Source organism: Mobula hypostoma, chromosome 11, assembly GCF_963921235.1.
Source record: "Mobula hypostoma chromosome 11, sMobHyp1.1, whole genome shotgun sequence".
NCBI lineage: Eukaryota > Metazoa > Chordata > Chondrichthyes > Myliobatiformes > Myliobatidae > Mobula > Mobula hypostoma.
The window spans coordinates 33,880,876-33,952,964 of NC_086107.1; positions in this window are offsets into that span (position 1 = coordinate 33,880,876).

Below are 72,089 nucleotides of genomic sequence, written 5' to 3' on the forward strand. Positions count from 1 at the left end.
TAAGACAGTAGTCAGGCCGCACTTGGAGTACTGTCAACGGTTTTGGACCCCTTATCTCAGAAGGGATGTATTGTCATTGGAGAGAGTCCAGTGGAGGTTCACAAGGATGATTCTGGGAATGAAGGGGTTAATGTGTGAACAGTGTTTGGCAGCTTTGGGCCTGTACTCACTGGAATTTAATTGGGATCTACTTGAAACCTCCTGAATGTTAAAAGGACTAGATAAGGTGGATATAAAGTGGATGCTTCCTATGGTGGGAGTATCCAGAACTAGAGGGCACAGTCTCAAAATTGAAGGGCGACCTTTTAGAACAAAGTAAGGAGGAATTTTTTTAGCCAAAGAGTAGTGAATATGTGGAATGCCCTGCCACAGACTGCAGCGGACGGCAAGTCCGTGGATATACTTAAAGAGGAGTTTGAAAGTTTCCTGATTGGTCAGGGCATCAAAGGATATGGCAAGATGACAGGTGGATGGCGTTAAATGTGATCTGAGATCAGCCATGGTAAAATGGTGGAGTGCACTCAATGCACTGAATGGGCTATTTCTACTCCTGTGTCTTATGCTCTTATGGTCTGAGTTCCAGTCCCTACAATGGCATCCGTTTCTCACTAATTTCTTCATAAGTGCAATGCCTGGTGCAGTTAGGAGCAGCAAAATGGTAAAGACTTTTCAGGGTCACTTGTACTGATCATGTGGAGAAGAATTTGAGAGTTAATATGAACTTCACCTCCACAGAGAGAGTACTCCACACAGGAGAGAATAGCAGACACAAGATACTCGAGGAACTCCGAAGGTCAGGCATATCTATGGAGGGGATTTAAACAATCGATGTTTCATTCCCAGTGAAAGGTCTCAGCCCAAAATGCTGTCTGCATATTTCCCTCCATAGAAGCTGCTTGACTCGCTGAGTGTCTCCAGCATTCTGCGTGTGTTGTCTAAGATTTACAACACCTGAAGAATCACTTATGTTGCGGAGATTCTGTTCCCTGCAGAATCTCGCACGTATCAGTAATGACAGGTTTGAGGAACCTACGCTTACCAGTGCATTGATCAGCAGTGAGTGGTGGATGTGGCATCCCTGATGCTCTAAGAGCAGTGGGCTCTTTCCTTCAAGTGTGTACCCCCTGCCCAACTCAGTCACAGTCTCACACAGAGCCAACTATGTAATGAGCATCTCACCAAACAGTTACTGTGACTCCCTGCCTGTATCCGCACGCTCTGGAGCTGTTTGAAGAGCAAGCAGTCATTTCTGTAAATTTCTAAGGATGTCTCCCAATGTTAGTAGATGATCCCTTCAAAGTGAAACATAACCAAAAACCAGGACAATGTGCTGCCACATTTTTCCAACATCAGCTGCGTGGAAATGTGTGCTCAAATCTGTTGGTGCCGGCGGAAATAAGTGTTATGTAGATCGAAGGTGTCGACACAAAAAAAGGTCAGGTGTCCTAACATGGATTATGCATGGAAATGCCAGTCCAGCTCTGTATTTAACACAATTACAGGAATGATCACTATTCGGATCACGTTTTCTCTGATACGAAAAATGTTCAAAATGTAGGCAAATGTTTATGTCCACATCTTCTCCTTGCTAATAATATTATAAAAAGTTCAAATGATTGAGGTAGAATGAACTGGTGACAGCACACCGTGGTATGGGACAAAATACAACTTTTTATCCTGTTATTTACTTAAATTCTTCTATAATTTCTTCACCTCATAATAGCAAATATAGTTCGTCAGGGACAGTCTCTTGAATAGTCATGGAGAGCTGCTTGAAGGACGGATCAGCAACTGCAACACTATCTTTAGGATGTCCTTTGGTTAAATCACATTAAGCTTCCTATTTCATGTTTTAAAAGCCATCCACTTTGTAAAAATAATCTATTTTTCTCGTTAAGCACTAGTTTAGAGAAAGCAGAAACTTCAAAATTATTCCACCATTTGAAGTTTCTGTTTTTTTGAGAACACAGCACTGCAAGAGATGAAGCTTAATTGATCCCTCAAAAGGTGCATTAATGTACATTCTAATGATAAGATAAAGTATCTTATTTCCAACACACATCTCTAATCTACCGATAAATGACAGTCTGATCTGAAGTAAGAATAATATATAATTTTTCCGTGAATGTTGAAAGCTCAAAGTAAATTTATTATCAAAGTACATTTATGTCACCACATACAACCCTGAGATTCATTTTCTTGTGGGCATTCACAGTAAATACAAGAAAAACAACCGAATCAATGAAAGACTAACAGCCGATGTGCAAAAGAGAAAAAAAAATGTGCAAGTACAAAAAGAAAGAAGAAAAGAAAAGAATCATCATCATAATGATAAATAAATAAACAATAAATAATGAAAAAATTAGAGTCCTTGAAAGTGAGTCCATAAGTTGTGGGGACAGTTTAGCGATGGGGCCGTCATCAGTCCATGATGCTGAAAACCTGGGGACACAAGAAGAGGGGCTCATTTTGCTGTTGTTGTTCTGATTTGTTGCTGTTGTTGCAGCATCACAGATAGATTTCATTCTTTCATTCGCTTTCAACCTTTTTGGCTCTTCTTTTCACTCCTGGATTGACAGTGCCCTCTGAAGGCTGGATTTGGTCTCTACAATGTATCCTCTCAGAGAAGAAACATCCGTTTTGAGTTTAAACTCCAAAATGTAATCAGCATCTTCAACTGTTCAGGAATAAGTAAGTTTTCTATGTGCCTCCAATGAGGTTAAATGGCTCAGACAACAGCTTTTGCAAGGGCAACACACACACAATGCTAGAGGATCTCAGCAAGTCAGGCAGCACCTATGGAGAGGTATAAACAGTGGGTGTTCCAGACTGACACCCTTCATCAGGAATGGAAAAAAAAGGGGGAAAGAAGCCAGCATAAGATAATGGGGCAAAGCAGAAGGAGTACAATCTAGCAAGTGATAGGTGAAACCAGATGAGAGGGGAAATGAAGTAAGAAGCTGGGAGGTGATAGGTGGAAGCGCTAAAGAAGGAAGTATCATATAGGAGGGGACCATGAGCCATGGAAGAAAGAGAAGGAGGAGGAAAATTAGAGGCAGGTGAGGAGAAGAGAAGGGATGAAAAGATAACCTGAATTGGGAATGGAAAAAGAGAGAAGTGGGAAGTGGAGTGATTACCAGAAGTTAGAGAAATATATATTCATGCCATCAAGTTGGAGGCTACCCCGACAGAATATGAGGCGTTGCTCCTTCATCCTGAGTGTGGCCTCACCATAGCAGTAGAGGGGGCGAGGAGTGACATGTCAGAATGGGAATGAGAAATCAAATTAAAATGGATGACCACCAAGAAGTCTTACTTTTTGTGGGGGACGGAGCAAAGGTGCTTTTCGAAACGGTCCCCCCCGTCTATATAGAGTCTCACTGATACAGAGGATGCTGCACTGGGAGCACCAGATACAACAGACTCACAGGTGAAGTGCCGCTCAGTTTCTTCAGTTTAATTTTCTGTACCAACAGAAGCATTGCAGAATGCTGGCCATCTGATAATCCTACATGTCTCATCAACAGTATATGTCGTCTGAGCAAATCAGTAACTGTGCTTACAACGTAATTTCTCAATTTAGCTCTCTGTTTGAAATACTACATCCTGAATAATCTGCTTTGGTATAAATCTAATGGATTCTACTTAAAGGTCCTGAGATGTGAAGAAAGAATTTGGGATGGGAGAAGGGTCATTGGTTTTATCCCTTAATTGAAGTTTATAGTAAATTGGAAGAATGCAATAAGAAATTTCATGTTGAGTGCTGGTGCTCAGTTAGTAGGGCGCAGAAAGTAAATGGGCACTTCACGGCAAGTTACCAACTATGGGCAACTCAGGTGGGGTTCCTGCCAGGAGTGTGAGATTCACGGTTGGAATCTGATGATCCAACATGCAATGAGAGATCGAAAGAACAGAACAGCAACTCGAGAAGACTAATTCCTGGAAATGAATTGCTCTAATATATTCTGCTGCTTGATAGCTTCCTGTGCGAATATCATTCATCTTACAGTGGTTATTACAACTCAGAATTGTTTCATCAGCCCTGGAACTTCTTTGACAGCAAGAATTATGCAAGTGCAAAGTATTTCATTACCTCCAGACTTACAGCAGGAAGAACATAGAACATACAGCAGTACACTATAGGAGCAGGCTTTTCGACCCACAATATTGTGCAAATTTATCCACCTCTACCCAGGCAGCACTTTCCAGTCACCTAATTCTCTCCATGTAAAAAACTTGTCCCTCAAAGCTCCTCTGAAATTACCACCTCTCATTTTAATGCATGCCCTCTGGTTTTAGACATTTCAACCCTGGGAGAAAGGGTTTGCCTGTCTACTCTATCTATGCCTCTCGTGATCTCATAAGCCTCTATTAGATCTCCACTCAGCCTCTGTCACTCCAGAGAAAACAGTAGTGTATTTAATATTTTAGTGATATTTGAGTAATATTGCAAATGTATTGTTTGTTCAACAATTCTTTGTTTGTTTATGTAATTCATTACCGGTTAAATGTAAAGAAGTACATGAAAGGCATGCGTCCTTATGCCACCATGTCATATGCGAGCACCACACTAAAGTAAAACTAAGTAAAGCCACTTCCCAGCTCCTGTGTTTTTTTTTATTAGTTTCTGGAGTTACAAATCATAACAGTGATGATGAGTAAGTTTTAAAATGAACCCAAGAGAAGTATCTACCTGTTGAAATGCAGCATGTTTTTCTTTGGAAAGGGAGAGAGACATTGGAGTTTAAAAAAGGCAGAAACGGATGAAATTAACTAGCAACATGTATGGCCAAGTGTTCACAAACAGTGATTAGCAGGTGATAATAATAATAGTAAATAAAAAAGCAAAAATGCCTGGCTACATCAGAAAGATGGATGCATTTGATTGCACAACAAAAAACTGGATGGTATATACTGAAATAATTGAGCAATATTTCAAAGCAGTTGAATGGCCGATAAGGAACAAGTGTCAGTTTCGCTGAGAGTGATAGGTCGAAAAGCATGCGGTTTGCTTAGGAGATTCTGCTCCAACCAAACCAGCCAAAATAAGCTTTGCTGATATTGTGAACATAATGTAGGAACATGTAGAAATGAAACCATTGATGGTTGCAGAACACTTTAGGTTTCAAAAACAGAATCGAAAGGAAGAGGAGTCCATTTCAGCTTATGTGGCAGAATTGAAGAGATTGTCTGAGCACTGCCAGTTCAGTGATGGACTTAATGATGCACTGAGAGAACATTTAGTTTGTTTAGAAAACATTCAAAAATAGCTCCTAACTGAAGCACAGCTCACATTGAAAAGAGCAGTTGAAATGCTGTATCAGTGGAAACAGCAGCCAGAGACTCAAATGCATTGCAGTCAGGAATGAAGTGATTGTGAATAGAATTTCAACCTCGAAACAGAAACCAGTCTGATTAAACAAATTATGTTAACCATTGTGACACACCAGACCAAGGCAGATTTAAAGGCAAAACCCATAGAAAATGCAACAAAGTAGGACACATACAAACAGCATGTTAGTCAGACAAAATAAATGAACTGCACAGGGAAGAGATAAAGATACAAAAAGAGCTCTAATCTGCATGCTGCTGATGAAAAATCTGATCATGACGAGAGTGAAACAGGACAGAGTAGCCTTGAGATTTACAATGTGAAAACAAACAAGAGACAATTGATATGGCTTACAGTAGAAGTGAACAGCAAATTAATTAAAATGGAATTAGTCGTATCAGTCATTCCACAAAATGAAGTTGAATGGTATTTCAAAGAGATTGAATGGAAGCCTGCAGATATCAAACCAAGAACTTATACTGAAGAAAAAATAACTCCGACATAAACTTGTTGATTCAATAGCAGCTAAAAGGGTAGCAAGTATTCTTTACCTGTATGGTGTGGGTCATTCTGGTTACCACTGAGGAACATGAGGTCAAGCATAGCTGGATGCAGATGGACAAAGCACATCACAAATACTTTGTTTGTGAGACTAAATTAGTTCATTCATCTTTCTAGTGACAGCTTGACAACACACTGCAATTTACAAGATGGCAGGATTCCGAAGAGTCACAGATTGTAGCATATGGTCTTACATACTATCTGGATTAATACCACCTCAAAGAAAGCTCCCACTGTTAATGTCCAGTATGTCTATAACCAACAACACTAAAATAAAGTCAAGTAAATGTTCGCTTTAGTAGCAACTGTCCAGATAACTTTATTTCAAGGCTGTCCACAAAGTTCAAACTCTATTTGATGACTGAAGGAGATAAAGGTACCTTTTATAAGATATAAGACCATAAGACATAGCAGCAGAATTAAGCCATTCAGTCCAATAAGTCTGATCATTTGATCATTGTTGAATTATTATTCTGTCTCAAACCCATTCTCCTCCTGCCTTCTCCCTGAAATTTATACCTTGGTTCTAATGAAGCAAAAGATTTATCCCAGTGTACCTTGACCAAATCAACCAGAGTTCTAACACAGCTTATTGAAATCAAAAGGTAAATTTGATTGAGTAATACTGAATTAATAAATAAAACATGATCTCTTATCCTATTAAATTGGATAAATTCTTTGGCATACATATCCAAGGTCCAAAGTTGAAGTTATTGTCATAAATGCAGAAATATAAAAACTTAGTTGCTGGATAAGTTCACAGTTTGAGACCAAAATCTAATCAATGAGTCTTGGGGTCATTACCAAAGGTTGAAGCCCAAAGGTCAAAGACCAAAGTGGGCGAGTCCAGAAGTCAAAGTCCCTGGGTCAGTAGGAGGGAGGGGTTGGATGCCTGCAAACCTGCAAATCTGGTCCAGGGACTGCTGTTTGGAGACCCAGAGACAGCCTGTCCTGGGGTTGGAGATCTGTCTGTGGGTGTGAGGGAAAGGGGGCTTGTTTTGCCGTTGTTGTGATTTGTTGCTGCTGTTGTTTCTTGTGTTGTTCTGCTGAACAATATGAACATTCTATTTTGGCACCAGAATGTGTGGCGCCACTTGCAGTCTGCCTCCAACACATCGTTAGGTTATGTTGGTTGTTAATGTAAACAACATATTTTACTGTTCTGATGTACAGATGATAAATAAATATATCTGAATCTAAATCTGAATCACAGGCGCATAGTATCATATAAGCACAAGGAAAACTTGTTACAAGAAGAGCTCAATTAAAACAGCAACTAAAATAAGTCCATTTTACTACAAAGTGGTCAAGGTGGTAATGGTGTTGCTGAACTGTAGTGATTAGGGTTTTGCTAGTTGGTTTAAGGAGAAGATAGTTGAATGGAGTAGCTGTTGTTGATGATGATGTTGGTGATGTGGGTCTTCCGGCTTCTGTACCTCCTGCTGACGGTAGCTGCAAGAAGATGGCATGGCCCAGAAGGTGGATATTGCTATTTTAAGGCTGTGCCTGCTGCATTTTCTCTGAACTGATCCCTCATGCCCTTCAGCGCTCATTACCTGATCCTAATATTATTTAGTAAACACTGTCCATTCAGAGAAAAAATGAATATTTATTTTGGATAGTCTGATATTTACATTCCAAATTAATCTACAACTGACATTCATGTTTCTCCTTGAGCCGTGATATACCTCCTGTCCCTAATAAAGTGGCCACTGAGTGTTCGTTCATGGTCTTCTGCTGCTGTAGCCCATCCACTTCAAGGTCTGCTAAATTGTACATCCCACCACTGTTGTTATGCATGATTTTTTCACTTCTCTCTCCTTCCTGTTAGCTTGAGCCAGGCTGGTCATTCTCCTCTGAACTCTCCCATTAACAGAGCATTTTTGCCCACAGAACTGCCACCCACTGGATTTTTTTTTTTTGTTGTTTTATGCATCATTCTCTGTAAACTCTAGAGAATGCTATGTGTGAAAATCCCAGAAGATCAGAAGTTCTTGAGATACTCAAACAAAGTTGTCTGGCACCAACCATCATTGCATGGTCAAAGTCACTTGGATCACATTTCTTCCCCCTTCTGATGTGTGATATGAACCTCCTGACCATGTCCGCATGCTACCACATGATTGGCTGATTAAATATTTGCATAAATGAGCAGGTGTACAGGTGTATCTAATGAAGTGGTCACTGAATGCATTCAGTAGCGAGCATCATTTGTTCAATTGGATATTTGTCAAATTTTTAGAGGAATCAGAATGGAGATGGATGATATTCAAATTTGGAAGAGTGCACTCTGCTCACACATGACTGCATGGCCAAACATCTGAGTAGTTATATAGTCAGGTTCACCAACCACACAACAGTTGTGGGGCTCATCTCCATCAACAATGAGACTGTCTACAGAGAGGAAGTGGAAGTGTTCGATGCTGGGTGCCAGGTAAATAACTTCTTGCTCATTCTCAACAAGACAAAGGAGATGGTTATCAACTTCAGGAAAATTCACACTACTCACACCCCTCTTTACATCGGTGGCACAGCAGTGGAAACTGCAAGCAGTTTCAAACTCCTGGGAGTGCACATCTCACACAACCTCTCATGGTCCCAGAACATGCCCTACACAGTCAAGAAAGCTTACCAATGCGTCCACTTTCTGAGGAGGCTGAAGATGAGCAGATTTTGCACATCTATACTCACATCATTCTACAGATGTGCAGTAGTGAGCATCTTAACATGTAGCATTACTGCATGATATGAAACTGCACTGTGAGAGACAGGAAAGCTCTACAATGAGTAGTCAAAACTACCCAATGCATCACTGACACCAGCCTACCCACTATCAAGGACATCTGTACAGAAAGGTGCTGGGAGAAGGCCAGTATCATCTTAAAGGGTCCCAGCCACCCTACTCATGGACTGTTTGTCCATTCCCATCAGAGAGGAGGCTACTTAGCACTGTTCCCTCTAAGCTACATGGGTGCACAGCCTCAAAGTAACTGAAATGTTCCCACACACATAGCTTTCGTTGCCATGCAGTTGGAATAAAGACAGAAGAGAAAATGTTTACAAAATGTGAAAGATTTTCTTTGTTGCACTGTAGTTCATTATACCCTTCAATTAATAAATAAAATCAAAAGTATGTGACTTTTCAGTTTTCATTCTATATATTCCTAACATGCATATTACAAAAAAACTGTAAGATGAGGCGCAGTTTCCAGGCCGTGTAAAAATTTCCTACTCAGAGCAATGGCTTGTCCACGCAGCTTTAAAAAAAAACTAGAGGGAATGTTAATACATAGCATCCGCACGAGGACCAACAGACTCAAAAACAGATATTTTCTGCAAGCAGTAAGGCTGATCAACATGTCCACCCACTAAGTCACCCAATCACACGCCCACCACTACTTTATGATTTCCTGTCAGAGTCACCTTCCGTACAGACACTCCTGTGCTCCTGTCACTTTATGAACATACAATCAATCTATGTATATGGACTATTTATATTTATTGAGATTTTTATTATTATTGTGTTCTTTATTGATTTTTTATGTTCTTTATCTTAATGTTTTTTTGTGCTGCAAGTGAGAATGAAATAATTGTTTGATTATTTGGCTCTCTGAGACAGAGAAATCAAAAGCCTTTCTTTGAGTTCACTTATAATTCAACTAAGAATTCACAAAATTGGAACAACAAGTTATTTTTAAAAATTTGTTCGGGTGATTTTTCACGAGATTACTGCACTGAAACAGGACCTGGGAAGGTGACACATTGTCAGGATTGCAGTGGATTGCAAATTCAGCCAGCTCCACATGGGTGCTAGCTTCCCCAGCATTGAGGGCATCTTCAAACGGTGATGCCTCAAAGAAGCAGCATCCATCATTAAGGACCTTCTTCACCCAGGTACAGCAGCCTGAAGATGGCCAAGTCATTTTAGGAATAGCTTGTTCCCTCTACCATCAGATCTATAAAGTGACAATGAGCCAACCCATAAATCCTACCTACTAGTTTTCTCTTTTCTTGCACTGCTTATTTAATTTCATGACATACTCTATGTCAGTAATATCAAACCTGATTCTGATTGCTGCAGGCAGGAGGTGTATTTTCCACATTTTAATATCTAACTCAATCTTCCCCACTTCAGTTGGAGGCCTGTTTGTTTGTCTATCATGCAATACTTAATTAGAAGTTTTCAAATTCCTTTAGCACTGCTGAGACTGGTGGAAAACTTAAAAAACTTGCAATTCTCACTGTGAGAAATGTTCCAAGTACTTGTACTTGGCTTCCAGCAGAAACCAGCAGCAGAGCCCATTGTGAGTAGGTTTCATTTCTGCCAAGTAAAGTGATTGTCATTCTCAAATTACTGATAAACTCAATGCAGACAGGGTCAATAGGTTCAGTTGCTGTTCTGACCAAACATCGATAGGGAGAAAAATGTGATCTAAGTGACTTTGACCATGTAATAATTGTTGGTGCCATATGGGGTGGTTTGAGTATCTCAGAAACTGCTGATCTCCTAGTATTTTCATGCACAACGGTCCCAAGAGTTTTCAGAGAATGGTACAAAAAACAAAAGCATCCAGAGAGCAGCAGTTCTGTTGATGATAATGCCTTGTTAATGAGAGATATCAGAAGAGAATGGCCAGACTGGTTCAAGCTGACTGGAAGGCAACAATAACTTAAACAGCCACAGATTACAATAGTGGTGTGTAGAAGAGCATCTCTGAATGCACATCACATCAAACCTTGAAGTGGATGGGCTACAGCAGCAGAGAATCATGAACATACACTCAATGGCTACTTTGGCTTCTGGCTTTGACCTCCTGACTTCGCCAGCCACTGGCTATTAACTCCACATCTAACTGATCGTGGGACTTTGACCTCCAGACCTCATCCTCAGGAATCACATAGGCCTCAACCCTTGGACTTGGGGGTCACCAGCCCTCCGACACACAGACCTCCGACTCCAGGACTTGTGCCAACTTGGGAAACTCACTGACTTGGGGGTGGGGGAGTGTCACCATCCCTCATACAAGTGTCCTGCTAGCCTCTGTCATTAACCATTGAGATTGCTGTTTTTTTGTCCTCAATGCCTGCCAACCCAATATCCGTTCATGAGAGTTGCTGGCATTTGACCACAAAGTCCTCCGACCTGGGCTCTGACCAACAGCTCCTGTTCTCTCTCTCTCTTTATTTACTGCCCCTGACCTTTAACTGCTCCTTATCCCTGTCCGTAAACCCTAACCTATTCTCTAACTCGCCACACTGCCCCAAAACCATCCCTACAAGCCAAAAAGCAACTAAGTCCTTGACCTTGACAAACTCACAGCTCAGCACTATTTTGAGCATAAGAGTTAGCTGAATACTAAAATGACTACACTAGTTTTGGCAATGGGCATATTCGGCAATTTATGGCCAGTCAACAGTATTCTTTTAGGGGATATTACAAGTGAAAAAGTAATAGAGTGGAACTAATAGCTGGGTTTTATGGAGAGTTAGCAGACACAATATTAGTGATGGAGAGAATCAGCATGGTTCTGTGGGTGGGAAATTGTGACTCACATATTTGATTAGGGAGAACTATGTGGTGGGCATTATCTACATGGACCTCAGCATGGCCTTTGGCAAGGTCGTACATGGTAAGCTGATCCAGAAGGTTAGATCACATGAGATCCAAAATGAGCTAGCCAAACAGATACAAAATTGGCTTGGTCGTAGTAGTAACAGGGTGGTAGTAGAATGTTGCTTTTCAGATTAGAGGTCTGAGACCATTGGTTTGTCACAGGCTGGGTGGCAGACCTCTCTCGTGCTTCATACTTATTAACGAATAGAGTGAGCATGTAATAGGCATTGTGGATGCCTCCAAAATTAATGGTAAGTGGACAGTGCCAGGAAAGATGACATTAAGCTGGAAAGGGTGAGGAAAAGGTTCATAAGTCTCCAGGGCTGGAGGGCTTAAGTTATTAATAGTGGCTAGATAGGCAAGGGCTCTTTTCCCCAGAGTATAGGAGCTGACCTTATAGAGGTGTGAAAAATCATGAGAGTGCATAGATAGGTGAACAGTCACAATCAGGGCTGGGAAGTCTAAAATAGAGGACATAGCTTTAATGTGGTAGGGGAAAGATTTATAAGGAGTTGCAGGGCAACTTTTGTATACAGAGGCTGAGTGGTGTATAGAACGAGTTGCCAGAGGAAGTTTTAAGGGCAGGTACAATTACAGCATTCAAAATACATTTCCTCATGTACATGGATAGGAAAGCTTTAGGGCAATATGAGCCAATTGAAATAACTTGTTCGGGATAGACGAGCTGAATCAACAGGCCTATTTTAGCGCCTTGTAAGCCTTTGACTTGACAACAATTGACTGAATGGACATCAGTGATGTTTCATTCTATGGGTTTTAACAACATGTTATGCTGAATTAATTGTCTATCCACCACCTGACCAATACATATTTTCATCAGATACTGATTTCTAGTGTGTGATTAATGTTTCACTTGTCAACCATCTGCTAATTAATGTGAATATTAAAAATCAATAGCAAGCAAATCTGTTGGATAGCAGGTGCTTAAAGCACATATCAATTCTGCCATTTGTACTCACTGTATGACATTTAGATCAGACTGTTGTCATTTTTTCCAAATTGGAAACTACTGATAAACTATCTAACAATTTAGATCTATATATAAAGTCCTCTCTTCATTTTCTAGATATATTTATCACAAATGAGCAAGGAGTAAGAAGGGAGGCTAAGGTATTTCAAAATATTTTTGAAACATTATTAAAATTCAAAACTGTCTGCAGGTGACATCTGATTTTCTGATCACTCTTTAAAGCCTAGCCAGGCAGGCCTCTATCATGTGTATTTTTCTTTGTTCACCATTCAGATAGAAGCTGTAAATAGCCAAATGAAGATGAATCAGGTTTAGAATTTGATTGTCAAAGAAAATCACTCCGCCCATTTGGCCATTAGTAGTTACTCACCTCTCTATTGACAAGTAAGGAATCATAGATGAATTTTTGCCTAGTAGTGTGGATATACATTACAGTCTCACCGTCAACATACAATAGAAGTGCATTTGTAATATTTAAAAGGTAGAAATCAAATTTTAAATCACATAAACTTAATAAAAAACAGAAAATGGTAGAAATAAATAATTGAAATATTACTTCATGAAAAGGGGAACGGGCTGGGCCACCTCAACGTAATTTTCAGCAAGAGAGATCCTAAACCATAAAAATGTCACTCTATAACAATTCTGGGCTTATCTGCAATAAATATCTAACACATGGTAAGGAAAGCAGAATAGTTCAAATCAACATCATCAGAAAAGAATATGAGGCCATAGCTAATACATTTTCTTTCCCGCCAGCTCATACTGAATATTACCTTTTGATTGCTGTACTTAGTGGGTTTTAGAAGCAGTTATCCCTAAGGAATGTTCTGTCTCTAAACTCCTTTCTCCATGAGCAAAATAAAAGATATAGGTGTTAATACATTATCTAAAGTGACTAAATTTTCCAATTTAGTTTCATTTGGAAAATAAGTGTTATGCAAAATATCATGTGATATTTTGCTTAATAAATGAATGATCCTTTCTTGTGTCAGTGTTCAAAACTATGTGGAATTTCTCAGGTAAAAATTTCACCTCATTTGTCATGTTAAATGGAAGGGAATGTATCATTTTAGATAGCTCAAAAGCCATTAACATGATTACATCCACATGGAATATAACTACATAGAAAAGGTACATGCTGCCTGACAGATCAATGTTTGGAATTTGATTGGAATTGGTTTGCTACTGCCACACATATTGAGATGTAATGAAAAGCTTGTCTTGCATGCTGTTCATACAGATCAGATCATGACACAGTGAACTGAGGTCGAACAAGGTAAAACAGTAACAATGCAGAATAAAGTGTAACAGCTACAGAAAAAAATGCAGGTCAGGTAAACAATAAAGTGCAAGATCATAACAAGGTGGGTTGTGAGGTCAAGAGTCCAATTTATCATACCTGACGACTATGTCATAGTCTTATACCAGCAGGGTGAGAGTTCTCCTAGAGCCTAGTGGTATATGCTTTCTGGCTTTTGTATCTTCTGCCCGATGGAAGAGGGTGGAAGAGGAAACCGTAGAACCATAGAACCATAGAAACTACAGCACAGAAACAGGCCTTTTGGCCCTTCTTGGCTGTGCCGAACCATTTTCTGCCTAGTCCCACTGACCTGCACACGGACCATATCCCTCCATACACCTCCCATCCATGTACCTGTCCAATTTATTCTTAAATGTTAAAAAAGAACCCGCATTTACCACCTCGTCTGGCAGCTCATTCCACACTCCCACCACTCTCTGTGTGAAGAAGCCCCCTAATGTTCCCTTTAAACTTTTCCCCCCTCACCCTTAACCCATGTCCTCTGGTTTTTTTTCTCCCCTTGCCTCAGTGGAAGAAGCCTGCTTGCATTCACTCTATCTATACCCATCATAATTTTATATACCTCTATCAAATCTCCCCTCATTCTTCTACGCTCCAGGGAATAAAGTCCTAACCTATTCAACCTTTCTCTGTAACTGAGTTTCTCAAGTCCCGGCAACATCCTTGTAAACCTTCTCTGCACTCTTTCAACCTTATTTATATCCTTCTTGTAATTTGGTGACCAAAACTGAACACAATACTCCAGATTCGGCCTCACCAATGCCTTATACAACCTCATCATAACATTCCAGCTCTTATACTCAATACTTTGATTAATGAAGGCCAATGTACCAAAAGCTCTCTTTACGACCCTATCTACCTGTGACGCCACTTTTAGGGAATTTTGTACCTGTATTCCCAGATCCCTCTGTTCTGCTGCACTCCTCAGTGCCTTACAATTAACCCTGTATGTTCTACCTTGGTTTGTACTTCCAAAGTGCAATACCTCACACTTGTCTGTATTAAACTCCATCTGCCATTTTTCAGCCCATTTTTCCAGCTGGTCCAAGTCCCTCTGCAGGCTCTGAAAACCTTCCTCACTGTCTACTACACCTCCAATCTTTGTATCATCAGCAAATTTGCTGATCCAATTTACCACATTATCTTCCAGATTATTGATATAGATGACAAATAACAATGGACCCAGCACTGATCCCTGTGGCACACCACTAGTCACAGGCCTCCACTCGGAGAAGCAATTCTCTACTACCATTCTTTGGCTTCTTCCATTGAGCCAATGTCTAATCCAATTTACCACCTCTCCATGTATATCTAGCGACTGAATTTTCCTAACTAACCTCCCATGCGGGACCTTGTCAAAGGCCTTACTGAAGTCCATGTAGACAATATCCACTGCCTTCCCTTCATCCACTTTCCTGGTAACCTCCTCAAAAAACTCCAATAGATTGGTCAAACATGACCCACCATGCACAAAGCCATGTTGACTCTCCCTAATAAGTCCCTGTCTATCCAAATGCTTGTAGATTCTGTCTCTTAGTACTCCCTCCAATAACTTACCTACCACTGACGTTAAACTTACTGGCCTATAATTTCCCGGGTTACTTTTCGATCTTTTTTTAAACAACGGAACAACATGAGCCACTCTCCAATCCTCCAGCACCTCACCTGTAGACAGCGACATTTTAAATATTTCTGCCAGGGCCCCTGCAATTTCAACACTAGTCTCCTTCAAGGTCCGAGGGAACACCCTGTCAGGTCCCGGGGATTTATCCACTTTAATTTTCCTCAACACAGCAAGGACCTCCTCCTTTTCGATCTGTACAGTTTCCATGATCTCACTACTTGTTTCCCTTAATTCCATAGACTTCATGCCAGTTTCCTTAGTAAATACAGACGCAAAAAACCTATTGAAGATCTCCCCCATTTCCTTTGGTTCTGCACATAGCCATCCACTATGATCTTCAAGAGGACCAATTTTATCCCTTACAATCCTCTTGCTCTTAATATACCTGTAAAAGCTCTTTGGATTATCCTTCACTTTGACTGCCAAGGCAACCTCACGTCTTCTTTTAGCCCTTCTGATTTCTTTCTTAAGTATTTTCTTGCACTTCTTATACTCCTCAAGCACCTTATTTACTCCCTGTTTCCTATACATGTCATACAATTCCCTCTTCTTCTTTATCAGAGTTGCAATATCCCTTGAGAACTAAGGTTCCTTATTCCTATTCACTTTGCCTTTAATCCTGACAGGATGTCCTGGACGTCTGGGAAGGGTGGGGTCGTTGATTATGCTGGCTGCTACTACGGCAGCAAGAAACAGAGAGAGCAGGCTGATTTCTCTGATGTTCTGAGCTGTGTCCACATTTCTCTGCAGTTTCTCATAGCCACATGCAGAGCAGTTGCCATACCAACCCGCTACACATCCAGATCAGATACCTTCCACAGCTCAACAATAAAAACTGGTGAGGACATGCCACATGGTGTAGCTTCCTGAGGACGATATTTACTCTCAACCAGAACCTCTACATATTTTACATCATCTTACCTTATCACATTTCTTCTATTCCTTTGCCTTTGTGTAATTATCTGGCTTCCTTTAAATACACACATGGAGTTGCAGTCCCTACATCCTCAGCTCATTTTATTAGCAACTAGCTTTTCACCTTGGATTATCACATAGGTGAAAATATCTCTAAGCATACTTAATTAAGCACCTACATATGTAAAAGACACTTTTTTTCTTAACCTGTACTGATGGCTGAGGAGAAGGAATACTCTAAACCTCCGTTGCCTTGCGGTTAAACCCACGCATGGGAGTAAACCCCAAGGGAAACATCCAGAGCTGGAGTCTCTAATGAAGCCCTATGTTGTGTTCAACGCTGACTGGCAACTGCTGCTGCGTTGCTGGTATTAAACTGTATCGGTCTCAGCCATTCCTTTGGGTTCATCAGATGCGTGGAGAGGGGGAGCTTGCTACGGGGGAAACAGTTTGTTCTCTATATCGTATTGCCCAGATTTGTGTACCTAGACAGCTAGGACACAACATCCATTGTTGACCCAACTGATGGAGGTCTCAGCCATTCACTGATAGCTGAAACCTCCCATTTCAAGCATCATCATTGCAAGTCCTTTTGTTGCTATATTCTTCGAAAAATATAAGGACACACCTTTGTGTCATATTCTTACTATAAGCAAACCAATGTTCCAAGCAAGTTTGATGAGACTTCTCTACTCTTTAATAGTAGTTCTCTAGAAATGTGTTCCGCCAAAGGGTCTCGACCCAAAGGGTTCCTCCAGCATTTTGTGAGTGTTGCTTGGATTTCCAGCATCTGTGGTGTTTCTCTTGCCAATGCTTTATTTGCATCCTTTGTAGCTTATTAACCTACATTATTTGCTTTAATCTGAAGACAATCCTCTTGAAAGAAAAGCCTTCCTGCAATAAACTAGTCAGTTTGAATATTGTTCTGTATTGTTCTGCCAAGCACAGAGGGCATCCTATTTTGGCACCTCACCATGCAGTGACACTTGCGGTCTGAACATCCTGAGGTTGTTTTGGTTATTACCGTAAATGACACATCCCACTGCATGTTTTGATGTGCATATGATAAATAAAATGAGTCTGAATCTGTATCTATTTCTATGCTATTAATTCAAGGTAATTCTCAACCTATAGAGTAATTTTTGATGTTGTTCTGGCTTTCTTTCCACAACGGCAAAGTTTCAGCAGTAACATCTGGCCCTCCAGTCAAATAATAAGTATTCATGAGCCACATGCACAGAGGCAATCCATTTCAAATATTTTTGAAGCACATATTTTACTCAGATTAATGCACAGGCTATAGATAAGTCTCAAACACTACTCCATCAGCTTAATGAATAGCTCTTATAGGTGCTTTAGGACTTTCAGCTGTTGTTTTAGTCTGGAACTCCTGCTATTCATTTGATAAAATTACCACAGACGCAGAGGATGGTCTCAGAAAGAAGCGGACAATCTACTGCTGTATAAAATGCCTTTCAAAAACAGGACCATAAGTGTCCTATTGCAACCTTTTCAAAAACACTTATTCACAATCTACCCTGGTGGAGGAAGTTGGAAGGGCGGACTCTTCTGACACCCTGCTATATTAGTTCTTCTTCGGAAGCCCCTCAAGTGGTAGGGTGACTTGCTTCAGCCCCCACTACGTGGGCTCAGAGGCAGATGATCGGCAGATGATTCCTCTGGTGGGACAAGTGTTTCTTGGATGAGTAGGTGGGTTGGTTACCTGGGAAGTTTAAGGCTCCATCCGCTGTTTGCGCAGTCTCCGCAAGCTCTCATGGCAGAGATTTAAAGTGTTCGTTGCCTTCATGGATTCTAGATTAAAGTCTATCATGAGCCTTGTGGCCCATCAGGCCAGAGCTTATGCCAGTTTCCCTTCTTGGATTCTGCTGCTCTATTTTGAGTAGACACACATCATGTTTTCCATTTGGTGAGGAGGTTGCAGTTACTCAAGGAGTGTTCAAGAAGGTCCCTTAAGTTATTTTCTTTTGTCTTCCAGGACACCTTTTACAGAACTCAGAGCAGATATTTCTTTTAGGCGTTTAGTGTCGGTTATGCGGATAAGGTAACCTACCCACTGGAGCTAGCTGAATGGAGATGTTGGAGGTACTTGTCTAGGAGTGGTCCATCAATGATGAAGATATTTGATTAGGAGCGGACTCTCAATGCTAGAATATTTGCCTAAGGGAAGACAATAGTCTATCTTCCCTCCCAATAGTTGTGGAAAATCTTGAATAAGTTGCTAATGATTTTTGAGTAGTTTGAGATGTTCGCCTCCAAAACATACAAAATGGCAGTTGCACTCAGTTGACCATGAGTTTGGTGCCAGGTTTGAAGTCTTGGTCTCCAAGGAGATTTTTCCTCTGTTAGTTGTCTGTGGTGCTGGCATACTGGAAGCTGATGACTGGAGAGGAGGTTCCCAAGGTAAGAACAATTCATTGTGTTTCGCAGGCTCTCTTTGTGCATTTTAATTGGCAGGTGGGTGTCATTGTTTTTATGCAGGAAGGCAGACTGATCTACAAGGATTGCAGATGCTGAAATCTGGAAAAAAATATCACTCTGCTGGAGAACTGGTCAAGCACCATCTGTCAGGGATAGAAATTGTTAATATTTTGGGTCAAAACTCTGTTCCAGGGGTTTGATTGAGGCATTTTGTCTTCCAGATGTTAGATTCTTAGTAATGATCAGGTACGAAAGACATTGCCTTTAGTTATTTCATGAGCTACAAATTGCTGTTAATTTGGAATGACGGATTTAAAAGCATGTATGCTGTTTATATTAGAAGTAATAAGGCTGAATATTAATAGCAATGTTTTGACAAGTGAACACGACGTCAGTTTGAAGAACATTCCCAGCATGCAATAAAACAACCATAGCATTCAGCCCTCATTTACTTCCAATAAGTTCAATTTTCTTTCATAAGCATCCCCATAATTGTCTATTATTGTAACATAGATTATACTAATGGTGATCCTGAAGTCTGAGTTCAGCCGCCAGAAAACAGGAAAGCCCTAAGATGGATCTGTTAATTTCCTCTAGAATAAAATGTCACATTTACATTGCAAATTATCAGTGCATATTTTCACAACTACTTATGACAGAGCTTAAGTCAATGACATTCACATTTTATTCAGGCTTATTATTTAAATCTTTCAAAATAAAAGCATTTTTTTGAAATTAGCAAATGAATCGTGCTGAACGAAGTGTATGGTTTTGATTAGTTGGGATAAAAGTTAAAACAAACATTGCATTTCAGCATATCTGTAGCAAATTAATGTATAAATTAAAACAGTAATATTCACATTATCTTATTAGTGGCCTAATCCAATGATTAATTTTGTTTACCAAATGAGCCAATGAATTTTTGCTTGCATGATGCGTGGAAATTTAATGTTGTCACTCTCTGGAATCAAATTTGCATTAAAAATGCAAAAACTACAAAACATGAAGAGGACCATTTATTTTTAAACATCTTTAGCATATAAAAATCCAGAATCACTTTATAGAAAATGTAGAAATGAATATTGAGTCACGAAAGAAGAGATCTAAATAACTAAAACCTTGGCTGTAAAAAATACCAATGTCGATGCATTCTGCAGAGGAGAATTAAGCGGAACAGAGAATGCAAGAATATTAGAGAGGCATTCAACCGTAGCTTTAACATAGCTTTAATATGATTTTAATCAAACCTAGGCAGTAACAAAACCACTTCATATTGCAAGATCACATTATTTTCTGTGTGATTTTATTCACTATTGACTCTTGTGGACAGTGTTTATTCCGCGTTGCGAGACACCTGTCTTGCCAGGGTAGATCCAGAACAACCTGTTTAAACTCCCATAAAAGGTACAAAGCTCTACAGAATCGATGAAAGACCACACCCAACAGGACGGACAAACAACCAATGTGCAAAAGACAACAAACTGTGCAAATACAGAAAGAAAAATGAAATAATAATAATAATGATGAAATAAGCAAAAAGAATTGAGAACATGAGATGAAGAGAACTTGAAAGTAAGTCCATAGGTTGTGGGAACAGTTCAGTGATGATGCAAGTGAATATGAGTGAAGTTATCCCCTCTGGTTCAAGAGCCTGATGGTTGAAGGGTAATCACTGTTCCTGAACCTGGTGGTGTGGGTCCTGAGGCTCATGTACCCCCTTCCTGATGGCACCAGTGAGAAGAGAGCATGGCCTGGATCGTGGGGTTCCTGGATAATGGATGTTGCTTTCCCGCTGCAGCGGTCCATGTAGAATTGCTCAATGGCAGAGAAGGCTTTACTCGTGATTGGCTGGGCTGCATCCACTACTTTCTGTGGGCTTTTCCATCCAATAAACTTTCCACCACACATCTACATACATTTGTCAAAGTTTTAGATGACATGACAAATCTTCACAAGCGTTTAAGAAGTAGAGGTGCAGCCGTGCTTTCTTTGTAATGGCACTTACGTAGTGGACCCAGGACACACCCTCTGAAATGACAATACTGAGAAATTTAAAATTGCTGATCCTCTCCACCTTTGATTCCCCAATGAGGACAGGCTCATGGACCTACGGCTTCCTCCTCCTGAAGTCAATAATCACCTCCTTGGTCTTGCTGACATTGAGTGAGAGGTTTTTGTTCTGCCATCACCCAGCCAGATTTTCAATCTCCCTCCTACATGCAGATTTGTCACCACCTTTGATTTGGCCAACAACACTGGCGTCATTGGCAAACTTAAATATGGCATTAGAGCTGTACCTAGCATGACAGTCATAAATATAAAGCAAGTAGAGCAGGGAGCAAAGCACACGGCTTTATGGTGCACCTGTGCTATTGGTAATTGTGGAGAGATGTTGTGGCCAATCAGAATAACTGGGGCTAAGTGAGGAAAACAGGGGTCCAGTTGCACAAGGATGTATTGAGGCCAATGTCTTCAACCCTATTGATTAGTTTTTGAGGAAATAATAGCATTGAATGCCAAGCTGTAATCAATGAGGATCATCCTAATGTATGCATCTTCACTGTCCAGATGTTTCAAGGTTGAGCCAATGAAATGGCATCTGCTCCTGACCTCTGGTGACAGTAGGCACATTCGAGCAGATCCAAGTTGCTTCTATTTTAGTCTTAAAATAAGAGCATGAGAGTTACCCAGTAGTTCTTGAAAAGCATATTGATTTTCTATACATAATCCATCAGATGAACACTGGCGCAATGGTGAGACAGAATCTGATCCTGATACAAAGTTTTGACTTAAAACATCAACAATTCCTTCCATATCACAGGTGCTGCTTGGACGGCTGAGTCTCTCCAGACTGCGTGTTGCTCCCTGTTCCAGCATCTGCAGTGTCTTGTGTCTCATTGAGGAGGAGTCAGGTAGGGAAGGTGGTGAACGTAAAGCCAAGTTTGTGGAATCTGCATTGAGAACTGAATTGAGAGCTCTACAAACAATCTGATAAAAAGACTAGAGGAAGAAATTAGTCTGTTGTGCAGTAGTTTGCAAAAGTGAGAGTGTTACCATGAGCCATTTTGATTTTTGGTGAAAAGTTGAAAGGAAGAATCAGGATCTTTAATATCACTGACATACGTTGTGAAATTTAATGTTTTGCAGCAGCACATAGCCAATAAATATGAAGTACTATATAAATTATAATAAGAAATATACTGTGTGTATATATATTAAATAAGTAGCGCAAAAGAGAGCAAAAATAGTGAGGTAGTGTTCATAGGTTGGTTCATTGTCCATTAAAAAATCTGATGGTGGATGAAAAAAAGCTGCTCCAAAAATGTCGAGTGTGTGCCTTCAGGCTCCTGTATCTCCTCTCTGGTGGTATTAATAAGAAGAGAGCATGACCTGGGTGATGGGATCCTTAATGGAACATGGTCAGATATAGCTGAAGAAAATTGGAGAAATTAACCATCTTCAGCCTCTCTGCCTCCATGATATCACTGAACCTTCTTCTATGTGTACCTGGTTAAGTTGCAGATAACCATCGCTCAGTTCCCTCTACTGGGTCCTGCTAGGTATTCATCCATAGCATGCTCTTGAATTTGCTGAGGGTTGCTGAGCTCCTTCATACCTTCTCTTCCTCATTAATTCCTTCACGGAGGTGTTAGAAAACAGGTGATAGCTGTGTCACATGTTTTTCTACTTGATCCATCTCGCAGCAGTGTAACGATCAGGCCAATCTCATTGTGAGTAGCACATTCCTTCTTTAAACAGACCTACTGAGATCTGCATTGTGAAAGTAGGCAAATTTCCCAGTTCTCAACATGATCAGGCAGGCAGCTCATCCTTCATATTAAAATAAGGTCCAGGGATTAAAAACATCTTGGACTATGCCAGGAAAATCATGTGACTATGTTCAATATACAAGTTAAAATCAGAACTGCAGAATTTAAGTATTTCAAAGAAAGATGGATTATTTGAGAGAAGTGGCAAGTCCTTTGCATATTATCAGACCACTGAACTAAATAATTCCTGGTACTAAACAAGTCCTTGTACCCTCAGTAAAAGCAATGTACACTTAGTACAAAAGAAGGACAGGCCAGATTCACAGAGAGACATAGCAGGGCAACAGACCCTTTAGCCAACCAAGTCCATAACAACGATCATCACCGATTTACCCCATGTTGGGCTATTGTCATTGATGCTGGTTCAGCCCTGACCTTGCCAGCTACCAGTGCACATTTTCTTTGTGACCACATGGGTTTCCCCTAGGTGTTCCAGTTTCCTCCTACATTCCAAAGATATGTGGATTAGTAGGTTAATTGGACCTTAACATCTCACGTTCCGGTTATGTTTTATTGATAGTGAGGATTGTCCAATATGTGTCTTTTTGGAAGCCAACTCTGTTACAAAATTTTCTATTATCTCTCATCTCGGATCCTCTCTTCCTTCATCTTTAAATAAATTAACTGACAGTTTGGTGGTTAAACACACTGTGAGGATCTGGCTACAGTTTAGAAAACATTTTGGTTTATTGAGATTTTCTCTTTCTAGTCCTATATTTTCTAATTTATTTTTAAACCATCTATGACTGATCTGTTTTTTAGAGAATGGGATAGATTAGGCATTAAACGATCTCAGGATCTGTTTGTTGGAGGGTATCTTTCTTCTTTTGAATAGCTCTCAGTGAAATATAATCTATCAAAAGGAGAGAGAGTGCCCCATCTCCCCCTCGTACCCCATCCATTATTTATTTATATAACACATTCTTTTTCTCTTTCTCCTTTTTCTCCCTCTGTCCCTCTCACTATACCCCTTGCCCATCCTCTGGGCTTTTCCCCCCTCCCCCTTTTCTTTCTCCCTGGGCCTCCTGTCCCATGATCCTCTCGCATCCCCTTTTGCCTATCACCTGTCCAGCTCTTGGCTCCATCCCTCCCCCTCCTGTCTTCTCCTATCATTTTGGATATCCCCCTCCCCCTCCCACTTTCAAATCCCTTACTCACTCTTCCTTCAGTTAGTCCTGACGAAGGGTCTCGGCCTGAAACATCGACTGCACCTCTTCCTAGAGATGCTGCCTGGCCTGCTGCGTTCATCACAACTTTGATGTGTGTTGCTTGAATTTCCAGCATCTGCAGATTTCCTCGTGTTTGCGCTTATGAATTCTGTATTTATGTATGTGAAATTTAATAAATTTAGTAAAAATATTGGAAAAAGAAAAGAAAGACCATAACAATTGGCCCAGTTTGGTTAATGTTAGGCTGTGGAGATACTTGAAGAGAATGTGAGGAGGAAACTCCAACATCAAGCCCTTCATAGCTCATGAATAGAAAGTGAGGGTAATAATTGACCTATTTCTTAATAAAACAGCTGATAACAAAATGGATGTATCACTGGATGCATGAGAGTACATAACTTTTCATATGTGATTACGTGAGAAAAGTGACCTTCAATAGCTCCACAGATGCCTTTTCTTCACATGGGAGCCGCAAAATAAATTATTACAGTATAATATTGATCGTGTAGATAAAAAGCCATGAAATAACTAAGAACATTTATAAAATACCTTTCTACTTCTGATATTGGCAATCACTCCTCACTATTCCTACCAAACATAAAACCAGACATACAAGAAAAAGTCATATGATTCCTGGTGAAATCAATATTAAGTGATCTGGGGAATAAACAGTAAAGGCGATCTTGTGGCCTTCACACATAAAGTGACATTGATATCAAAATCTATATTCCACTTCAAATATTATTTTTTAAACAGGTTATGAACTGAAAGAGTGGTCAAGATGGCACTAACCTGGCCATTGAGGTTGTGGCTCAGACTTAATTGTATTTTGGGTTCATAGGAAAGATTCTGGGGAAAATGCAAGAAGTTAGGGATCAAGTTAAGGTTTAGGGACAGAGATGAGGTGGAGTTAAAGATCGTGCCACAGTCCAGATCAAAGTGCTCCGTGATTGATAGCCAGTGATAGCCAATAGATGGATATTGGGTTAGCAAGAAATTTGAACGAAGACCAGCAATCCCCATGGTCAATGGCGAAGGTCAGTGGGCCCTGCGGAAAAGGGCTAGGGAGTCCCACCAGGGCAGATGTTCCCAGGATTGGAGGTCCATGCGAGGAGGAGGTACAAAGAACCTGGGACCCCCCCCCACCTCAAATTCGGCAAATCTGGAGTCAGATGTCCATGTGAGTCCGGAATTCGAGGCTAGAGTTTAGTTCTCATCATTGGTCAATCATGAAGTCAATACCAAGGATGAAAACTGGAAGGTTGAAGTTAGAAGTTGGCATGTCCAGAAGTCAGAGGCTCAATGTCTATGAGTCTTTGAGTACACGGGGAAAGTCAGAGGCCTAATGTCTGCAAGTCTACAAGTCGACGATTCCACTGGAGCTAGAGGCCCGGAGGCAGCCTGTCTAAATGTGGGCACGGGTGGATGGTTTGCTTGTGTTGTGGGCACGCTAAGATGGAGCCAGAATGTGTGGTGACACTGACATGAGGCCTCAGCACATCCTTCAGTTATACTGGTTGTTAAGGCAAACAACACATTTCACTGTATGTTTTGATATACCTGTGATATATACTGTAAATGAACTTGAACCCAAATCTGAATATGAATCTTCTTTCTCTGAATTTCCATCATCTAGTGGTCCATAAGATTTATATATCCACACAGAGGAATCAACCTTGTTTCCATTTACTCTGGATTCATTTCCAAATGCTTCAGAAAATATTAACACTCAAACTCAATGGAAAATCATCAGCAGCTTTCCAAAATGCTGATAAATCCAACTTTACCTGATATTAATGATCAAATCATCAAATAGGCTAATCTTCCTTTGAGAGGACATTAGGCTGATTTATTGACACAGTAAGAACCATCTCACAGATATATTCCAAATAGAAAAGATCAAAGTATAAGCTAAGAGTTAAAATTGTGTATGGTCTTTAAAGTAGAGATAGCATTTTATCTCTTATAATTTTCAGTAATTTCAGGTGATATATTATTTAGAGTGCTAATATTTATATTATTTTATTTGTGGTGTTTGCTAGGCCTTAGTACGTATCTAAAGGAGTTTTGTTTGCACTGTTAGCCAGTTGCCAGTTTTGACTAGTCTTACCCCGTCCAGACAACAAAAGCAAGACCGAGTATGTGGATGTAGCAACCTGATGTAGTTCACCCTGTTAGGGATGGTTGTCTGCAGCTGAAAAGCATGTGGATAACGATTAATTTCAATGAAAAGAGATGCTGGCCGAGCACTAGTCAAGAGTGGAGGTTCTACGTGGTCTCTGCCAAACTGTAGAGTACACAGCTGCTCTGATCTGCACGAACATACAAAGCACTTCACCCTAACATAACATGGTCTAGACTCTGACAGCTGCTAAAGAATGTGAGATCAATGTACATCAGCAAACATAATATGTAGCCACTAGGATAAAGATCACGAAGTTCATGGAACTATATGGAGAGGTCCGTGTCAAAGCTGTCAACGTTGCATGCGGATAAGCATCTCACATGGTTACAAGATACTTGGTTCATTGACTTTCTTAAGGGTTGGATGCAGGAACAGAGCAGTAAATTCATTCCTACACACAGTTTTCTACCAACTTTTCCCATTCACCAAAAGTAGTGAAATTTCATTTGTAAATGGTCAATGCAATTGTCAATGTAAAAATCATTGGACAGCTATTTTAAAATTGATTACTAACAGTACAACACACTATTTAGTTCAATCAGTTCAGACTGGTCTTTACTTCCTACATGAATTTAGTCAGATCCCAACTCCATCCTATTAACCGATCCCTCCATTCCATTTCCCTTTTATAAGCTTACAAACGAATCTTTAAACATAGACAACATTTTAGTTTTAGTAACAGTAGAAGTCTCTTCCAAATCTTATAAACCCCTCATTAAAATTAATGTACTACTCTGCCCTAAATCTAAGAAATTTAAGACTAATTTTCTTGTGTTCATTTCAGCATCAGGAGTATTGATGTAATTTTCCTATTTGACCTTATTCACCTTATTCACAAGGCTGATCTAAGTGGTGTGTGCTGCAATGTGACAGATATACACAAAATTTCTGCTCCAGAAAGAGGTGACATTTATAAAATGCAATCAATACCCTGCAGGAATAGAAACATAGGTAATGTATTTGGTTCTTCATAGAACCACTCATTAAACACCTCAGTTGAAATTGCAGATCAAAGTTCAAAGTACATGCAGTATATGTCACCATATACTACCCAGAGACTCACTTTCTTGTGAACATTCACAATAAGTACAAAGAAGCATAATAAAATCAATGAAAAAGTGCACACAAAGGCAACCAATGTACAAAAGACATGTAAAGTTGTTGGTTCATTTAGACAAGGGGTAGGTAACCTACAGCCCACAGACCAGATCCAGCCCACGAAGGTATTTTGACTGACCCGCGAGCAAATATTGGGATACTATGCTTATCCGGCCCGCGAGCGATTTTTCCTTATTCGGAGTGTTTCACGTGACCACACTGATGGACATGCATGGCATCTTGTTACACTGGCCCCACGTTCCGTTTTGTTCCAAACCAAACACTGGTATATACAATTGACAGGAAGGCAGACTACCTTATTAATATATATTAGATACTCTCAGTGCATGCGCAGGTTTTCAGATGGGATCATTCAAATTTGTAAACAGAAACAGTGTCACTGTGTTTTAACAAAAATCCGCGCTAAATATCCAGATATTTACATGTGCTACGATACTTGTTGAATAACTCGCATTTCGTAATAAAATCCAAGAAAAAAATTCCAATGGCAATGAATGCAAAATGCAGAAAGGTAGACACTACGTGCTAAAATTTCCAAGACACTTGGACACTAGATTACTTCTTCATCGAGCAAGCTGAGAAACCAGTTTGTCTCATTTGCCTAGAAAATGTTGCTATGAAGAATGTGGCAAATATCAGGCGACATTATGAGACCTGCCATAGTGCCGAGTCTTTGAAATTAAAGGATGTTATGGACATTGTTGTGAAGGCAGTGAATCTGATCCTATCTTGTGGATTGAATCATCACCAGCTTCAGCAGTTTTTGTTAGATACGGAGGCAGACTATGGGGACCAGGCTTATTTCTGCAATGTACACTGGCTTAGCCGAGGGTCAATGCTGGAAAGAGTATCTGCATTGCATGAAGAGGTGGCAATATTCCTTGAAAGCAAAGATGAGGATGCTTCACATTTTCATGATCCTGATTGGCTTGCAACCTTGGCATTTCTTGTGGACATTACATCTCATTTAAATAACTCGAATTTACAACTTCGAGGAGAAACATCAGCTGATACGTGAGATGTATGGTCATATTGTGGCCTTTGAAAGAAAGCTGCAATTGTGGGAGTACCAGCTTCAAAAAGGAAATTGTGCACATTTTCCCACTTTTCAAAAAAGAGAAGCACAAGATCCAGGCATTTTTGTGAATATGGTCCAAGAATTGAGAAAAGAGTTTTCATCTCGTTTTGCTGATTTTCGCTTGCATGCAAATGAGATCAAGCTGTTTGCTACTCCATTTGATGTGGAAGTGGACACTGCATCAGAAATTTTTCAAATGGAATTGATTGAGATGCAGTGTGATGACATGTTGAGATTGAAATTTCATTCTGAACATGTGTCAGTGCTTGACTTCTATAGAAAATATATTCATCCAAGTGGGAAGTATCCTAACTTAGTGGACCATGAAAAAAAGATGGCGTCATTGTTTGGCAGCACTTATCTGTGTGAGCAATTATTTTAAAAAATGAAGCACACCAGGAACCGTTTGAGAACAAGATTGACTGATGCCCATCTGGATAATGTCTTGCTCTTGACATCAACAAGTCTGACACCCAATATTGAGAAGCTTTCAAGCAACAAGCAGCATCAAGTTTCACATTGATTTAGCGACTGTTTGCATTAAAGTTTTCTTTTTTATTATACTTAATTTACCACCATTCAATGCATCATGTTCATATGTTTTATGTTTAAAGATTCTTTGTGTCCTTTTAATAGATTCAAAAGATGCCTTGATTGAAATAAATTGCAACTAAACTGAGTTCGTTGATTGCTAATTGGCATCCTTGGTTAAGCACAAATGATTTTCTAGCATGAGTTATTCATTAATTTGAGGCAAAACATAATTAGATGTATTTAAATGGATAATTCCAATATTTCAAGTTTTTTATAGCATTTATCTGGCCCACTGTCCGTTCATTAATACGAGATCCGGCCCACAGAGGCAAAAAGGTTGCCAACCCCTGATTTAGACAGTTCAAAAGTACATTTCTTAAAGGAAATTACAGGCTGCATACTGCAGCAATAGTAGTTCAGAGGAAATGTATCAGGAACTTTTGTGAGCTGCCCACAAAGCATCACCTTTCTTAATTGTAATAAAAGCTTCACAAATACTAACTAAAATCTTGAAGCTAAAGAACTTGTATGCTTTTGTGCAACAGCATCCTTAAGTATTAAGGCCTTCAGCAATGCAGATGCTCCCTGTGTAGCAGAATTGCTCATCAAGAAAATTTCTAAGCACATAATAAAAAGATAATTTGTCTACCAACACATTTCCCTGTTTGTTCATGGACTATCTACAGTCCACAACATGACCCTGACTTTAAGGATATAGAACATAGTAAGAAAAGGAAAAGGAAAAGGATAAAAGGAAAAGAGGTGTACTGACTAAGTACTCTCAGTATCAGTGTGAATCATTTCATTGAAAACAAACCATCAATTTATGATTTTTCTTCCAAAATGTGAATCTCTTGACCTGTAACCTTTTATTTGTTTCTATCTTTTTATAATCCAAAATGAAAATATGTATTTTTCACATATTCTTGAACTGAAAGTAAACCTTGCAATTAGTGTTCAGATTATGCCAGATAGAATTGTTAAGCTGCATTATTTCACACTACCAGAACATAAAGAGCGACATTTATGATCACATTTTGTGAATACCACTTGACTCCATGTAATACTGCAAACTAATGAACACACTATTCTCCCCATGATCATGGGTCATGATCTGCAAGTAGCTAACGACCAAAAAATTTGCATTTAATTGCTGAGTAATTGATTATTTCTATTCCTTTGAGTACATGTAGTGAAGAAGTTTGTCTTGACTTCAAAATTATTGCATTGCTGTATTTAAATGCCCCCCAGACATGACTGCTTTAGTAGGCATTGACTGCTGCATGATAAGGGGCAGGAATCTGTGCAAGGGAAAGCAAGAGCTGCTTCTAGAAGAGAGAAAAGCAGAAGATGATATAAGAGCCTTTAGGAAACCTCTGTCCACTCAGGATCTCCAAGGAAGAAAGAGGTTTGTGTTGCCCATTTGCCAGGGCACAGGTTCAAGTTCATAACTCTATCTGTTGGTTTCTATGAGGAGTCCACCAGTGTAGCAGAGATATCCATGGGCAGTCTGTTGAGCAGAAGGTTGTATTGTAGCTTACACCCAAGTATTGCCCAATGGATCCATGTAGATCATAATGGAATATTTAAATAAGTCTATTCTATGTTGCAGAATGATAGACCAGAGCAGTCAGGTGCTCAAAATATCTCCACTGGAGATGTGTAACTTTAACACAAGAGATTCTACAGACGCTAGAAATCCAGAGCATTACCCAAAAATTGCTGGAGGAACTCAGCAGATCAGGTAGTATCTACAGAGAGAAATGAACAGTTTTGGGCTAAGACCCTTTATCAGGATCGGAAGGGAAGGGGGAAGTAGCCAGAATAAGAAGGTGGGGAAGGAGTACAAGCTGGCAGGTGATAGGTGAAATCAGACTAAGTGGAAGGTAGGTGGATAGGGGAGAGGGGATGAAGTGAGAAGCTGGAAAGTGATAGGTGGAAGAAGTAAAATGCTTCCTTCAACTGATGCTCCCTCTCTGCTGGATGATTTCATGTTTCTTTTATATTTCAGATTTCCAGTAAGTATTTATAGATCTGCTATTTGTGCATCAGTTGTGGAGTAGGATGAAATAAAAAGTAACAAAGCACGTGTGGAGATATGATAGACCTGACTTTTGATGGATAGAAATTTCTGGTGGTTGAAAAATGAGGTTTGCTCCAATGAGCAGTATATGAGCTCGTGGTCCATTCGGTGAGATGTGATCTTTGCAAGTTTGTTCCTTTAAACCGGTCTCATTTGTGAGATCATTTAAAAACTCCAGCACTACTTCCACATCTTCAGGGCTTGGCTCCTGATCCACCTACTCACTCCCAAACCTCTGTCTCGAGAGCTTCCTGGTAACCTGTGGTCACAGGATAACATTCTGCACCACCAAAGCATCCGGTCTGGCATTTAAAATTCAAATGCAGAAACAGATTAAGTTAATAATACAGAACTCTTGTCGGCAATTTTGCCAGTGTTGGTTCTCTAGGAATATCTGCCTAATCTATTCACATGTTCTCCAGTTCTGTTTCAAATGTCTTTTCATGTTATGACCCCTGCTTCATGTCAGTATTGGTGAAGCACATTATGCCTTCACACCCTATGTGGGTAAAATATTCCTTTAACATCTCGTTCCGTTTACATCATGACATTGATTGCTCTTTTGCTTCATGAATAATGACTTCCATAAGTCTAATTTACTCAACAACTTCTATTAATATTACATTATTTATAAAATCCACTATAATCTGCAGAATCAGTGCTTGAATTTATCGGACACTTTGAACATAATAACAACATTCCAAGGTGCATCCTGCCTGCACTGATAGATAAAATTTAGTTCTAATGCACATACAAAGATTTGGTCAACATCGTAGTCAATGTTAATGGTTAAGGAGTGATTTAACGATGCAAAGAGAGCCACAGAGGTTTAAGGAAAGAATTCCAGAGCTTAAAACAACGACAGCTTATGACAAGACTGTCAAATATGAAGCAGCTAAACTTAATATGAATATGTGGACAGAATAGTGAAATATTGGCAAGTTGAAGAACTGAGGAATATTATAAAGATCAATATGAGTGATGCTTCAGTCTAACAGTCTGAGGAGAATACCAACAACAGGAGCTTCTTTCATCTCCCTCCTCATTATTACACCAAGGCCTTGAGGACTAAGTATTTTATACGCTGTGAGTGATGTGTTTTAATGAACATCACAAACACAGCATAAATAATAGCAGCATCAGGCATCAAGGTCAAATCACCTGTAACAAAGATTTAGCATCTAGACTGAAAGGAAAGCAACCAATGGAATGCAAACTGACAACTTGGCTTAATGACGTTTTATATAGAGACACAGAGGGAAGCAACTCAGAAACAGGCCATTCGTCCTACCGAATCATGCTGATCAACCACCCATTTACACTAATTCTACATTCATGCCATTTTATTATTTTCTCCACCTTCTCATTAACTACCCCAGATTGTACCATTCACCTGCACATCAGAGGCATTTATAAGGGGCAATTAACCAACCGACTCACACATCTTTGGGATGTGGGAGGAAACTGGAGCACCTGCAGGAAACCCATGCGTTCACAGGGAGAACATGCAAACTCCACACAGACAGTACCCAGGGTCAGAATTGAACACGGGTCTCACGTGCTGTGAGGCCGTGGCTCAACTAGCTGGACTGAACAGATTTTCATAAACAGGTTGTTAAGTTGGAGAACATGTTTCTTGGAAATACTTTAAATGCCAGTATAGACTGAAGGAAACACTAAATATCAATGTGAAAGCATGTGACTTCCAGACTGTGATATAAATTTATGCAAGGACTTGCTAAGAATGAAATAAGATCCAGCAACCTCAGCAAGTAGGATCTGCTGACACTCAGAGAAAAAATATAACCCCAGAGCAATAATAAATATCTTAATTACATATATTGTGAAGATTACCAGCAATATTCCTGTAAATTTGCCTGTAATATTTCCCATAAAATTGCTTTGTAATATCCTTGTCTCATCACCTTGATGAGACACTCCTGTCCGTTTGTGCTGTGGGTGCCATACAGGTGCACAGCTCAGCAGAAGAGGAGACTGACAGAAGTTATGAGGCAGGTGCCTCCCTGTCATCTACCGCATATGTAAGCTGTGCACAGGTAGTGAGACCTCAAAGCCGGCTTGGCACGCTGCAAACTTAGTTGAGTTGGCATCCTTGGTGTTGCTGTTCCTTTTCACGCCTTGTGGCGCACGGGCAGCATTTTTTGCTGTTTCCTTAGCATCTGTCTGTTATTTTACCAAGTAGATAGTACGTGCTCAACCTAGCACGGATGGAAAACATGCAAAGAGCTGGCTGGATTCAAACCCAGGACCACTCACCTCAAAGTCCGGTGCTGATGGCACTACACCACCGGCCGGGTTAGCATCCTTAATGAGCTTCTATTGATTCTTAATGGGGAGACACTTGCAGTTGAAAGAAGCCCAAGACTTGAAAGCTTGTGTGTGGTAAAGGAGGTGGTGAGTCTAAGGAAGGTACTTTCAAGGCCCTGTTCAACAGTGCAAATCATTCCCTTGCAAAACTTCAAATATAAACCATTCTGATGGAACCTTCTGAGTCAGAGAAAACAGTCTCACGGGCCTGCGTAAGTGATAGCAAGCAAAGAATGAATTCAGTATCAACAGGAATTGCGTCAAGGTCAGCACACGCTCAGTGGCCTCTTGATTAGGTACACCTGTACACCGGCTCACCTATGCAAACGTCTAATCAGCCAATCATGTGGCAGCAACTCAATGCAGAAAAGCACACAGACATTGTTAGATAGGTGGGTGATGACCAAAGGGGAAAAGTGGCTGGAGACACTTAGCACTTCAGAGTGCACGGATGTTTGTTAGGTGCGTCAAAAATCAAAGTTGCAAAAATCAGTGAAAATCGCTTGAAAAAAACAGTATTTACAAATATATATCACCAGAAACCACAATAATAGTTCCATACTTTGTCCAGGGTGAACTCCTAGCAGTCCCAATGTCTCTCTTTCCCTGCTGAGAGCACGTTTATTAGGCACCAGGGCATACCATCTCTAATTACCCACAAAGATAACTTAAGACTGCACATGAATTAGAAAATGATGCACCCCACAATGTAGTTACAATCATATTACAAAATAAGTAGAAGTGTCTACCTTACATACAGTATACAAACAACGCGTACAGATTTACACATCCCCCTCACTAAAGAAATGGAATATTCCACCGTGTATGGCAGGAAAGGCACCAGAAGGCCAACATTTTAGGGCCCAATATTAGAAAATATCAGGGAAGTGTGTACAGACACCGCAACAACAACAGAATGCCGAGGCAGTGTTTGTGTGTGTGTGTGTGTGTGTGTGTGTGTGTGTGTGTGTGTGTTTGTGTTTGTGTGTGTGTGTTTGTGTGTGTGTGTGTGTGTGTGTGTGTGTTGTGTTTGTGTGTGTGTGTGTGTGTGTGTGTGTGTGTGTGTGTGTGAGTGTGTGTGTGTGTGTGTGTGTGTGTGTGTGTGTGTGTGTGTGTGTGTGTGTGTGTGTGAATGCACTTGTGTGAGGAATATGGTTACCAAGTGCTCTCCTCACAGGAGGATCCAACCAAACATCATGTTGGTGCCAGACGAGGTGGTCTCAGAGCCTCAGAAACTGCTGCTCTCCTGGGATTTTCATGCACAACAGTCTCTAGAGTTTACAGAGAGTGCTGTGAAAAACAAAAATGAAACATTCGCTGAGCAGCAGTTATGTGGAGGAAAAGGCCTTGTTAATGAGCGAGGTCAGAGCAGAATGATCAGACTGGTTTAAGCTGACAGGAAGGCGACAGTAACTCAAATAACCACGCTGTTACAACAGTGGTGTGCAGAAGAGCATCTCTGAAAGCAGAACATGTTGAACCTTGAAGTGGATGGGCTACAGCAGCAGAAGACCACAAACACAAACTCAGTAGCTGCTTTATTAGATACAGGAGGTAACTAATAAAAGTATCTACTGAGTGTATAAAGCATAAATTTGAAATTCTGCAATACTGAGAGTAATTTGCACCTACTGTAGTGCGTCCGAAGGTATCTAATAAAGAGACCACTGAGTGTAAATTGCAAAGTATGCAGTCAAGTGCCTCTTCACACAAGGCACACGACCTCCAACCCATGTAAATGACATCTGTCGAATCTTCAGCCAAACACATACTTATTCCGTCTTGCCAAAGTTCCTAACAGAAGTGAAGCTGCAGGCTGGCAGTGGAGGACAAAATATAACATTACATAAAACTTTTCACATAACCTGTGAAAGAGTACTGACAGCGATAAAAAAAATCTCCACACAAGCTAATGAGAAAACTCCTGGCAGGAGGAGAAAGGTAGCGAGGAAACAGGGTGCTGTTTGGGGTGCTCGGGTATTTGTTAATATCTTCATTAATGAGCTCAGCCACAGGCCAAGGCAGTTCCCAACAATTGAGAGGGAACCAAGACAGATGGTGAGCCAGCTGTGCTCAAGCAGCTGTCGAATGTTTCGAAGAGATGGCCCTCAACCTTTTTGGCAGTGAAACTACAGAGGGCATTGACAAGGGCAAGCATGGAGGCATAATGCCACCACTCAGCAAGTGTCCTCCTCTTAGAATGATCTTTCATGTGCTAATCCTTCAAATTAGCTAGTCAGCGCATCTGCATATAAAAAAACAGATGATGTACTGAAAACTTTAAGTTTGGATGTGTTTGGAACACTGTAACTTCCACTCACTCTCTCTTGCTTTAGGTTCTCCACAAGTTATGATCAACAACACAATTATTTGCAGATACACTATATACTTAATACACCCCAAGGTATTTCATAGGAGGGTTAACAAGTAAAAATTGAAAGCTATAAAGGATAGATGACTGAAAACTTGATCAATAAAAAGCTAAAAGAGAATAGAGAGGGTAAGAGATTTTAAGAGAGCTCCTGGAGGATGAATTTTCAGCTGTCAATGGAGGAACAGTCACACTCAAAGACACCTTGAAGCCAAGTTTACAGGGGGATGGATATCCAAAAGTGTTATAGTACTGAGAAAAAACATGCCCACCATGTTTGCAGAACAACAGAAAACTAAGCCCCATTCCTCCCTCACTACCCATGCACAGACACTGTCCTCCAGTCCCAGGGCAGGCCATCTCCAGATCAGCTTAGCAGAGTGTTTAGTAACAGACAGTCACTAATAATTCTGCTAAGAAAAATGGATCCTTCTTAAGATTAAGATTAGATTAGCTTTATTTGTCACACGTACGAGCGTTTGTACATTGAAACATCAAACTTACAGTCAAATGCGTTGTTTGCATCAACAACCAACACAGTCCGAAATATACTGGGAATAACACACCAGAGTTGCCATGCTTCTGTCACCAATATCGCATGCCCACAATGTACTAACCCTAATGCGTACGTCTTTGGGACGTGGGAGGGTACTGGAGTGCCCATGCTATCACAGGGGGAAACTCCGAATTGACGGCGGTGGGAATTGAACCTCGATCTTACAGTTGACACTGTAAACATAATGCTAACTGCTGCACTACCATGCTGCCCTTCTCTGGGAGCTCTTGTTCACTCCCAGAGTTTTATGCAGGTCGGATTACTCCACTCAAGCTCCTTTGTTCCACAAAAACCTTTTCTGGACCAGCCAATCTCTCCTTATAGATAACATTCTCCAGCCCCAACAACATCCTAATAAATTTCCTCTACATTCTCTCTAGAGCACAGTTTCAGCACTATGGCAATGTCCCCAGCAGTTTTATGTTTTTCCAAAAGTGTCTATTCTGCTCTTATCTTTCCAACACTCTGCCAATAAAGTAAAGTATCCTATCTGCATTCTTAACCACCAGGTCGACCCGTTCAGCCAATGTCTTTAATTCATTGACATACACATTAGATGCCTCTGTTCCTCTACACTATGCAATATTCTAATATGTATTGTGCATTCCTTTGGTTGTTTGCCCTCCCTTGTTCAAAATGGATTTCACTCCTCACTGACCTGTCTTTTAATTTTTTTTTTCAGCCCAGAAGTTTCTTCTTTACTCTGCAAACAATACCAAATTATGACTTTCATATTTCAATCCACATGAATAAAGTAAGATATCGAACAGAGTTCTCTAGAACTTCACTATAAATAGCTTTCCATGCATTATGAAACCAGATGAAGCCAGTACCTGGAAAGCTAAATTTGCAAAAAGATTCAAACATACTAGCCCTAGACTGAATGGGAAGCAACAGTTTGACAATCTGAGACAGTATTCATGTATTAATTTAGGTAGTAGCACATAAAACTACATGTCATGTGATTAGCAATGTCATGCTTTTAGACAATGTTGCTGATAGGCAGAAAGCAAACAATAAATGGAAGACTCAGGTTAATCTTAGGGGGCACTGAATGTAAACCTGAAAAAGAGAGTATTTCGCAAACAAGAGAAGATCTGCAGATGCTGCTAATTCAAGCAACACACACAAAATGCTGGTGGAATGCAGCAGGCCAGGCAGCATCTATAGGAAGAAGTACAGTCGATGTTTCGGGCCGAGATCCTTCAGCCTGAAACGTCGACTGTACTTCTTCCTATGGATGCTGCCTGGCCTGCTGCATTCCAAAGAGAGTATTTCTAACAGTTTCTCTTTTTAGATCCCATTAAATGAAAATGGAACTGGCCAAGTCCAGTCCCATTGAACATGAAATCAGAGGAAGGCATAGTTCAAGAAGAAGGAAGACGCTTTAGGACAACATAAAACTTAAATTAATTTATCACTTTTAACAATCTATAACACACCGAGCCATTCCAGAATGAATTCAAACAAACAAAGCCAAAAAGACAGAGATGTTAGGTCAGATAATCAATAAAAGTAGATAAAGAATAAAATGTATTGAATTGAAATATTTTAGGAAGGTAATTCCAAACGCCAGGCCTAGAAAGATGAAGGCTGGATTTGGGTCCAGAGTTGGTTCATGTGGTGTTCTTAAAGGATTGTAGATAATTGCAATGGTGGGCTGGATTAAAAACAATGGAAAGATTTGAATACAAGAATGCCCATACTAACTGGACAAAGTAGAAGATTCTGGAAGCTTGTTTTTGTATTTGAGAAAGTATATTAATCATAAGTGAAATAAGCATGACAAAGTGAATATTGGAATGGTTTCTTACTCCCCTTTGAGACTGAAAGCAATGCAAACACAAAAGGTATTGGAAACATTCTCCAAGTCCAGTATGAAGCAACTGAGATTATGCAGCAAGAAGGAACTTACCAAAGCAGACTGATTTATACCTGATCTTCCTCCAGGGAACATAAAGCAATGAAGGCAAAACATAAAAACAACACTATCCCAAATTTCTATGTCTTCCATCTCTGTTCTCATTTCTCTAAGAATTGAACAAGTATCCAAGTGATGCCAGCTACTGTATTGCCTGTTACAGCACCAAGGGGAAACATAAATATCAGCCTTAGATTAATTTGGAATGTAAATATTGGAATATTCCAAAACAAATATTCATTTTTTTTCTCTGAATGAACAGTGTTTACTGCGTAAAGTGAAAATCAAGTTATGACAACTGAAGGGCAGGAAAAAGGTTAGTCAGTTTCTGTTCAGAAAGAGTCTTGCTGCTCAAGGCCCAAGAAAGCATCATCCATCATCAAATATCCCCGGCACCCAGGTCATGCCACCTTCTCACATCTATCATCAGGCAGGAGGTAGAGAAGCTGGAAGTCCCACAGCTGTAGGTTCAGGAACAGCTACTTCCCTTCACCCATTGTTCTTGTACAAACCTGCACAACCTTAATCACTACCTTGTACAGCAACACTATGATTACTTTGCACTACAATGGACTTTGTTTGCTTTTTCCTTCTAATTGGGTTCTTTCTTATAAAAATTGTGCTTATATGTAACTTACGTTTAACGTGAATATTTTCCATTTAACGTGATGCTGCTGCAAGTATGTTTCTCATTGCACCTGTGTACACATACTTGTACATATGACAATAAACTTGACTTAGACTCTGACTTGAGAACACAGCCTGACTGGCTTCGTTGGAGAAACAAAATTCAACAGTGACATGATGCACATTTTGGCTATCTTTAATTAAACAAGAGAAATCTTAATTTAGAGAATTTTCTAATGGACACCAGAGATTTGCACCTTAAGTGAGCTTGTTCTGTATGGGCAGGTTTTACATCTGCACAGAAACTGAATTAAGACATGAAATGCATTTCATTCTCAATATCCTAAATAAAATCCTCCAACATTTTGCCATGCTTACATTTCAGTGATATACACAGCCTTAGTATCACTTTTTTAAAGCTGAAGTCCAAGTTGCCTGTTTGAAAATCAAAGCGCTTCTGTCATAGACACCCAGAACACATCAATAACCACATCCCACTAACTGAGAAATCATCTGCTTAACTTGGTCATTACTTTCTGTCCCCTAACATCCTCCATTTATTGTGCGGCATATTCACCTTATGACACATAATATAGTATTTTCAATGAGCAATGTATGAGGGAAGTTATCAAGATGCCTGAAGGTATGTACACATACAGGCGAACCAATTCATTTACTGTATCTGTATGTTTACATTGGTCTTTTACAATTCATTATATGTAGCAACAGTGACATCTTCAGTTAATGTTAGTGATGCATCAGGTTGAAAGGATTTGTTCATCTTAAGAGCCAGTGTATTTTCAGACACAGAAACTACTAGATAATTCATGCACTCCTACAGTCCTGGAGAGGGACTCATGACAGAAGTGTGCTTGGATTGAATGGGCAGAAGAACACTGTAGCCCCAAATTCTAGCTCACAGCTCACCATTGGGTGTACAGGATTACTGAATTTGCTTTCTATAAATTTAAACAATCTATTTATTATTTACCTGGCACAATTCTAAAGATGAGGCAGCCCAGTGACACCTTGGCATAAATATACAAGCATCTTTGAAGATGGCAAGATAAGCTCAATTAGCAGTTAAAGCATAAACAGAGATATTGCGTACAAGATCAGGGAGATAGTAAGAAACCTTAGTAAAACACTAGTAAATCCACAGCCATCCTTTTGCATTTAATCCTGGTCAAATAGTTTTAGTATGCATGAAATGACCCTTCAGCAATGCTGAGAAGGGATTGACAAGATGGATTCCAGGAATGAGAATAGGCCAAAGAAGCTGGAGCTGTTTTCTGTAGAACAAGGATGGTTGAGAGGAGATATGGAGTTGTGTGCAAAATCATGAAGAATTAGATGGAGCAAGTAGGAGAAGTTTTTCATGCTAATGGAGGAGTCAAGGACATTGGAGGACAAGTAACTATAAAAAGAGCCATAGGTAACAGAGAGAAAAATTTTACAGCAGCAAGAAGTTATGATAGAGAATGTTGTGACTGAAAATCTGGTGGATGTAGGTTCTGTTATGTCTTTAAAGAGAAATTTGAAGAGAAAACACTGCATGCTCTGTTTACAACATTGCCAAATTCCCTGTTGAAAATACTACATTTTCTAATAATTCTAAGTTCCATGGCAAAATCCCATAGAAAACTATGGAAAATTATAATGAGCAGCTGATGCAGTTTGTTCACCATTTTTTGGAAAATATCGCAAATTTATGAAATTGTTTTTTTTTTTGGTGCAAGAATAATGAGGTAAAGTTACTGGGCCAGAACTTACTGCCAGCAGCGAGCTTCCTGCTCCTGCTAATGACATCTATTCCGGATCTGCCCTTGCCAACTTCCTTCATAATGTCATCCCACTCTAAAATAGCAGTGCCTTCCATGAAATAAAGCCATTATGTGACAGGCCAAATCTAATTCTGCTCAAGAAACGTGTAGAAATTTTATAGAGTGTTGCTTGACTGGTCTCTTCCCTTGCCTACTCATATTTACAATCGCCCAGTAATTGGTTTGCTGACAATTGCACGGAAGGCGTGAATAGGGATTTAGTAAATGGAAAGAAACTTGTTCTTGTTCTGTAGTAATTTATCTTCATTTGAGGTATCGAGATTACAGCAATCTTAATATAAAGCTGACACCGTGATAGCTTCCCTTTGTTTCTACCCATCTATGGCTTGAGCTGAGCCCATAAGGCCATAAGACCATATGATATAGGAGCAGACGTAGGCCATTCAGCCCATTGAGTCTGCTCTGCCATTCAATCATGGACAGATCCAACTCTTCCAGTCATCCCCTCTCCCCTGCCTTCTCCCCATACCCTTTGATGCCCTGGCTAATCAAGCCCCATATACTCATAACCAACATGGGGTCAACCCACTGTTGATGTGGTGCAGCATGACATTTGATGGTTTATTAGGTCACCATTTCTTGACTGCAGTGCATAAATGGCTGAGACATCCTATACTAAATGGCAAAACACTCTAGTCATAAACTGGTGTTAATTACAGCTTCCCCGTTGACCTAAAGCTAAATTCCATCCCTACCCATCACCCTTCTCCTTGAACAAAAGCAGAAAACACTGGAAAAAAGATCAGCAGTCAGGTAGATCTGCAGAAAGAGAAACAGTCAAAGTTTTGGGTCTATAACCCTTCATCTGAACTGGGAAAGAGAGAAATGAAAGTTAGCTTTCAGTAGGAGGAGAGTGAGGTATTGTATGTGCAGAACAAACGAGGTATGATGAGCTGAAATTGGTTACTGGTAATAGTCACCAGTACATTAAGCTTCTTGGTCTATACTAAGCATGGTGATGGGGCCAGACCAGAGAAATAACCCTAGCAAGTAGGATAAGATAAGAAAAACTGAGTCCCCATGATAAAAAAAGACAGTAAATGGAAAATGCTGAAAAAACTCTGCAGGTCAGGCAAAATCTCTTAAAAGAGGAACGGTTAATGTTTCAGACAAGGAATCTTCATTAGACATCCTGCAGGGTTACAATCGGACTCAACACAAGCTTGAAGAGCAACATCTCAGCCTCCATCAGGGAACTCTGCAGCCTCTGGATGTAAACTGGATAATGTGCTTTCTCTTCCTGTCTGTATGAAAACCTTTCCCACCTGACTTTGTTGTCTCTCACAAAATCAAAAATCTAAGTTGCTGGAAAAACAAAACAAAACAGGACATGTTGAAAAAACTCAGCAGGTCAGGCTGCATTTGCGGGAAGGGAACAAAGAGCTTTGATTTTATGCTTCTTTCTTTCCTCTCTGTGTCTGATCTGCTGGGTATGTCCCGGTTTGCCAGAATCACATCCACAACAAATTAAATAGCACACCTGCTGCCTGTCTTCATTCTGTTCTTTGGCATCACCAATTATGTGGCTCTCTAGACTAAATTACTTCTCTCTATTTTAGGTCAGTGCTCAGATGTGGCCCTCTTGGCTGCATGCTGGCCAGCACAGCAGGTTTGTCCTTGCTGGGAATTTGTATTTTCTGCTCCAAGTGTTGACAGATTGCCTGGATCCATCTCCCTTTTTACCACCTGTTGGAAGCGATGAAGCTGCCCTTTCCGTCTCTCGAATGAGTTTGTTACCATCAGGAGGTTTCTGAACTGGGAAGAGATATTGCAGTCAAACAAAGAGAAGGATGTTATAGTAGAGTCATGAACTCATAGAACGCTACAACAATGAAACAGGCCCTCCAACCCATCTAGACCATGCTGAACCACTGATCAAACACTGCGGCAAAAACAGTCTAGTCCAATTATTAATCTGCCTAGTCCCATCAACTATTAATCTGCCTGTCCGTATTTCTCTTAAGTGTTGAAATCAAATCCAAATCCCCCACTTCTGCTGGCAGCTCATTTCACACTCTCAACACCTTCTGAGCGAAGAAGTTCCCCATCGCGTTCCCCTTAAGCATTTCACTTTTCACCCTTAACCCATAATCCCCAGTTAGTGGAAAAAAGCCTGCTTGCATTTACCCTATCTATAGCCCTCATAATTTTGTATATTTCTAGCAAATCTCCCTTCATTCACCTGTACTCCAGGGAATAAAGTTCTCACCTATTCATCCTCTCTTTACAATTCAGGTCCTCAAGTCCCGGCAACATCCTTGTAAATTTTCTCTGCCCTCTTTTAATCTTATTGATGTTTTTCCTCTAAACTGGTGACTATGTCTACTCATAATACTCCAAATTAAGCCTCATCAAAGTCTTATACTACTTCAGCGTAATATCCCAACTCCTGTACCCAATAGTTTGACTTGTGAAGCCAATGTGCCAAACAGTCTCCTTAAGGCTCTGTCTACCTGTGACACCACTTTTGAGGAATTATGGATCTGTATTCCCAGATGTATCCATTCTACCACACTCCTCCATGCCCAACCACTCACTGAATAAGTTCGATCCTGGTTTTCTTTCCAAAGTGCAACACCCCACACTTATCTGCATTATATTCCATCTGCCATTTTTCAGCCCATTTTTCCAGCTGGTCTAGATCCCACTGCAAACTTTGATAGCTTCCTCACAATCCACTATGCCCACAATCTTGGTGTCATCCTTAAATTTGCCGATCCAGTTTACTACATTATCATCCATATTATTGATATAGATGGCAAACGACAATGGGCACAACACTGATCCACGTGGCACAGCACAATTCACAGACCTCCAGTCAGAGAGGCCACCATCTGCTACCACTCTGGCTTCTCCTGCAAAGCCAATGTCTAATCCATTTTAGTGCTTTTTGTCATATCCAACAAGGGGGTGATGTGACAGACCATGCGATCTGAACGGCTTGTCAACTATGGAGCAGATGTTGCTAGGCCTCAGCCTTTCCTCTGCACTCACTAAGCCAGCCAGGGTGCAGCTCTGAGCACCACACATAGGCTCTATACCAACTCCTCAGGCAACCTCCCAAAGGGTCACCTCCCTGAAACATTGGCCCTGTTTCTCTTCATGCAGTCGCCCATCCTGACCTGCTGAATACATTTAGCATTTCTGGTTTTACTTTAGATTTCCAGCATCGGCAGATTTTACTGATTTTCCACACACTGAGCCATGAGCAATTCATTACTAGGGAAGCACCAGCAAAGGGCAGTGGTTCATGCAGGTTCTCAGCACAGCATTGTCCGGTAGCAAGGACAGCAGGGGTTCACACAAATAATGATGTTCCAGTATATCCATCTAGGTTCCAAGGAGATCAAACTGAATAAATAAATCTACAACTCCTTTAAACTGTGGTTTGCAGCCAGCTTTCATAGTCTGTCCACAAAACCTAGATAACATAGATTTATTATATTACCAATTTCTTATTTCAAATATGTCAAAAAATTGAAATGATTATAAAATGTAAAAAACTTCAAATACACATTATAGAGCTGCATTAGTTTAAACCACCTCAAATGGACCCAATCAAAACATTGTTGGAATCTTCAATTTTCCCCATCCAATTCTAATTTGAATACAAGGCTTCACAATGAACCATTGATTCAATGACAGTCTCTGAGTAGAATAATAAAAAAATTAATTTATAATCTTGTGGTCTCCAGTTCAAACATTTGAAGCTAGCATGAAACAAAAACAGAAGAGATTCTGCAGATGATAGAAACTTTGAATGGACAGTCTATATTATGGACTGAGACCCATGAAAGATCTCGACCCAAAAGTCCACTGTTTATTCCTCTACATCAATGCTGCCTGACTTGCTAAGCTCCTCCGGCGCTTAGTGTGAGAAGTTCATATGAATGTTATTTTGCAATTCATATAATAATGTAAGAAATACAGGGAAGGTATGCTTTGTAGTTGGTTTTACCACCCATTTCCTTGTTTCCTTAACTCATACTTAACACTAGGTGCCAACGTGAATTGTTAATGTATGTTTATAAGTGAGTTTAGAGTGGCTATAGGAACTTTCTGAAGTCCATAGGTCAGCTGCTTTATTAAAACATGTATAGAACATGTTGCTTTGCCTGTTGCTTGGCGGCCGGGGCCAGGGTCGAAGCACTCGGCAGAGATGGTGCTCGGTGCTCGGTGTCGGAAGGCTGGTTGGAGGCTTGAAGTTTTTGGATGGATTCAGAGTCGGACTGTGGTCGGGTGCTTCCAGGACGCTGCATTGGCAAGTTTGCAGCGCAAGAAGCTCATGGCAGGGAGAGTTTCTTCCTTCTACCATCTGCGTGAGATTTTGGGGCTATCGGGACTTTGAGACTTTTTTTTACCGTGCCCATGGTCTGCTCTTATCCAATTACGGTATTGTTTTGCACTGTTGTAACTATATGTTATAATTATGTGGTTTTTGTCAGTTTTAGTCTTGGTCTGTCTTGTGTTTCTGTGATATCATACTGGAGAAACATTGTATCATTAATTTTAATGCATGCATTTCTAAATGACAATAAACGAGGACTGAGTGTCCTCATAATCTAATCTAATCTAAGAGAGTTAACAAAAATTCACCTAAAAATTTTACATCTCAGACACCACTCAGCTACAGCAAAGATAGGCTCTAGTAACAGTGTCACCTCATTTCCTGTTATATCATCATTACCTGTTCACAAAAAAGATACTAGCATAGATAGAAGATTGGTTGACTGGCAGGAGGCAAAGAGTGTGAATAAAGGGGGCCTCTTTGGTCAGCTGCCGGTAATTAGCGGTGTTCCACAGCAGTCGGTGTCTGGACCACTTCTTTTCACGCTATCTGTCCATGATTTGGATGATGGAATTGATGGCTTTGTGGCCAAGTTTGCGGACCATACAGTGATAGATGAAGGGGTGAGTCGAGTTGAGGAAACAAGAAGTCCGCAGAAGGACCTAGGCAGAATAGGAGAATGAGAAAAGAAGTGGTAGATGGAATACAGTGTGGGGAAATGTATGGTCGTGCACTTTGGTAGAAAGAATAAAGGCATTGACTATTTTCTAAACAGAAATCATAAGTGCAAAAGGACTTGGGAGTCCTTGTGCAGAACTCCCTAAAGACTAACTTGCAGGTTCAGTCGGTGGTAAGGAAGACAAATGCAATGTTAGCATCCATTTCAGAAGGACTAGAAGACCAAAACAAGGATGTAATGCTAAGACTTTATAAGGCATTGGTCAGATTGCACTGAATGGTGAGCAAATTTGGGCCCGTTATCTAAAAAAGGATATGTTGGCTTTGGAGACGCTCCATAGCAAGTTCACAAGAATTATCCTGGGAATGAAAGGGTTAATGGGCATTTGATGGCTCTTGGCTTGTGCTCACTGGAGTTTGGAAAAATGAAGGAGGATTTCATTGAAATCTATCGAATATTGAAAGGCCTAGATAGAGTGAACATAGAGATGTTTTCTATTGTGGGGGAGCCTAGGACCACAACCTCAGAATAGAATGATCTCCCCTTAGAACAGAGATGAGGAAGGATTTATTTAGCCAGAGTGTGGTGAATCTTTTGAATTTATTGCCATAACGGCTGTGGAGGCCAAGTCATTGAGTATATTTACAGTGGAGTTTAATAGGATTATGATTAGTTAGTGTGTCAAAAGTTATGGGAAGAGGTCAGGAGAGTGAGGTTGAGAGGATAATAAATCAGCCATGATGGAGCAGACTCAATGGGCTGAATGGCCTAATTCTGCTCCTATGTCTTATGGTCTTATAGTATCATCTTCTTAATAGGAATTAATCTTCCAAATATACTGTACCTTATGTCAGTGGGGAATTATTGGAAAAAGTGCAAATGGATAAGGTTCATGTACATATTGAAAGGTAAAGGCTGCTCAGGGATAGTCAGTATGGTTTTGTGTGAAGGAACTCCTGCTTCACTATTTTGACCAAGTATTTATAGGAGATAACTAAGAAGATTAATGAAGGCAAGGGGCGAAACATTGTGGACATTGTAAGGCATTTAGCAAGGTCCCCATGGGCAGCCGGCTAAGGTTAAGGCATATGGGATCCAAGACAAGCTGGCCAACTGGATTCAGAATTGGCCTGGTGACAGCAAGCAGAGAGGAGTGTGAAAGGATGCTTTCCCCAATGCAAGTCTATGACCTGTGGGTGTATCACAGGGAGTGGTGTTGGGTTCTTTGTTGTTTGTGATACCAGCTTGGATTTGAAAGTAGGGGGTATAATTAGAAAGTCACAGGTGACATGAAATTTGATGATGACACAAGAGATAGCAAATGCTGGAAGCTGGAGAAAAACAAAATCTTCTGAAGGAACTCAGCAAGTCGAGCAGGATCTGTGGGAGAAAAAGAATTCCAGTAAATCGTAGGGAACACTGTATTTAGATGAACATAAGATATGTCCATAGTTCCCTGAAAATAGCAATAATTTGATATAGTGGTGAAGAAGGTATATGGCACACATGCCTTCAGAGTATAAAATATCAAATTGGGCTATTATATTGCATTTTACAAAACACTACTTAGACAGCACTTGGATTGTTGTTTGTAGTTCTGATTGTCATGATCCAAAATGTCATTGCGCTGGGAAAAACGCAAAAGAGATTCACTGGGATGCTGCTTACATTGGACTGGAAGGCAAGGACTGATTTACCAGGACTGAAGGAGGCTGAGTGGTGACCTGATGGAGGTATGTTAAATTATAAGAGGCATAGATAGAGTAAATAGAAAAAATCCTTTCCCCATTCAGCCTATAAAGAACAACAGGGCATACCTTTAAAATGAGAGGGAAAGGCTTTACAGAGGATTGGAGGAGAAAGTTTTTTTTAGCTCAGAGAGTGGAATGAATTACCAGAAGAGATAGTGGAATCAAGTACCATCGCTATGTTTAGTGGACATTTAGATAGGCAGTTAAATAGGCAAAGCATAGAAGGATATGGTTCTAGTGCTGGCAAATGGGATTAGTGTAGATTGGCATGGATATTATGGGCCATAAGGTCTGGTTCTCTACTGTACTGTACAACTCCATCACTCTGTGACCTTTGCCAAGGAATGCGCAATCTCATTAACCTTTTTAAAAGTGCATCTAAAAAGCTGAAAAGAGCACTAAGCTAGCCTCAGAAGTGATGCTCATTAGTTAATCAAATACAGCCTTTCTACCATTTGCTTCATGGCACTAGGTTATAAGCCACACTACAAAATAAGATCAACTAAGCATCAGGCTCCTTTAAAACCAATTCACACGGATGGGTAGGGATTTTTGGGGATGACCATCAAGATAGCTTTTGAAAAACTTCCTTTGCAGGAATCATGCTGGGAGATACGTACCTTATTCTGCCTGCAGGTCCAAGTGTTTGCAAAGGGAAGAATCCAATTCATGTTCATGTGTTCTAACTTCTCAAAGCTGTGAAGAAATAGCAGTGTATAGGCATGAATGAAAGGATACATTGGTATGGTTGTATACCACTATGTTTAATCTGTTCGTATACTAAAAGGACTTCATATTGTTAAAGCAGAGGATAAACAGGACTGGGAAAGGGAAGGTTAAGACTTCCACAAGCTGGTGTTCTTCCCTCTCATTCATCATTCATGTATTTTTCTATCAGCATTCACGGAAGCATTCTTATTTCACATAATAAGGATTTGAAGAAGTCACAAAAAGCTATGCTGTTTCTCCATCTCCCAAGAGGAAACACTCATACCTTTGGTGTGAAGCTAGAAATAAGTACATCCACCTTGGAGATTATAGATGATTTACAGGATGGCACACCAAGCTATACACAGAGCACAAGTGGAAGAACAGATGCTTGCAGCAGTTAAGAAACAGGAACTGTTGGTCAGAGGCCAGCTTATTACATTCTTCATCCGTTGAGTTCATGGTTCCATGGTTTTGAGATTTCACAGAGCATAGATTTAAAAGAATGATAAAAACAGATTTTCTGTGGAGGATGTATGAAGGGCAGGTTTAGATGGACTGTCCGGGTAGGCCTATTTTCTCTACCGCCCTACTGAACTCAGGTTGAGACAAAGTTGTGTATTCCCAACAACCCACTGGCTTCTCATTAATTTCTCATTTCGAATGATGCTATGGCTTTTCTATGTTAGTATCTTTTATTCTGATTGTTTCTGTTTCCACTGTCATGCAGACATTTTTGTTTCAAGCTCTTATATGTCACCTCCAATGAATATATAAATAAATGAATAATACAAAATTCATATGTCTCATTATCAAGAATAAGTTGGTGAGTTACGCATTGTAGATACAAAGTACAATGCAAAACTTACAAAGTTCCACCTGATAATGAGAATGTTATCTTATATTAATCCTCTCCAGTTCTCTGCAGACTTTTCCCCATCAGGGCGAACATGCTGGGATGAAGGGTTTCCATTCCGCCATCATTACTCTTTGGAAGGAAAGTTTTGCAGCATATCTAAACACCTTCTTTATATTGCATGATACTCTAGTACAGATCTATTCAAGCCTCTAAAGCACTGCTCCAATGGGCTTACTATGAAATTAACAAAAAATAAATGGTGTTTACTGGTTTGCTGGCTGCATAGCAACGTAATTTAGAATGATTCTCTGTCTTATTATTGTAACAACTTAGAAGTAATGCAGACCATCTTCACGTTATCTGCTTTATACAGTCACCGATGATTCAGGTAATGTTCCTGGCACCCATCACAAGAAAATACGTAACTAGATTGTCAGAACATATCGTGCCAAGGTATAAATCCTTTAGTCATCATTTTAGGTGTTGAGACCTGCACAGCGTAGGGAAATGAAGGGCAGTAGCAACTGTGACACTGTGCAAAAATGACTCTAAGCTCAGTGATGAAAATGCTCAAAGAGCTACCAGAGGCATATAAAACACCTTTTGAATCTCAGCACATGAAGAACAATGAAACTGTGCAAAATATATTAATAAAGCAAGGTCAACTGATAGTCTATAGATACATCTCACCTCCGAATAGCATCGATCCTGCTGACACTCACTCAAGGTCATGCTTTCTGCCCCATGTCGCTTTGCAGCAGATTTTTAAGCAGAGTATTCCTAGCTATTTCAGAAACCTGTCTTGCCAAACTGTGCTCCAAAAAATAATTCACTGTTGCCTAATCTAATAAAATTCACATGGGTCTATCTTTTATTTTTTAGACAAGTATAATTAAATTGAAATAATTCTACCAATTCTCAAATGAAAGATTTGATACCATTGCACCTTGCATTCATGAATAAATTTCAAAATGATCAAAAGTCATTTATTCAGGAATGCCTTCCAGCATACATTAACCTTTGTCAGTTAAAACATTCAGTTTCAGTTAGAAATTCTGTGTTTACACATCAAAGTAATCCCTTTACATTACAAAAGGTGATGTCTGATTTCTACACTGAAATAGTCATATTCTGGAGTGGAATATCTTTAAACAAGAATGCAAATCATGTTGAATAGCATCTCAAAAGTTGAGAAATATCAAATAATATTTCATCACATCTGTAATTTCCAGATTAGTCCAAAATTAAATTTAATTTTAAACTAATAAGGTTGGACAGATGTCTGAATATTAATCAGGAATGTACAATACTGCAGGATTATTTCTGTTCTAAAGTTACTTTGCCTTGCACAATATTGCATTAAAGATTAGTAACCATAATTAAATAGAATAAACTGAGGATGTTAGCGAAGAATACAAGACAGGACAGTTTAACAGGAGCTCTTTCTATCTATTTCTTTTCTTAATAACGTATGATTTTTATAAACCTCTTCCATTGATTAATGTTAGACTAGGTGTTCCAATCAACTTAGTAATATTAATATATATTCATGTAATTCTACACTGTGGTAGTTTTTACATATATTTATAGAGCCACTGTATATTGCTATAGTGATTACTCATAAAAAGGGAGCCCTACAAAGCTAAATCAATGATATACAGAGACACAATGGGCTGAATGACCTCCTTCAGTGTCATCGATATCTACGTATCGATGTAGAAGATCATTTTTAAAAAATCACACACTGACATCGGGATTCGCACACCAAGGTTGTATCAAGGGCAAGCTGCTTACCAGAAGTTGACACCTGCTAAGTTATTTCTTTTTCATTGCAAAGAATATAATTCACAATAATACCGCATAAATCACTGAGTGAAAAGGAAATAGTCTGGAACAAGAGATTCTGCTCTGCAGAGCTCATTAAGTCAAAACATAAGATTACTTTTTACACATGCATAAAATCACAGAGCTGTGTGCCCAATAAACAATAATATAGACAAATTATCAAAAAAGTTTGAGCCTTTTCCAAATAGCTTGATAAAATGTAACGCAAGCCAATTCTGAGCTAATGTTGCAAGTAGACAATGGGTCACACATTCTGAGACATTTCATTCAAGCCTTAGAAGCTCTGCTTTAACAGGCATTTCAGACTTCTACCTTTTCTCTATGAGGATCATATTTTTTGTTGTCTCAAGTGCCTTCAATACAGTACAGCCCTCATTGCTGGGGGAGAAGCTCCATTCAATGTAGGTTGGCACTTCCATTGTATCCTGGATAATGGATTACCTGACTGGCAGACCAGAGTTTGTGCGGCTTCAGAGCTGTGTGTCAGCACTGGGTCCCCACAGGGGTCTGTATTGGCTCACTTACTGTTTACCCTGCATACCTCCGACTTTAGATACAACACTGAGTCATGCCATCTGCAGAAATTCTCTGATGACTCAGCAATAGTTGGGTGTATAAAGGGAGGAGGGGAGGATGAATACAGGGCCCTGGTGGAGGACTTTGTCAAATGGTGCAAGCTAAATTATCTGCATCTCAACATCAGTGAGACAAAAGAGATGGTGACTGACTTTAGGAAGAGTAAGCCTGCACTGCTCCCTGTTACTATTGATGTGAGGATGTCAATGTAGTGAGGACCCACAAATACCTGGGGGTGCACCTGAATTTCAGGCGAGTGGAGCACAAACACAGAGGCAGTGTACAAGAAGAGCCAGAGTAGCCTTTACTTTCTGAGGAGGTTAAGGTCCTTTGGATATGTAGGCCTCTCTTCACATGTTCTACCAGTCTGTTGTCACCAGTACAATCTTCTATGCGGTGTGTGCTGGGGCAATGGCATCAACACGGGTGATGCCAACAGGCTCAATAAACTGATTAAAAGGCTGGATCTGATATAGGAGTTAAACTGGACACATTGGAGGCTGTGGAAGAACAAAGGATCCTTTGAAAAATCCTGGAAATTTGGAACAATGTTTCCCACCCTCTGCATGCCACCTTGGCTGAACACAGGAGCACTTTTAGTATTAGACTAAGACAACTGTGCTGCTCCAAAAAGTGCTCTATGAGGTCATTCTTACCCTCGGCTATCAGGCTCTATAATGAGTCAACCTATAGATGGAGAAGTGATGACTCCTTCCTGTTAGACTCCTTGAGATAACTTATTTTTTATTCTTCCTTACTTCTCTTCTAATACGAGGGGTGATTGATAAGTTTGTGGCCTAAGGTAGAAGGAATCAATTTTAGAAAATTTAGCACATTTATTTTCCAACATAGTCCCCTCCTACATGTACACACTTAGTCCAGTGGTCGTGAAGCATACAGATCCCTTTTTTGTAGAAGTGGTCCACAGCAGGGTTGATTGATAAGTTCGTGCCCTAAGGTAGAAGGAGAGGAGTTATTAACTTCAGATTTTCTGCATTATCACTCAAAGAGTTGAACTGCACGTGCATATAACGAGAACGTCTTGGACCTCTGGGTGGTCCACAGCAGGGGTGATTGATAAGTTTGTGGCCTAAGGTAGAAGGAGGTGAGATATACAGCTCTCATTACATGCACGTGCAGTTCAACTCTTTGAGTGAAAATGCAGAAAACTTGAAGTTTCTCCTCATCTCCTTCTACCTTACACCATGAACTTACCAATCACCCCACGTATTTATATATATATATATATATATATCTGTGCACTTGTAATGCTACTGTGACACTGTAGTTTCCTTTGGGATCAATAAAGTATCTATCTATCTACAAAGTTTGTATTTGTAGTACTTGTTCTTCGGTTGCAACAGATTCTTGGCAAAGTATACAGTATAAATGTTTCAGAGCAATGTGTGCAGACATTCGATTTTAGTTACTGGCACAAGTCTGGCAGGAGCAGATGGTAATGCCACACAGGAGTTCAAGAGGAGGCCAGACTTTAATGGCCCTGATCAGCTGCCTGGCTGTTACCAGAGGGCATCAACAGCTGGATGGAGGAGATAGACCAAATCAGGCCACCCACCGGCGCTAAGAGTAGGTTGCCAAAAACAAAGCAAGACAGGGAAGGATATTACAAAGGACTCGTGGCTGCGTGTGTAAATTGTGCCAAGCAAAAGCCTGCATCTTGATCTACAACCTTTTCTCTAAGCCCCTTTGAGAAAAGTGGGCTTGCTGGCTATTCAACCCCTCCACCTGGAAAGCGAGTGAATATCGCAGCAAGGCATGGGTTAAAATGTGTGCTCACCAAACAAAGTGCAGACACTTTGTGCAGCCTTTCTCTGAGTGAAAGCCCACTAAGGCAACAGTAAATAGAAGCTGACAGAGACAGTGTGCAGACAGTGCAGTCCTAGGATCCTTTGTTTGCATCTCTACCTTGTCTTGGTATGCTTGGTGACCTTGGTCCTAGTCTTGAGCAGAAAGGCTGTACAAGGTCACCAAGCATACCAAGACAAGGTAAAGATGCAAACAAAGGATTCTGGGGCAACACTAACAATTGGACAGTTATTTTAATAATTCTCAAGTATTATTGGTGTAATGAGTTCTTTGGGCCTGTGTGGGCCACCGGAGAGTGTTGAGCTCTGAGGTTTTTAAGGGCACCATCAATTGTTTATCATTCCTCGTGTTTCTCTCAAGTGACTTGCTCTTTGTAATGCCATCTCCTAGTGCCTTCTGTTTAAGCATGTTAAGTTTATTTTGATAGGCTCAAGGATTCCGTGTTAGCCCGATTAGTTCTAATCGCTGGGTCCCAGTTTTGAGAATGTTACTTCTCGTAATGTCGCTCAGCCAAGCCACTGATGTTCTTTTGGACTTATTCTGAATAAACTCTCACGATCGTTTCTACATCAAGAGTCTGTATTTCCTCTGCACTCAGGTTGTGATATTGCTATCACACGTCGTGACAATTGGCCTTTAACACGTGGATTAAATTTGTTATTGCACTTGAAATATGTATTATGATTGGCACTTAAAAATTCAGATGATAGGATTCAGTAGTGCACCATGTTTCTATTAGATCAATATTTACATACAACTGGCCAATTTCCGTATAAAAGTGGCATTTCTTTGTTCAAGCTTTGGAGCTGTGTGGTGAAAGGGGCCATGTTGCCCTCCTTGTGCACGAGTATATCAAGTGTGATTGAGGAATGAGTGCAAGCAGTCCAGTTGATCAGTGACAGCAGCAGCTATGGTCAATGGGTCTTTACGTATATGCAATGATGAATGACCCTCCCATAAGAACTTATTAGGGATCTCATCTGCCACTGCAATCAATGTCACTAAAAGTGGGAATGGATGAAAAATAGATTTGCTCCATTTTAACTCCTCCATTCCTTTGTCAGGCAGTGAAGGGTTAAAGCACCAAGCTTTACTTGGAGTTGAAAGGAGTACTATAGTGTAGATATGCATGGTATTTGTGTATTTAAATTGCAAATGGTAAAATAAATTTGGTGCTTTTATTTTAGATATTTTCAGCAGACTTCCTCCTGTCTTCACAAACTCCTTAAGTCTCCCTCTAATTAAACACTCCTTCTGAAATTTATAGCCACACCTGATGATGTGTCAGTGTTAAGAATAATGTAAACCTTTTACATATTAGATTATGAGATCACTCAGTCCTCTTTTATTGTCATTTAGAAATGCATACATGCATTAAGAAATGATACAATGTTTCTCCAGAGTGATATCACAGAAAACAGGACAAAGCAAAGACTAACACTGACTGAACCACATAATTATAACATATAGTTACAACAGTGCAAAGCAATACCATAATTTGATGAAGAACAAACTATGGGCACAGTAAGAAAAGTCTCAAAGTCCCCAAGTCGATCGACTCCTGAGTCCCGGATAGCAGGCAAAAGGGAGAAACTCCCTGCCATAAACCTCCAGGCACCGTCAACTCGCCGATGCCTTGGAAGCAGCCAACATTGAGTCCGTCCAGCCGAGAACTTCGAGCCTCTGACCAGCCCCTCCGATACAACCCCCCCGAGCGCCATCCTCTGCCGAGCGCCTTCAACCTAGCCCCGGCCGCTGAAACAAGCAAAGCTGAGGTTTCGGGGCCTTCTGCTCTGGAGATTCCAGTTAGCACACCGTAGCAGCGGCAGCGAAGCGGGCATTTCAGAAGTTTTCCAGATGTTCCTCCGTACTCTCACATCCGTCTCCATCAAATCAGAATTGTGCACGGTCCCCTACTTGACAGATTACAGATATCATTCACCGGAGAGGCCACGCGTGCTGCCGTCGCACCGCCATCTTCTCCTCCTCGTATTATTGTATCCTTGAAATTCTTAAAGAATTACCATGCAGGGTGTGCAGAGTGGTAGGTGGGGAAACTGGAGAGGTCGAAGGATAGTCATTATCAAAGACACAAGAGAATCTGAAGATGCTAGAAGTCTTGAGCAACGCACACAAAATGTTGGGAGGAATTCAGCAATCAATTCAGCGTCTATGGAGGGGAATAAATTTTGAATGGCTGCAGATCACCACAAGTAGTAGTCTACAGGGACACGCTGGAATGGACTGGTGGACTGCACAATTAGAGCAGTGTCCTTGGTAGCTATGATCCTCTACTGAGACCCATGCTAAGCTGTGGCTTATTGTTTTTCATACTGACATTGCCCAAAAGCTCCAACGTAAAGCCCTTCCATTATCTACATCAATTTTGTTGTTGTAACTTCTCCAAAGCCCTTTTTGTTGAAACACTGACTTGTGGACAATACTTGATAAGTGTGATAGTAAGGATTTATATTTCCATCAATATTTGCATCAGCATTTTCTGAAGACAATCTTGATATTGCTTCTTCAATGTCAATCTGATTAAATGCTAAAACTTCAGCACCATTATAACTTTGGGACAGGAAGTGTCCCTTTGCATTCTTCAAGGTGACATAGTGGGAGTCACGTAATGGCCAACAAAGATTTATGATAAGTGATCAACAAGAACTGTCTACATGACTTGGCGTAATGGAAGTTTGTAATCTCAAATATCATTTCAAATGCTTTATCCTCTCTTTTAGCACTCTGTCTATAATGTGGCCAGGGAACACCACCTGTGATTTTCAGTCCGCAGTGGAGGCCGTGGAGCCCCAGGAAGGAACCTCTATCAAGACGTCACTTGCAGAGCTAAAATGCCTTCCACCGTTCCTTCCCCCACCGTCATAGTTTATCCTCTGTTATCAGTGATATCAGTACATTATTTGTTACAATGGTGTCAATAACATTGTGATGTCTACAAGAAACCTGGCAAAATAGTGATGGTCCGATTTTCTGAAGTGAGGTCGTGGGACAGAACGCTAAGGCATCCTTGACTGCTGTGTAGCAGTGATCAAGTATATTCCGGCCTCTAGTGGGGCAGGAGACATGTTGGTATAACTTTGGCAATCTTCCGTCCTTGGACTCACTTTACACCACACGCTGTCGGAGCAGTGCTGCCAGGATAATCAAGGACACGACCCACCCAGGCAACACACTTTTCGTCCCTCTTCCATCCAGGAGAAGGCTCAGGAGCTTGAAGACTCGTACGGCCAGATTTGGGAACAGCTTCTTTCCAACTGTGATAAGACTGCTGAACGGATCCTGACTCGGATCTGGGCCGTACCCTCCAAATATCCGGACCTGCCTCTCGGTTTTTTTGCACTACCTTACTTTCCATTTTTCTATTTTCTACTTATGATTTATAATTTAAATTTTTAATATTTACTATCGATTTGTAATCCAGGGAGCGGGAAGCGCAGGATCAAATATCGCTGTGATGATTGTACATTCTAGTATCAATTGTTTGGCGACAATAAAGTATAATATATGACCATACCTTTGAATGATCTAAGTTCAAAACATTTCTGGTATTCCTGTCCTTAACAACATTCCTAATCTGAACTCAAGCCCCTGCGTTCCTCTTTCTATTCATAGATTTTCTTCTGTATAGCCTTTGTAATCTACATGTCATTTCAGCTGCATAAATAGTGCTGAATTCCATTTACTATCTTATTTTTGATTGCCTGAAATATTTTGGGTGTAGTTTTCATGCCATACAGTTGCTTTGTGCATGAATTAAAATATGGGTGGTGATTAATAAATAATATTGGCTTACTTGATCAACATTTAAATGCGTACATGCTTGAGACTTGTCTAGCATTGTAATGATCTTGACCCTAACAATTCTGCAAAATAAGCAATGATCACTGTTCATTATCCTCTGCTCAGTTAGGGTTACCTTATCACTAATAAAATTCCAAACTGTTTTGTCTGCTTTAGGCACTACAGTAGTGGGTGTTAATCAATTGATGTGTGCAGTTTTGACCATTCATTCATGTAGTTTCTGTTTCTCCCACTCTTCCACTGCTTGACCCTTCAGTACATTTCAGCTTAGTCGAGACCTGAAATGAAACAACTTGCCTTTCAGTTTAACTTGCATGTGAGTTTTACAACCACAATACTGTATATAAATCTTTGAACATATCTGTATGTTATTTTACACTTTTAATCTGAACATGGTTGAAAAATGTTCACATTACTCATCTCTGTGCTGAACTGAGGCTGTAGCCTGCAACTAACAGGCTCCTGGATCCACTGTAGCTGGCCTCGTGGCTGTGGAGTCACGTTCATGAACTTCAGTTCTGAATGTTATTTGCTTACTTTTATTGTTTGCACAATTTGACTTTTTCTGCCCTTTGGTTGTTTGACAGTCTTCTTTTTAATCTGGGCTTTATTGGGTTTCTTTGTTTTGTGGCTGCCTCTAAGGAGATGAATCTCAAGGTTGCATACAGTACACATACTTTGATAATAAAAGTACTTTGAACTTTGGTCCATTTGTGTACTATGTTATTATAAATGGAAACTTTGGTACCTTCACGATGTTACCATTATGAGAGCATTCAAAGGAGGTTCAGGAAAATGATTCTGGGATTGAAAATTTATCATAAAGGTACTTTGAACTTTGCACATTAGTCCATTTGTGTACTACGTTATTACAACTGATAACTTGGAACACTGTTTCATTTGGCTGTATCCATGCATGGTTGAATGATAATTAAACTTGATTTAATTTGACTAGAAGAGTGTTTGGCACTGGGACCCAAAGTAGAGGCTGATAGATTCCTGATTAGTCTGGGCATGAAGAGATATGGTGAGAAGGCAAGAGATTGGGGCTAAGAGGGAAATAGATCAGCGATGATGAAATGGTGGAGCAGACTCAAGGGGCCAAAAGGCCTAATTTTGCTCCTATTTCTTATGGTCTTATGGTCTAAACTACACAGCACATAAGAAATGAGGTTTTTATCAGCATTTATCTTCAGAGTCAGTATGTTATTTACTGTTGGCACTTAATGAACCTACCTACAGAAAAAATATCAATAAGCTTGAAGAAGTGCAAAGAAAATTTACAAGGACATTGCTGGGATTGAGGAACTGAGTTACAGGGAAAGAGTGAATCAGCTAGGACTTTATCCTTTAGAATGCAAGAGAATGAGGAGAGGTCTTACAGAGGTATACAATATTCTGAGTGGTATAGATAGAGTGACTGTTTGCAGGGTTTTCTCCCATCAGTTTGGGTGAGATGAGAACAAGAGATTATAGCTTTAGGGTGAAAGGTGAAGTATTTAAGGGAAATCTAACGAAGAATTTCACTTAGAGGGTGGTGTGAATGTGGAACTAGCCACTAACAGAAATGGTACATGTGAGTTCAATTGTAACAGTTATGACAAGTTTGGATAGGTACATGGATGAGAGAGGTATAGAGGGATATGGTCTGAGACGGACAGGAAGACAAAGCTGGTATGGACTTGTTGGGCTGAGGGGTCGTTTTCTGTGCTGTAGTGCTCTATGACTTTTGTAGATAACACAGTCAATGAGTCTGCAGGTGTATCAATCTCACATCAGTATATTAATCATTAATTTGAAAATCATTACATGCTACATAAATGATGTTTGGACTTTGCCCTTCATATTCCTCAAAAGCCTTAGTACTATTCAAGGATTTCCTTGCAGATTTTTGTTATCTGTATCTCCCTAACACACCAAGGCTGTGTGATCCATTCTACTCATAATAAAAATAATTCCTTCTCTAAGTTGACATATTTTGATGGGTGATATTCATTACATCCATAGCAATGTTTCCACCTCTGTGGCTTCACAAAGTTGTTCACCTAACCTGGGCTTAATATTAAACCAAAAGCCGTGACGGACCAGGAAGTACATCGTCTACTGAAGGCTAGATCTGTGGCATTCAAGTCTGGCAAACCAGGCCTGTATCAGAAAACCAGGTATGATTTGTGGAGGGCTATTTCAAGGGCGAAGAGACCATGTTGAATGAGGTTGGAGGTGACATCAGATGCACGGCAACTCTGGCAGGGTCTGCAAGACGTTACTTCCTCCAAAGTGAAACCCAATAGCATGAATGGCAGCGATGCTTCACTACCAGATGAACTCAACGCCTTCTATGCATGCTTTGAAAGGGAGAACACAACTACAGCTGTGAAGATCCCTGCTGCACCTGATGACCCTGTGATCTCCGTCTCAGAGGCCAATGTTAGGCTGTCTTTAAAAAGAGTGAACACTCGCAAGGCAGAAGGTGCCAATGGAGTACCCGGTAAGGCTCCAAAAACCTGTGCCAACCATCTAGCTGGAGTATTCAAGGACATTAGTTCCCATTTGCTTGAAAAAGGCAACAATTATACCAGTGCCTAAGAAGAATAATGTGGGCTGCCTTAACGACTATCGCCCGCTGGTACTCACATTGACAGTGATGAAATGCTTTGAGAGGTTGGTCATGACTAGACTGAACTCCTGCCTCAGCAAGGACCTGGACCCACTGCAATTTGCCTATTGCCACAATAGGTCAATGGCAGATGCAATCTCAATGGCTCTCCACACGGCTTGAGACCATCTGGACAACACAAACACCTATGTCAGGGTGCTGTTCATCAACTATAGCTCAGCATTTAATACCATCATTCCCACAGTCCTGATTGAGAAATTGCAGAACCTGGGCCTCTGTATCTCCCTCTGCAATTGGATCATTGATTCCTAACCGGAAGACCACAATCTGTGTGGATTGGTGATAGCATGTCCTCCTCACTGACAATCAACACTGGCCCACCTCAGGGGTGTGTGCTTAGCCCATTGCTCTACTCTCTATATACACATGACTGTGTGGCTAGGCACAGCAAAAATACTATCTATAAATTTGCTGACCATAGAACCATTGTTGGTAGAATCTCAGGTGGTGACGAGAGGGTGTACAGGAGTGAGATATACCAACTAGTGGAATGGGGCCACAGCAACAACCTGGCACTCAACGTCAGTAGGACGAAAGAGCTGATTGTGGACTTCAGGAAGGGTAAGATGAAGGAACACATACCAATCCTCACAGAGGGATCAGAAGTGGAGAGAGTGAGCAGCTTCAAGTTCCTGGATGTCAAGATCTCTGAGGATCTAACCTGGTCGCAACATATCAATGTAATTATAAAGAAGGCAAGACAGCGGCTATACTTCATTAGGAGTTTGAAGAAATTTGGCATGTCAACAAATACACTCAAAAACTTCTATAGTTGTACCATGGAGAGCATTCTGACAGGCTGCATCACCATCTGGTATGGAGGGGCGACTGCGCAGGACTGAAAGAAGCTGCAGAACGTTGTAAATCTAGTCAGCTCCATCTTGGACACTAGCCTACAAAGCCTACAAAGAACCCAGGACATCTTTAGGGAGCAGTGTCTCAGAAAGGCACTTTTATAAAAATCACGAAGAGTAGGAGTCCCTGAGGCACAACACTTGTCACCGAACTCCACGTAGAATATGACCCGTCTACAACCATTATTTGCCTTCTGTGGGCAAGCCACTTCTGGATCCTCAAAGCAATGACTCTTTGGATCCCATGCTCCTTACTTTCTCAATAAGCCTTGCATGGAGTACCTTATCAAATGCCTTGCTGAAATCCATATACACTACATCTATGTCTCTACCTACATCAATGTGTTTAGGCACATCCTCAAAAAATTCAATCAGGCTCGTAAGGCACGACCTGCCTTTGACAAAGCCATGCAGACTCTTCCTGATCATATTATGCCTCTCCAAATGTTCATAAATCCTGTCTCTCAGGATCTTCTTCATTAATTTACCAACCACTGAAGTAAGGCTCACTGGTCTATAATTTCCTGGATTATCGCTACTCCCTTTCTTGAATAATGGAACAACATCGGCAACCCTCCAATCCTCCAGAACCTCTCCCATCCCCATTGATGATGCAAAGATCATCGACAGAGGCTCAGCAATCTCCTCCCTCGCTTCCCATAGTAGCCAAGGTACATCTTGTCCAGTTCTGGTGACTTATCCAACTTGATGCTTTCCAAAAGCTCCAGCACATCCTCTCTCTTAATATCTACATGCTCGAGCTTTTCAGCATTGAACTGCTGCTGCTAAGTTAACAAATTTCACGTCACATGCCAGTGATAATAAACCTGATTCTGAACTTTCTGCTGCTGTGTGACTACACACCACATTAACCCTGACATTATACACCAGGCAAAGTTCTTTGACATTTTTAGAAAATATTTCCATCAATGTAGCTATTTTACATGCTCACTTAAATGTTAAATCTTGCATAATCAATACCTTTAGATTGAATTTGCTCATCTGTTAAACTTGTCATGCAGCACTCTGTTCAAGAAGAAATCACAATTATATTGTTGTAATGGCTTCTCCAAAGCTCTGTAAATATCTAATGGCCTTGCTTGACCTTTTTTTCCTCAGGTCACAAAATTATCTTTCTACAATTTCCAAGGGTTTGGATCAAAGTGATTCTGCAATCTCTCTATCAATTCATCAAATGAAATATCTTTCATTTTCAGTTGCACCAGGAGGTCTGTTAAAGTGGCGTACTGAAGTGAGCCTGTTTCTGTCTGCAAGGTTGCTTTTGTACATGTTCATATGGCTTCATTTTGAACAGACATCATTTCACCCTTGCTTTCACTTTCAATGATTCTTTTACGCTAAAAAAGAATATTCCTATCTGTTCTACATAAGAACTGACCATGAACTTTATTATAGAGTTCAAGACTCCTAACGTGGCTGAACAATGTTGTACTGTCATTATATTTTAACAGCTGTAAGGCTGAACTCAACAAACCCATATATCGGTCTTTAATTCACACGTGCTCTCGTCTATACTCCGGCCCTGTGACTTCCATTTTACATTTTGAAATTACTTTAACTCATCCTATTACCAGGAGAGAGAGTTGTCTAATGTCTTTGATATTTTCCCTGTACAGCTTTATTTATTTACTGACTTCTCCACATCGCCAGCGTAATGGGTTTTGAGTGAAGTTAACATGCAGACTGATGCCATGGGAACCAGTCTCTGAAAGGCTTGCCTTATATATTCAAGGTTCTGAATCACATTTCAAATATGTGCAACAGAATCATATCAAACATGAATGTGTTCATGTATTTCACATGTTGTCATGTATACTACAGTTATGATCAGCAAACAAGATGCTGATGGAACTCTGTGGGATACACACACAGGTCTTTGCTCACTCAACACCAAACTGGCCTGGTACGAAAACACTAATGGAAAATCCAGTTATAAGTGGTAGATACAGCCCAGTTCATCATAGGAAAGCCTACCCTCTGTTGAGCACAAAGAAACAGAGGAGGGAGGGAACGTCGACTCAGACCATGAGAGGCCTGCATCGGGCATTTTCATGCCTTACAAGGCGCAGATTGGAAGCCTGTGTGGAGCACCACTCCTCGCACAGACACTAGAGCAATGTGTGGTTAAGTGCCTTGCTCAAGGACACAAACATGCTGCCACAGCTGAAGCTCGAACTAGCCATCTTCAGATCACTAGACAAATGCTTTAACTACTTGGCCACATGCCCAAAGAAACAGAACATAGAAATTTACGGCACATTACAGGCCCTCCGGCCCACAAAGTTGTGCCGACCATGTAGCCTATGCCAGAAACTGCCTAGAATTTCCCTACCGCATAGCCCTCTATTTTTCTAAGCTCCATGTACCTATCTAAGAATCTCTTGAAAGACCCTATTGTATCCATTTCTACCACCTTCACTGGCAGTGCATTCCATGCACCCACAACTCTCTGTGTGAAAAACTTAACTCTGACATCCCCCTTGTACCTACTTCCAAGCACCTTAAAAACTATGCCCCCTCGTGTTTGCCATTTCAGCCCTGGGAAAAAGCCTCTGGCTATCCACACGTTCAGTGCCTCTCATTGTCTTATACACCTCTATCAGGTCACCTCTCATCTTCCATTGCTCCAAGGAGAAAAGGCCAAGTTCACTCAACCTATTCTCATAAGGCATGCTCCCAATCCAGGCAACATCCTTTAAATCTCCTCTGCACGCTCTATAGTATCCACATCCTTCCTGTAGTGAGGTGACCAGAACTGAACACAGTACTCCAAGTAACTAAGGGCTTACATCTGCAAGCAGCGCAGCCACAAGAAAACGGTGTCCATTACCAAGGACCCCACTAGCCAGGCCATGCTCTCTTCTTGCTGCTGCCATCGGGAAAGAAGTACAGGAGACTTAGATCCTATGCCACCAGATTCAGGAACAGTTATTACCCTTCAAACATCCAGGCTCCTGAACCAGCGTGGATAGCTTCACTCACCTCAACATTGAACTGATTTCACAACCTATGGACTCAATCTCAAGTATGCCACAACTCATGTTCTCAATATTTATTTATTTATTATTGTTTTGATTTATTTGCGCAGTTTGTCTTCTTTGCACATTTGTTGTTTGTCAGTCTTTGTGTAGTTTCTCATTGATGCTATTGTAGTCATTTATTCTACTGAGAATGGCCACAAAAAAAACTTAGGGTAGTATATAGTGACATATATATATACTTTGTTAATAAATTTACTTTGAACTTTAAACTCTTATTAAAATCCCTTATCACCATCAAAATGATCTCAGGTAAAGTCATGATCTTTATTTTTGACAATACATATACCACCATTCACAAAACCTCAAAGAGATCCTGCTAGTCAGGAAAAGAGATTCCTTTATTTGTGATTTCAGTGAGGCAGAGAGCAAAGTTGATTGCCTGAATATATATTTCTAAAACAGAAAAGTAATCACAAACAATATGTCAAATTTTTAACAAAAGCATTAAACGACTGGTTTTCTTCAAGGGAAACAGGATAGCTGTCCTCAAAAAAGAAGCAACTGCATTTAAATACTCTACTCTGAAACTATGTAATATGAATTTCAAGTTGTACTTGAATAGAAGTAATTAATAGTATTAGTAGAATAGTAATTAGTAGAATTAATAGAAGTAATCTTACTCTTAAGATATATTATTCCATGGATACAAAAGCAAGACCACATTTTGACTTTAATGTTCCTACTCCCTAGAAATACCATTATGCACACTTTATGCTAAATACTACATCAAAAGCCAACCTGCACAACAAGATATTGATTTATATTGTTAATTACAGCCCTTTATAACCTACTGCCAAACTCTGCTGCATACAAGGCCAATGGAATAAAATATAACTTCATTTGTTCCTTGAGTTATTTGAAGAGATATTGTGGTTGGAATGGAATAAAATACTTGGCATGATATTTACCTGTTCATCTTTATTCTAACAGCTTGATAAGTTGTCCCATGTTAACATACCTTAAAATGGATTTTACATATTGCAGGACATTTCTCAAAGATTGGATGCAATCCTGATGCCCCCTGACTTTGGATACTGTGTGTAGTTCTCACATTGTCCCTGTGACCGTGTGGGTTTCCTCCCACATGCCAAAGACGTGCATGTTTGTAGGTTAATTGATGCCGGTAACTTGCCCTGGTGTGTAGGTGAATTGTACAGAATGAGTTATAAAAAAAAGGGGAGAATAAAAAATGGAATTAATGTGGGCTTAGTGTAAATAGGTGATTGATGGGTGGCCTGGGCTCCATAACTACTTTATAAGGTGGTGCACTCCTTCCATCACGTATACACAGGGTTTTGTGTGTTACGAGAATACACATAAAATTAAGATGTTTGCTGGCCTGGGCTAGCATCAGTGGCATCAGCAGTTGGTCTGCCACCTGCCCTCAGGGGAAGGAGAGATAAGGAACAATGGAGCAGCGTCTGGAGATGTGTAATGAAGGGATGTGGGAGGAAGAGCTGTCTGGAGCGGCTCCCCCCTTTGAACCCTGAACTGTTTGAAGTGATGGACAGGCGATACCCCAGCAGGGGGATAAAAAGGGACAGGTTCGCTAAGACAGACACACACGCCACCCGAGGTAACGAGACCCTGGAAGCGGTGCGCCTCTCACGAGTGGTGAGAAGTATCGGACAACGCACAGGGTGGAAAGGTATGATCAGCGGGAACCCGGTGTGTGTCCGCCCTTGCCTGGGTGCCGGGTTCACTGCAGAGGATCGACCGCATCTGGAGGAGGGGTCACAGTCGGTGACCTCAGGTGACATCACCAAGGACCTGCCCAAAAGCTGTTTGTGAGCCATCTCGCTGGTCTGTGAGCATCTCGCCGGTCTGTGAGTGAAGCCGTTCTGAATGATCAGTTGTTCCTGTTCCATCTCTCTCCCCCCCCCCCCACGTTGTCCATCGCCATGGCAACGATTACTGCGAACTGAACTTTGAGTCACTTTGAAATTTGGTCATTTACCCCTAGACAACGATAGAGCTTGATTGATGCTGTTATCTTAATTCTGTGCACATGTGTGTTTATCATCGCTGAACTGTTGCATTTATTATCCTTTCGATTACTGTGTTGCTTGTTTCTTTAATAAAACTTTCTTAGTTCTAGTACTCCAGACTCCAACTGAGTGATCCATTTCTGCTGGTTTGGCAACCCAGTTACGGGGTACGTAACATGTGTAACTCAGTTGTCAAGGTTCTCAAGATTATCCCAAAAACCCCTTCTCCACTTTGAGTGAAATGGGCCAGGGGTTCTCAGCAATCATTGGGTATGTTGTCTGTCCACTGAGTAATCTTCTCCAACAACAGAGCTCAGAAAGGAGCATCAATAGACTGGGTTTCTGAAGCAGAATTCAAAGGTTAGCTTTATTTATCACATGTACATTGAAACATCAAAACATCCAGTGAAATGCATCTTTTGCATCAAAAGACAGTCCGGGGATGTGTTGAAGGCAGCCTGCAAGCATCACCATGCTTCCAGCACCAGTATAGCATGCCCACAACTTGCCGGTTCTGTAAATCATTATGCTAGCTGCTAAGTTACCAGACCCACTAGACCCAACCAACACCAGACTTCTAAAACATACACTCTGTTCTTAGTATCTGAGTTGATTGAAAGGCCTCAAAAGTACGGAGAGGATGTTTTAGCTGATTCACTTACCTTTGTAATGAACTTGTAGGATTCTGTGGGTATGTATGGATGATACTTTTCCAATGAAGTCTTTCTATAAATCAAGCAATATTCTTTAGATGCTCATAGCTGACAATAGGACAGCCACAAAAACAAAGAAAATTCATATTTCAAATCTTGAAACCGTATAAAATTATTTGATTCTTAAATCAAACCAAAATGACATTGACCTTGTCCTGAAAATATTGTTCAATGCTAACAAAAAATGAACCCAAAGCTTTTCATCTACTTATGACTCATAAGATTATTCAAAGAATATTAGCAAAGCCAACAGTAATTCTTACGTTTTCTTGTGACACAGGAATCCATTCAACCCATCAAGTCTGTATCATCTCCCAGAGTCATCCCATCAATCGCCATACCATTCAACCATTGACACTTCAACTATTAATCCACACCAGGGACAATTTACAATGGCCAATTAACCTACCAAGCAGTACATCTTTAGGATTTGAGAGGAAATTGGAGCACCCGGGAAAACCCAGGTAATCACAAGGAAAATAAACAAACTTCACACGGATCAGCAAGGACCAGGATTGAATTTGGGTTGCTGGAACTGTGAAGCAGAATTATCTACAGCTCCCTGGAGATGCATTCAACTGGAATATTATTATTCCCTGCTAAACCCATTTATCATATGTAAATCTGTGCAAATTTTGGTCCATGATCAGTAAATGAACTGTTTGTTGCATTATATAAAAAAAAGACCCTCTGTACCTTGTTTGCAAAAGGAATACCAAAAGATGGAATTGCTTCAAAGTAGTAAAATATTATACACCAGACATTAAACCAGGGTTGCCAACCTGGACTCTGAGGATCCCTCAGTTAATGGTCGGGGTCCGTGGTATAAGATGGTTAGAAACCCTTGCATTAAACTAAAGTTGGTATCCAAGAGTAAACTTCTCCAGATAAATAATGATTATTCACTAATCCTTTCAAACTGCTACTTGTGCACTTTGTGATAAAACCTAATAGATACATAGATAGAGAGATATTTTATTGATCCCAAAGGAATTACAGTGTCACAGTAGAATTACAAGTGCACAGATATAAAAATACATAAATATTAGATGAAAAGTAAGAAAGAATAAAAAAACAAGTTACCTCAAGCACTCTAACTGGAGGAGTCATCACTGTCCCAGCTATAGGCTAACTCATTATAGAGCCTAATGGCCGAGGGTATGAATGACCACATATAGCACTCTTTGGAACTGCAGAGTTGTCTTAGTCTAATACTAAAAGTGCTCCTACGTTCAGCATGCAGAGGGTGAGAAACATTGTCCAGAATTGCCCAGGTTTTCCGTAGGGTCGTTTGTTCCACCACAGCCTCTAGTATGTCCAGTTTGACTCCTATAACAGAGTCAGCCTTTCTAATCAGTTTATTAAGCCTGTTGGCATCACCTGTGTTGGTGCCATTGCCCCAGCACACCACCGCATAGAAGATTGATTAACTGATCTGGATCTTGCATAATGATTTGGTCTCATGTAACAAGTGTACTTGGATGTTATTATTGCCTTCTAATTCCAATCATCAGTGATTGAAGCAACACACACAAAATCCTGGAGGAACTCAGCAGGTCAGGCAGCAAATACGGAAAGAAATAAACAACTGACAATTTGGACTGAGACCCTTACTTTGGACTGAAAAGGGATAGAAGCCAGAATAAGGAAGTAGGATGGGAAAGGGGAAGGAGTGCAAGCTGACAGATGATAGGTGAGTTCAGGTGAGGAGTAAGGTAGGTGGGTGAGGGAGGGGGTAACGTGAGAAGCTAGGAGGGTATAGGTGGAAGAGGTAAAGGGCTCAAGAAGGAATCTAACGGGAGAAAACAATGACCATGGAATAAAGAGAAGAAAGTAGGAAACCAGAGGGAGGTGATAGGCAGTCAAGAGGACAGAGAGCAGAAGCAAGGGGGTGAGAGAGCAACCAAAATAGGGAAAATAAAAGCACTTAAAGTATTGAGTGTAATTAATCTGATACAAATGGAAAAGACCTGAATCAGAAACATTAATAACTCCATACTTGCTGCCTGGCCTGCTGAAAGTCCCAGCATTAAATTTTAGGTTTTTTTAATTCAACTTCACCGTTTTTTTTTGTTTGTTTGTTTTTATCAGCTTTGAATTGGCACCCAGTTTTACTCTCCATCCACTCTGAAATTAAAACTGGATGGCTTGTTCAATTAAAATTAGGCCTTGTTCCGTTTTGAGGATTAGGTAGCATTTCAGCAAACCCACAATATAAGCTGGCCTTGCCGGTTAGCTCCTCATCCATCAAAAGAGTAGAAAAACTCCTGCCCAATTAATAAATACAACTTACTTCTACTTTGAAGAAATAGTCCTTGAGAAATGTTACATTTATCTCTGTATTGTTCCCGGAAAAATGTCCTTGGTAGACTCATCAGGTTTGAAGTTTACATCACAGTTGCCATTTATTTTCAATTGATCTTCCTTTAAGGACTGAAATGTCCCAAAGCTATTTTATACTTTTTAGTTACAAGATCTATCCAAAGTGGTCATTATCTTTATGGCCCTTGGATTGCAATACAATAGCTTTCTACCGTACCAGTGCAAGATCCTACAAGGAATAATTGAAAAGATAGAGGCTTCATCCTACACCGCACTCCTACCGCACAATAGCCTAATGTGATGAAACAAGTGACCCTTATATGGAAAAACAGCTCAAGTTGAGTACAATTAAAATTAATTTCCACTCAGTTAGAAATAAACAATCCATAAAATCCAAATCCTGCCTAATTTCAAGCACCTTATTAAAGAATACCACATAAATAAGACGATTCATGGTGACCAGAGGTTATGAAAGAAGTTAAATTGATTCACCTTCTAGTAACATATTCCAGCACAATTATTAAATCTTTTATTTTTTTTCTTTTAGAAAATGCCTTTGCAACCTAAACAAAGCACTGTGTGTGTACAACATCACTTCTCATTGCAATGGCTTATTATGTTTTCATGCGAGTTCATAAGGCAAAACAAAAATTAACTCAAGTTGTAAATTGGAAAGAAAGGAGACAGAGAAGTGCTCACTACCTTGTACTCACCAGTGAAGTAATTTCAATCTCATGTATAGACAACACTGTTAACCTTTGTAGATTGTCATTTGATAAAGTTTCAGATATTGTGACACAATCAATCTTCCTACGGTACAGGTGCCTTAACTTATTTACAACTTTGTGTAGATTCCAAAAATAAATAATACACGAGGAAACTATTCTAAACTACAATTCATGCTTATAAAGCATTAAATCATTCAAGTTTTGCTGTTTAGGTTTGTCACATAACCAGTCTCAATTAACAATGCTCATGGATATCCATTATTCTTTATAAAATCTCATGATACCTATTTTTCTGCAAGTTCTTTATGATTCAAAGCTAATTTTGTTTCAACTTGATTCTAATCATTATGATCATAGGAATAAATCAGAGGACATAAGAATATAAGACTATACAACACTGGAGCAGAATTAGGCCATTCGGCCCATCAAATCTGCTCTGCTATTTCACTAAGGCCGATTCATTGTCCCTTTCAACCTCATTATCTTGCCTTCTTCCCGTAATGTTGGATGCCCTTCATAATCAAGAACCTGTCAATCTCTGCTTTAAATATACTCAACATCTTGGCCTTCACAGCCATCTGTGGCAATGAATTCCATAGTTTCAGCACCCCACTCGCATGATGTAAAAGTGGTGATGGGTTTTATTAAAGACAGTAACTAGGGCCGTGAGTCAGTCAGTGAGCAACATCCAGGCAATCAAACATCTCAATTTATTCACAAACTGCAATTAACAATATAGGAAGTTTATAACAGGTACAAAATGAATATATAATATGTAGAGTTGTTAAGTTTCTTGGACTATAGAATTCTATTAGGCTTATGAATCTTGTAATTCATCCCTAAGGAATTTTAAAAGATCAACAGACTGTTCCAAACAGACTATTCCTAGAACAAGAAATGAAGAAATTTCCTGTCTGCTGCCTAGCAATAGTGCAATCATACTGCACTTTCTTTATATCTGCTGTTACTATGTTCATTATTGATTTATTGTGGATGTATAGAAACTGCACTCTGACCACATTTTAAAGAAATCTATTCAGAATGAGAAATAAGATATTACCTACCACACACAATTGCCTTTCATAGCTCTTTTTATGATGTAGATGCCAAAAGCCATTTTTTTAGATTACAATATTTCTTATAAATACATGGTCACCCAACCATCTTTTTTGGCCTTCATAAACTACGTAGACAACATCCTACGCAATAAGCACAGGCTTTAATGGACCATATCAGCAATAAAGCAAGCATGGTGAGATGAAACCCTGTGTTGTGGCAAGCATACTTTCTTAGCTATAACTAAAAACGGTCAAGGAGATTGCCTCGTGTAATGAATTGAGATACTTTGCATGTAATTTGGCGAAATAGAGAAGAGCAATGTAACATGTACAGTAACAAACCATCTACAGTATTTAAGAATGGTTTTGCACTCCTATATAGTAACATTAGTTAAACGCTACAATAAAGTGCCATGGTAGTGTCATGATTAGCACAACTCTATTACATCACGGGCATTCCTGAGTTCCGAATTCACTTCCAGCACCGTTTCTATAAGGAGTCTCTGTACATCCTCCTCTGGGATGCATGGGTTTTCCCAGGTGCTCTGGTTTCCTCCCACAATCCAAAGACGTACCGGGCAGGTTAATTGGTCACCATAAATTGTCCCGTGATTAGGTTAAGGTCAATCAGTGTTGTGGGGTTGCTGGGGCGGTGGGGCTCGAAGAGCTGGAAGAGCTGGAAGAGCCTACTCAGAGATGTATTGCTAAATCAAATTAAATAATAAATAAACTAAAGTGCTATCTAGAAAAAACAATTCGGTTGTGCTGGGTAAAACATCAAAATGATGTGCCTCCTCTGCCAACAAGGCTGTTTTTTTTTCTTAGCAAGGAATATGTGTTTAAATTAAAAAATGACATTAAATTTGTTTCCCCATGAAAATATACATTTTACATTACAATTAAAGAGTCTGCAGAACACACTGGTTATGTTGTTTGGAGCTTGTTCAGACAGCTGCAGAGGCACAACTCCCTAAATCCAATTTGAACTCAGAAAATTCATGGAAATTTGATCACATTCAAATTAATTCAGATCAGTATCTAGGTTTTGGGAAGATTTTTATCACCATTGCTAAGTCTGTTTTAACAGAGATTTTAAAAAGGTGTTAATCTTTGCTTCCTGACTGTAACTATGTACATTGAGTGACCAAGTAAAATTAGGCAATGTGTCTACTTAATTCAGCTGCTTCTTGCATATTCCTAGCAGACCACCCTTACAAATGTATTTGGTATTTTATGCCAGAAAGTCAAAGAATTATCACATTAAGGGTGGAGGCTATTTGACCCATTATGTTTATCTAAATGTTTCCAATTAACCAGTCAATCCCCAGAGCTCTGCAATGTGTAGAGATTTTACATCCTGAGATGAACTGAACTGGCCGCACTTTAAGCACTGCTCTATTTTGCATTTAGCAGCAGGCAATAGGATTTATTTCCCCTAATATTATTTCTTCTGTTCCCACTTTCACTGCCTTTTGATCCCTGGTGGGATCACTCCGCAGCCAGATAGGGGACACTGCCTTTTGATCACTGGTGGGATTGCTCTGCTATGGAGAAGGTAGAATGCCTTTTGATCGCTAGGGGATTGCTCTGCTGCCGGAAAGGGTAAGGCCTGCCACTGCACCTGGAGTATGTTACCCAGGTTTTCTGTGTTTTAGATATGGAGTTGGACTATAGACGTTTTTCAGTCTTATAGTTTTTTATAGTCGTGTTTTTCACCAAATCTTTCTCATTTTTTTGAGTACGGGGTAAGGGGAATTTAAGGGTCGATGTGCCTGTTCCATCTTTGTTCAATTTTTTGTGTGGGGAGAGGGATTTGGGGATTGATGATTGTGCTACTGTTCTTCTCTTTCTTGGTTTCGTGGCTATCAGGAGAAGAAGAATCTCAGA